The following is a 71,088-nucleotide window of genomic DNA, read 5'->3' on the forward strand; positions in this document are numbered from 1 at the left end:
ATATATATATATATATATATATATATATATATATTCAGTATATTCAGTAGGTTTTTGCTATTTTTTATTTATTGTATTTATAGTGGACTGGTGGATATATTATACATCCACCAGTCGTACAAGATAGAAAAAATGATTTGAATTGGGAAAGGAAAAATGAATTGCTTTGAGGAAGGAACGAACAACGCGTTTACTTGAAGTAAACGAACTGAAATTTATTTCGTGAAGAAACAAGTGAAAGAAAAGGGTACTACACGTGTTCATGTCCACGTTCGTCTCTCGCTGTTTACTGGTGAGAAGGAGAGCCTATTGTCGTAGAGAGAGAAAGAGAGAAAGTCAATCCAGTTTGGTGTGCGTCTCTTGCTTTTATAATTGTTTCCGGTGGTCTTTTCCGCATGTGTGGATTTCCTTTGCAAGGGGAAGTGACGTTGTCCATCTGTGCGTACATGTGCGTACATTAGCGTATGTGTGTATACACGTGAATGTGAGTGTATGTATGCGAACGTGAATATATGTGCGTGTGTGGACGTGCGTGCGTATGTTTGTGTGCGCGTATGTATGTGACAAGTAATATAGCTTGAGATGTGAACGCGTGTTTTTGTGTGAGACTAGAAAAGGCTCGCGCATATTTCTGTTTTTTCGGTTTGTTTATTTTAAAATTCGTCTGCGTCTGTAACTTTGCTCGGCTTAATCAGGTGGCTGCCGGTCGAGTCCGGACTATAATTGACGGAAAATTCCGAGGATTCAGATCATATTCTGCGAGAGTACCAGTTTTGGAAGGTGTTCCGTGTTCGTATGTAATCCCCTAAAAAAGTAGAACCACACATATTGCTGGGGGGGGGTATTTTAAGTAGACCCGCTTTAAATATCATAAAAGATAGTACATTTTTGTTTTAATGCCGAAATTAGTTGAGATGTCGTTGCTATGGTTACCCGTTGCTGATCTCCGGAAAGTGTCGAAGATTACCGATGAGAAAGTCGATATGATTTGTTTGTTTGTTGGTGGCGGCCGCCATTATCATTCCTATCCATGACAATAATACCAACCCAGAAAGCAGACGAGGAAAACTAAATGATGGGTGTTGTTATCGAAGAACCTACCCTAATGGATCGATTTCTTGAAGCTGGACTTTTTGTTGGTGCCATTTTCCAACTTATTTGTATCTTTGCTGTCATCATTTTGCCGACTTCCAGTGACCCAGAAGTACGTAACTTTTTCAAATAATTCCTACAACACTGGCATTTTCGGTGTAAAAACAATAACAACAAAAAAAAATATATATAGTTGATTTTAAAAGACCAACGTGATTATGATTCTCGATTTTGGCCGTTTAAACTTCAATTCTAGCCAGAAGTGCTGTATTTTCTTTCCGACAATTTAAAAGCCTCAAAACCGCTTTCGGATATCGAAAACTACAACATAAACATTGTTCCCAGCCATTTTTTTTTCTCCCCAGAGATTAAAAAAACAAAAAAACAAAACAAAAATCCACGGAAATGTTAAAATAATTTTGAATTCTTTTAATTGTTAATTTGAAAATAATTTCTAGCTAGATTTAAAGTTTTTCGGCCAAAGTTTTATGGTTAATTTATGAACCATCATCAACAAACAACCCTAAGGAAACCAATATTTTCCTATTATTATTTTACATGTTTTCACCTTAGTCTTTTTGCATAGGATTTTCAAGTTAAATTCAATTTTTACGGCATCTTTTGCTTATAAAATTGTTAGATGAAAGTACAAAATCGTTAAAAACATAATAAAAACACCTCTCCTCCCCATATTAAAAAGGGTTTCTAAATAACAATGTTATGTCAGCAGTCAAGCTCCGTATTCTACATAAGTATGCCAAATGTTATAAAGCTCATTTAAGATAATGTTGTTTTTAAACCTCACTATAAAATACAAGGAATTTCTGAAGTAGAAAATTAGGTTTAATCCTATTTCAGTCACCCAAATTAGGCGAAATTGATTTTGAATGTTTTTCGTTCTTGTCATGAATTCGTATATAAAGGTTTTTAGTATTTTGATGAGAATTTCGAACGTCCCGAAAAATGATCGAAGCAGTTTTTTTATGATTTAAAGGCCGCTAAATAGTCAGACGCTACTAAGTATTCGAAGGTCTAGAGTTTAAAAAAACCTTAAGCTGCTAAAAAAAAAATTGGTGGTAGTGCACTTATTGATCCGCGCTACTTTTTAAATTTCCATATAAGTTAACAAATTTACCGAATCTCCATTACTAACGATTGTCCAATTTCTACTGTACACTCTTTAACCCTTATCCTCGAGTGGCCTCTTGGCCTTGATAAGTGGTGATGCCTATGTAAAAAAAAAGTATTTTCAAGTTTAATTAAAGTTATACGATATCTGTTTTTTTATTAAATTATAAAGTTAAGTACAGAATAGGTACCAAACACCCTCCCCTCCTTATGTTAAGAATGGCTTTCTAAATAATGTTATTATTTCAGCATAGATCAATAAGTGCACTAGTACCAAAAATTTTTTAAAAATGGTGGCTTTCAAATCGTAAACAGCTTCGACCATTTCCAGGACTCGCTCTGGATTCTTCATCAACAGTACTAACTTGAACTAGTGAACTCACTCTACCAAAAACATTCAGGTCAATATGCTCCGTTACGCCAACTAAAGACGCCTCAGCATTTTTCAATAACTCAATGACTTTTCTAGATTTTCGAGTATCCTAAAAAGGAATATCGCAGGGAAAATTAGCGAAGAGAAATCGTGATTTCAAAAGTTAAAAAATTATTTGGGTGCCATTAGCTAGAGTCAAAACCAAAACATTTAACACTCCGGCCATGCCTCCTATCGATGTAGCTATCGAGAGATAAACAAGATTTAATATTAAATGACTTAAGAAATTAATTAAATTTGAGTATGTGCAGAAATAAGAAAAAAATGACGTTTCTGAATTTTTGAGATGAAGATTGATTATCCATATTTGAATTCTTTGGACTACTGTTCTCATCTTGAGTGTGATTTTCACAATGTTTCAATCAATATAACCGCCGACCTTCTTCAGGTGTATCTTGTCGAACTTGGGAATTTGGACAGAATTTCGAGCGGAACCCTTTATTTACTTCATGGGGGTAGTGTGCTCTTGTTCCATCAGCCGTGACGCAGTGGTTTCTAACCACTGACAGAACAAGAGCACTAAACTAACCCTAACCCTAACCCTAACCCTTTATTTACTTCACGGGGGTAGTGTGCTCTTGTTCCATCAGCCGTGACGCAGTGGTTAGAGTACTGACAGAACAAGAGCACGCTACACCCGTGAAGTAAATAAAGGGTTCCGCTTGAAATTTCGTCCAAATTCCCGAGTTCGACAGAAACATTCCCGAGTTTGACAAGATACACCTGAAGAAGGTCGGAGGTTATATCGTTTGAAACGTGAAAATCACACTCAAGATGAGAACTGTACTACAGTTCAACTGTAGTCCGATGAATAATAATACGAAGTAAAAAATGTCGGCAAGTTGAAATGAATAGTTTGCATTTCAACTTGCTGATATATTTCTGTATCCATCCAAACAAAGATATTACTTGTTATAAACCATCCTTGGTTTATAATTACTATTTCTTGTTAATGTCAGTATTATGTAACCAATAGTTAAAGAGTTTATCAGTTAAATATTTACGCACACGCACAAATATTTCATTTATATACATAAATGTGTCTATAAAAAAATCCCTTCCAAGCAAATTTTTCTTTGTGACCATGCTAAAAATAAAAGAATCAAAGTATAACAGAAAGACTTTCCAGGTAACTAGAAAAAAGTAATAAGAATAAGTAATGAAGGTAAAGAAAGAAATTTTCTTTGTTTTATGAATATACGATTGTCATGTTGACATACCGGTTCTCGTTAAATCACCAAAGTTAAGCAACGTGGAGCCTAGTACTTATTTACTTGCTTCTGTAAGAAAGCATTTAGACACATGATCAGTTTTTAATGTAGGGAAAATCCAGCTCCTCAAAAAAGGAGCACTCTGTATTGGAACTAAAATTAAAATTGCCTCAGTCTAGGATTTCTCCTTCTTGACCCAGGACAGAATGAATATTACATATAATTTGCTCCTAGCTGAAAGGCTATCGAAATGGGTAATAATTTGGGACTAATCATGTGTATGGAAGAACGATGCAAAAACTAATGTCATCAGTTTTGAGGATTGATAAGCACATTTAAAAAAAATTGACTAATGGATGACGACTTATCAAGACCTGGAGACCATTCAAGAATAAGAGTTAAAAAGATTGTCAGTTGGACGAGAAACAACAGGTGGAATAGGCAGAATCATGCAATCACGTTGAACGGAAATGTATCTATTTAATATTAAAACAAAAAAAAGCCAAAATAAAAACGACTAGTAATTTTTTTTTCTTCTCCGAGAATTTTGGAGATAAAGATTGATAATTATTATTATTTTATGTATTATTGAACAATCACTCATTTTGGTTGCTATTTTCACAATAATCTCACATTTTTTATTCTATTTTTTTTTTTTCATGATTATAATAAAACTTAAGCAATCAAAAAAAACTGTCAACACATTCTTTCATCTTCAGTTTACAGCTGTAGTGTCAAGGACAGCCTGTGCTTGTCAATCTGCAGGCTTTTCCAATGTTTCTACAGGGACACTCTCAGCAGCAGTATCATCTTCTCACATACAGCACTCATTGACTTCCTTAACTTTTTGGCTAGAAGCAAAGTATAGTATCTGTTCTGATACTACACTTCATATTTTCTGTCTTCTGTCAGTGAAAGAGAAATCCTTCTAGATTGAGGAAATTTTAATTTTTGTCCCAATGCAGTGCTCCTTTTTTGGGTTGCTGGATTTTTACCACATGAAAAACTGACCTTGTGTTTAACTCTATCCTCGTGGTGAGGAAAGGGATCGAGGTTGCTTTACTTCTGTGATCTAACAGAAACTACTGTGTCGAACAAAGGAAATTGCTGTATTTACTTTCGTTTTCTTTCTTTTTCAATTCTATCCTATATTAAAACAAAAATTTTGGTAGGCACAACTAGTGAAATCTTTTGGGAATTTGTTTTCGATGAAGATTGTCAATTTAGATTATTTAGACTATTATTCCCATTTTGACCAACAAAGTCATACTCCTAATGCCTCCTTGACAGATCTTTGTTGCTGGTGTTTGTGGAGTCATACTTCATGTCACCGAAACTTGGTCTGTCACTGTTGCTGATACGAACAGGTTTGTGAGAAACTACAATGCCGTGGTCAGTTGGATTTGCTCTTTAAAACTTATGGAAAAGAGGTGCACGGATGATTTGAAAACACATCTTGGCATGCCCTCTTTAGAAGTTATCCTGATTCATGAAAGATTGAGCTGGTTTGGGTATGTGAAGAGGATGGATGATAATCTTTGGTAACACAAAATGTTGTCCTTTGATGTCAGAGGTAAATACTGTGGCAAGCCAAAGAAATGATGACTGGACAACATCAAGGCTGACCTCCATGTTTTAAATATCAGAGAGCATCTGATCAATGATTGTGATGCCTGGAGAGGAGCCATCAACATCAGTGATAACTCCACAAGAAGGTGCTCAACCTCAGCAGCTGGAGACAGGACATCAAACCGTGTACTAGTAGTACCATTTTTATCTCGGTTATTATTTTCATAATGTTTCTGCTCATGTAACCTCTATTCCAGAAACACTATTAAGCTGTTGAATGGCTTAATTTTTTGTTTAGGAGATTGAACACTGTTTCTTTCCAGTTTGGAACTGATTCTACCTTCCTTTTCCTTTTTATTATTATTTGCTTCTTGCATAAAAAAAAAAAGTTTGAATCCGGGGGAGGGGGGGATATCAAAGCTTATTTATTGCATATGACATCTATAGGCCATAACATAACATCTATAGGCCATAACATGATATCAAAAATCCCTACAAATAATGCTAGAGCTTTTTTTTGTGAACCATTTTATGTAATGATCCATTTTAAAAGAATTTTTGCTAAATGAAGCTTTTTTCTGTAACTCGTGGGTTTCATGGTGTGACATTATCTTCAGCAAGTGCTGTTATATTACTACATTTATTGAATATTCATCTGTCTAATTGTAAAACATTTTATTTATTGCAAAGGAAAATGGTGCCAAAGAAGAACTTTTCCTCAAGTTACATATGAAATTTGCAAAGTTGTGTTAATTTTCATCTGCATTACACGTGTAAAACATGCCAATCGTGATATATGAAACTAATGATATTCATGAAAAATCCCAAGTAAATCCTGCAAATATGCAACAGGCTGAATAAGTTATTTGTATCGGCATCTATATTGACATTTATTGAAAAAAAAAATTTTTTAATTATAAAATTAGACTCCTGATTCAGTTTCATTGCTCTGAGAAAATTTCGGTCTGAAAGGGAATTCTAACCTATCAAATTTATTTCAGCTGAGTTTCTGTCTTGTATCATAAAATACAATTGGATTAAAAGTATGTATTGCAAACTAAGCTGTTAAACTTGACCTAATGATATGGGACAAGGAGAGAGTAGCAACTCTAGCTGATGTCAGTGTCCCTCATGATGCTGGCTTAAATAGAGCTGAGAGAGAGAGAGAGAGAGAGGATAACGGAATATTAAGGTCTTACAACATGAAAAGAAATAGGAATGTTAGAAAGATCTCCATCATTTGAGTAACGATAGAAACAACCAGGCTTGTGAAAAAAGGATAAAAAAAAAACTACCTAGTGAATCGAGTGCAAGAGAAATTCAAACAATTACATAGTGTTGGGATGATTCCTAAATTTTTTCCGATTCCAATTTCAGGAAAATGTTGATTAATGATTCTGATACCAAGTACCATTCTGATTCCCATGGAATTGTTGTTTTGAAATATACCATTATATAATCGAAAGTTTTTGTGTAGCGAAAAAAGTTGGTACAGTGAAAAAGTGGAAATACAATTAAGGGAATTTTGAAAACAATTTGATTTTTTTTCGTAAAATTTCTTTTATTGAAGATAAAAGTAAAAAAAAAATATTTTAACCATGAATTAAACATGCACCATGAAATTAATAACAATCAATTTCAGGAGTTATTTATATATTAAAAAATATAAAGAAAAAGTCATGATTAATTCAACAAAAATACAATAACATCAAATTTCAAGGGGAATAACATGTTTTGTTTATCTTTTGATATTCATTTTTTTGTTTTATTTTCTCTTTATCTTCGATAACTCTTTAAACTTTAACATTTTTTTCGCAGCTTCAATCGCTAACTGATTTTTATTTCACTTTCTAGAATATTCTTATTTCTAAATGAAATTTTAAAATAACTAAATCTTTGATTAAATTTTTAGCCTTTATATTCAATCATCTCAAATTATTCCTATTTATTTATGACTTTTTAAAAAATATTTTTAACAATGATAATGTTATTTTTTTAAATCTAAATAAATTGATTTATTTCTCTATTTTTATTATATAATTATATACTTATATTTATTTTTATTATATAATTATATACTTATCATCCTTTAATGTCTTAATTTACCTTTTTATTTCTTTATAAAAAAGTAAATTTTTGGTAATTGTTTATTTCTATTGTTAAATGAATCGTTTATTGAACTTTCGAAATCGCTTCTGCCTTAATGCTGTTTCTGACAACCAGTTTATTTTTATTTGTTGTTAGGATTGGCTCACATCACAACTGTGATAACAGGCATCGGTGAATGTTGACCAAGCCCCTACAGTTCTTTAGTTGAATGGCTATGAGTGACTAGTTAGTTTGCAAAGTTAGGGTTCAAAGGATTTAAAAAAAAAAAAAGTTAAACTTTTTTCTTTTTTAATAAATTTTTCACATTTTCTTTTTTGTTTTTGTTGTGCAAAGAAGTTCCAAAAGAAATGTTTAATTGCTTCATTTATAGAATATTTTAATGAAATATAAATTTCTAAAAGAAAAACAATTAAATTCACTTACCGCATTTATTTAACAGATAGAAAAATGATTGTTTTCGTTTGTAGTTTTCGAACGGAACCGTCAGTCAGCATAATATGTAGTTCTGATGTGTTTGTTTTTGGATACTTCAAAAAAGCCGACCGACTGTCAAAGTTTTCTGAACTGATACCACGTGATCAGTTTCACTTTAGTTTTAGAAATATTTCCTGAAACAACCTTAGTTCAGAAAATAGAAAGTACATATATTGTTCTATTAAACCTTTTATTGTTTAAATAATTTGACTTTGCTTGTTTTATATTTTAAAAATATAAAGGTTGACAAGACATTTTTCATTTACTAATGAGATTTTTCATTCATTTACTAATTGAAGAGTGTCGGTAAAAAAACAAAAAAGCAAATAAACTTGCGAAAAGATAAGCGCCCCCCCCTCTTTTTTTTTTTTTTTTAGTTACCAGTTGGAAAAAAACACTGATTGTTAACATGATTTACTCTCAATAAGAGCACTGTAAAATCTTTTTCATAGACTTGACGTAATTAGCCTGTTTTGCTCACAAATAAAAAAATTTTAACAACAGTGCAAACATAACTAATCATGGGCCTTGAAGTTTCAAAGCAGACAGGCAGCGCCTATGTATGTGATGGAGTAAGAAAATTCATTAAGATAAATAAAGATTACCTTTAAAGTAGTTAATAAAATCCTTGTATATCATATTAAATATGTTATGAAAAGTTCTATGACGTTTTTATCATACATTTTTGACAATATTAATCTCACTTCAAACAAACAGTTTAACTTAAAAATATAAGAGAATCGTAATGAAAGAATTGTAAATCTAAGGTATTTTTTAACAATTCGATTCCCCCCCAAATACACGATTCTTACGATTAATGATTCCGATTCCAATTAATCGTCCCACCACTACAATTACATTTAAAAAAATGGTTAGAATTAAGCTGAGCATTGGAATTTTACTTTTTCCAGAGGATTTCCAAATAAAGATTTTTTTGTCTTGGTGGCATTGCTTTTCAGTTATTTACTTTCCATGGCATTCTGCCAAGTTTTGAACTTGACAAGTAAACATTCCATTGTTTCACATTGTCCTTGTGTGTATAAAAATGCTTCCAAAAAAAGCCACTCATCAATAAACTTAATATACTGTTTTAAGTTGTTTTTTACAAAAAAATTCAAGTTGAAAATTTTTTAATTAAATTTTTACACTCTTATCAATTTGTGCTTCCATTTGTTTTTATGTGATCCAAATCTGATTTTATTGCTTTACTGCTAAAAGAAAAATCTAACTTGTTCTCTCCTGTGCTATGAATCATATTACGAAGATGCAATGTGTTAGCTGTTGAAATTAATATTATATGAAAAAGTTACACCTGTGTGTAATTTTTGTGATTAACTTTTTTTTTTTTGAGATGTGATTTTGCTCAATGATAGTTTATTCTTAGAATAAGATTAAATGAATATGGCAAGATATGTTTTTGTTTCGGCGAGAAAAACAAAATTTAAAACAAACTTTGACGGTCATAAGTCAGTGGCTAATTGATCTCTTAAAATAAATTTGTTTTAGTTGTTTTGTAAAGATCTATGTATCCACATGAAAATTTGTTTTAGATTTAATAAAAATAAAATTTTGCTTTGGGATATATATTTAAAGTCATCAGTGGAAAAGACAATTGAATTTTTATTAAACTTTCTTTTACCATTATTAATTAAAAACAAGATTAAAGCAATCATTGTTTTAATTGCTTAAGCCAAATTTACTAGTTAGTTTTATATATTTTGTACAAGTGTCATGTCAGTCTTTTCTGAGGTTTTCTTTTCATATTGATAGCATTGTGTATTCAGGAAATGTCATCTTTTCTCTTTGTTTTAAGTTAAAATCATGTTAAAAAACTTGATAATTTGAAATCATTGTTTAAAATCTGAATTTTATTACCATTTTATATATTCTTGGAAAGTAAAAGATGTGAATTATTTCGATTACTGTTCTTATTTTGAGTATTATTCACACAACGGTTTCGTCAATGTAATCTTTGATCTTCTTCAAGTATATCTTGTCGAACTTTGTAATCTGCATGGAATTTCAAACAGAACCCTTTCCCTTTATTTAATTCATAGGCATAGTATGCTCTCGTTCCATCAGCCATGACTGGGTAGAAGTCCTAAGTAATTTGCAATTGTATTTTTAGTGTCACTTGCACTGAGGATTGAACCTTCAACCTCTAGGAGAGTGTAACTTACAACTGAATTTTACCAAGTTCCTTATTCGTTACACCACAGGTTCTGGGGTTAACACTAAAAATATAATTGCAAATTACTTAGGACTTTTACCCCATCATGGTTGATGGAACAAGAGCATGCTACCCTTAGGGTTCCATTCAAAATTCGAAATTCGACAGAAAAATTCTCGAGTTTGAGAAGATACCGACCTGAAAAAGATTAGAGGTTACATCAACCGAAATGTTGTACGAATAACATTTAAAATGTGAACTAGTCTGAATAATCCAAATCCTCCAAATTATTGATCCTCATCTCTAAATTTTAGAAACATCAAAGTAAAAGATGGCTTTTTGAAAAGAAAACTTTTAGAAAATTACATGATATGATTTTTAAGAAAATAGAAATGAAATTCAGATTTTAATCAAAACTACTCTTTAATACTCTTTCTAATGATTCTTTCTTAATAAACGTGAAATATTAAAGCAATTAAAGATTTTCAGTGGTGGCATTTTTTGTCAATCAGCCTGTACTTTGAAAAGGAAGGGAGGGGGGTCATTTTAGTTGAAACTTTCAAACTGATGAGATTTCTAAATATGGAACACTTTTTAATATCGCATAGGAAATGTATTGACAAGAAATATTTCAAAAAGTAAATCTAGCACACAATTATATTTATGTATATATATATATATATATATATATATATATATATATATATATATATATTTATTTATTTATTTATTTTAATAGTGTTTTCCTGCTTTTGTAAAGTAAGTTGGGAGCAACTTAATTTTTTGTGGTACTTGTAAGCATTGGGTACATGAGAGGTATAGTGGAATTACTAGTAGATTGGGAGGGGCTAACCAGTTTGTGTGCAAGAAGTGTAAGACAATGGAGATGAATGAGAACTCTGACATGGAGAAAAGGTTATTTAGGTTGTTTAGAAGTGTTTTCTAGGTGATACCATTGGAGCACAGGGAAGCACTAGTGATTTAAATAATTAGGAATGAATTGAGTAAGTTCAGGAGATTTCTGCCATTACTAACAAGCAAAGTGTTACCACTGTTGACCAAAAGAAGAATCTATCAGGTATCTGTACATAGTGTAGTGATGTATGGAAATGAGCCCTGGTCAATGAGATTTGAGGATATGTCTTGCATGGCGAGAATGATACAATGGATGTGAATATTAGTCTTAAATCTGAGCTTAGTGGAAGATTAAATCTGAGTAGGATAAATATGTGCAGAACAGGTGACTTTGATAGTCTGGCAATGTTGAAAAAATGGATGAAAATTCTTGGGTTAGTAAATGTAGAACAGTTAAAGTAGTAAGGTCAGTTAGTAGGGGAAAGCTAACCAAAATATGGGAGAAAGTGATAAGGATACATTTGAGAGAAAAAGGGATAAATAAAAACCTGGCCAGAGATAGGTTAGTTTAGAAAATCAGTTTCTAAAATATGTTCAACACATGTCCGTATGTAAAGTAGACATTATAGCAGATATGATGTGTCAAATTTGGGTTAAATTTCCTGATCAAGTTAGAAATAGTATTAAATACTTGATGAATATAGAATGGTAAAAGAATGAATTTATAAAGACACTTTTAAGTTCTATCTTATGTAATATTCAAGAGAGTTTTATCTGTATATATTCCTTTTATATATTCTACGAGATTGTATTTATATATTTCAATTATTAGTTGTGCTTCAGAAACTAACCTAATTTATCATGGTAACCTTAAATACAGGAATAATTTTCATGGACTAATATTGAGTGTCCATGCCACATCTATTTTTCTGTTGTCTTTGAGAAAGAAGCATTTTTTTCTTTTGATAAATGTTTGGGTTGCTAGTGGAATGGCTCTATGATTTTAAGCTTACTCTAACCCTTTTTCTCTCTCTCCCCCCCCCCCCCAGTGACTGAAAGGTCACTGGATGATCATTTAATTGAATAAATCCTTTGTTCTGTAAAAATAAAAACAATTTGTATGATTTAATTGAATAATTATATTAAGAAAGCCTGCAAAGTGGGCTTTTGTTTCAGCAAAACATTGCAACACGCAAGTGTCAGCACCAATTACTTATCAGTCAGGGAGGATCATAGCGCTGACAGCTTTAGATATGGATTTAATTTTATAAATAAATAATATTAAATGATTATTTAACATGCAAAACTTGAGAGTTTACCGTTCCATTTCATGCATGAATGGAAAGGGTGGGGGTGTACATTTCTCCGGGTTATTAGTGAAAATGATACAGTAATACTGACAGAAATGTAACCTGGCATACTGAGAGCTGACCCCCCCCCCCCCAGTGATCTGGTATCATTGTCACTTCCATTACTATAATTATGCCTGGTTTGATTGGAGTTATCTTTTCCTGAATCTATCCATCATCATTCATCATGTGGTAAACTGCTATTTTTATCAAATGGTTAAAATTAATCCATTTCTTTTTTCTTTTTTCATTCTAGAATTTTGAGAAAAGTCCCATAATTTCCGATGCTAGCAAATCCATTCCTCATGATCATTCGAATAAAGGAGTTCGGAAAAGAAACAAAAAGAATCGTTGAAAACAAAAAAAAAGTCCAAATCGATAAACTAACACCACAAGCCACAACTACTGCAACTGTCACCTTCAATCTTTCCAATTTGGTTTGTATTTCTTTTTGTTTCCTTTGAGATCTCATGTTTTTTGTTTTTTTTGTTTTTTCTTTTTAGATGAAGATTCATAATTTTAATTATTTTAACTACAATTCTCATTTTAACTGTTATATTTACAATGTTTTCATTGATATAACCTCCAACCTTCTTCAGGTGCACCTTTTTGAATTTGGGAATCTTTATGCAATTTTGAAGTAAATCCTTTTTTTTTTTTTTTTTTTTTTTTTAGTCTATGGGTGTAGATTGTTTTTATTCCATCAACCATAGCCAGGTAGAATTATCAATTATTATTACCTGTAGAAAGGATTTAACCATCAACCTCCAGAAAACTGTCACTTAGACCAGATTATTAAAAGTGGTTGGTAACATGTAAGACTAAGCTTCTTTCCTTTAACAACTACAAAAAACCTTCTTAATGATTGGTTGCCATGACAAATAACATCCGATCTTCAATCTCCTCGGCTTACCATTCAAAGGCAACATTAATTGGAATAAGTACATTAAGGACGTTGCCAAGGCTGCTGCTGCTGCTAGAAAATTATTCTATATCTTTACAAGACCACAATTCGCCATGCATAGTTTTGTTGCTACATCTGGATTGTTGGATCTTCTACTTAGTTTCTCACTATCAACCAAGCTCCAATCTCTGTCCCATTGCTGCAATGTTGCATACCTATGTCTCTTTTACAAATACCTTAATGGAATGTGCTCTGATGAACTTATGCCCCTTTTGACGTCCATATTCCCAACTAATTCGACAAGCAGCAAAATCCTACCCCTTTTACTTTTGAGGTCCTTAGATGCCCTAAAGACTTCTATTGTAATAGTTTCTTCTCTCGGACTGCTAGACTTTAGAATTCCTTCCCTATTTCCTACTTTCTTGACTGTACTAATCTGCAGAAGTTTAAATGTAATGTGAACAGACATCTTGCTGCTCAACTCCCTACAATCTCCTGTTAGACCCAAATAGTGGCACTATGTCTTGTTAGGGATGAATGAGTTTTTTTTTTTTTTTTTTTCCTTAGAAAAGAAAACACTTAAGCATTAAGGCAACTATTCTAGTATGAATTTTAGATCCTTACACATAATCATTTTTTAAATGTGTAGCATTATTACTTAGTATAGAATTATTAATAATAGTAATTCTATTCATAATGTGCCACGTCTAGATAAGATTAGGTTTAAGGCTCTCAAAATTCACAGTAGAATTGTCCACATGGCCTAATGGTTAATAGCGTTGATTAACAACTTTCTATATTGAACATGAAAATATCTGTCCAACTCTACTCTTGGCCTTTGTGGATCGAAGTTTATAGACGAAGAAAAATGTGGCAATATCAATTTTTTTTTTTTCTCACACACCCCTGTTCCAAATTTGTGGCCATAGAATGCCATCAATAAAATCCCTTTTCTGCACTAAATAGTTATAAAAAATACAATTATATCAAATTTTTTAGGGAAAATTTTGTAATTAAAACATGTAAATTCACTGTAATTATTTTTTAAATGAAAATTAAATATCAAGTAAAAATAGAATTTTTACTTGATACCATGAAATAATTTGGACGTAAAAAATATACTGAGTTTTAGTATTTCTAGTGTACAATTACTTATATCGGTTTGAAACTGTCTGAATTAAACTTGAAATCTTACCCCCACTCCATACTCCATTGCCACAAATTCAGGATAGGGGTGTCTGAGTTAAGGATAATTAAATGTCACCCAAAATGTTGTAGGGTGAAATTCTTAAATTCAAAAGGATGGATTTGAAGAAAGTTGGAGATTACATCGATTCAACCATGAAAATAACAACATGCTTAATTGGTTTCTTATTTGATAACTTTATTAACATTACTTGTAGAAATACATGATATTACCCATGTCCTCTGATATTTAGAATTGAATCATATCTTATTATATGGTAGATAGCAAAAAGATTTGGTTGAAGATGTTTAGGTTAGATCTTATGACATCTTATAAATTTTCTTTTATGCCAATGCATTTATGATTTGAGTAAATAGTCAATTTTGTAGCAGATCAGGTTTTTATCAAAATTAATCGTCATCGATGTAACATCTACTTTACATGCTGGCATGAATTGGACGGCTTTAAGAAATTGCCTTCCAAAGTAACCCATCTCTAACCAGATTTTTATCCCCCTTTTTCCCCAGAAGTCCATTTTTATCACTTTCTACCATGTTTTCCTTTGCTTTTACCTATGAACCGAACCTGCTATCTCAACTTCTACATCTACTAACGGAAGAACTCTCATCCATTCTTTCAATGTGACTATACCATCAAAGTCTACTCTTTGGCACACATTTCATTCATTATACTGTCCAGATGTAATCTTCATTTGAGCTCATCAAAACTAAGCCTGTCTTTCACATTACACAGCCAATATATCATTCTCATATCATTTCTCTCCATGCAACACTGACCAGGTTTCACTTTCATACATCATAAGATCGTGTACAGATATCTGATAGACTCTTATTTGGTCGACAGTGGAATGCTCTGCTGATTAGTAATGGCTAAAGTTCTCTAAACTTCATCCTCTTGTAATTCTTGCAATTCACACTAGCACCTGCTTCACCCTGTGTTCCAATCACGGTAATAAAACTTCTTGAAACTTCAATAGCTTAGTCATTCAGGTATATTTTCTCCATATCTGAAGTCTCATCCATCTCTGTTTTCTTACACTTGCACAAAAATTGGTTAGTTTCTCTCAACATACTAGCAATTTTTTGTGTACTCAATGCTGACAAAGACTAATTCGTATATAATGTATCAACTTTATTTCACACCTTTTTTTTTCAACAAGGAAATGATGGGTGTTAGTAAAGTATTTATTAAATGTTCATGTGTCTTGATAGAGAAAGTGTATGTTAAAAGAGGAAAATGCTATCATAAGTACATATGAAATTCGTTTGTGAGATTGTCAGTTAATCTAATTGTTATTAAGAAGTTAATCTATATGCTACTGTTTCTAAGTCCATGTTTGATGCCAGTAAGCAGAGGCTGAAGATGGGTTTTGTTTGTGCACCAAGAAAAAAGTGTTGGTAGTGTGCAGAGTGGCAAAGGTTTATTAGGCAACTGGCTCTATTACTGACTACCTGCTTGAAAGATGCAGATGCATTTCCTTAAATAAGATTCAGGAGCAGGTGCTCAGCTGCAGGGGAGGTTGTTTTTGATTGGTTAAATCCCAATATGGGGAACCAATCGAAATTTAGTATTTGATCCAATCAGTATCAACGATTCAAGTCAAGCAAATATCGAATGATTTTAAGCATTGTCATTTTGCAGTTGTTGTAACTGCTACTATTGTTACAATATTAAATTAAAACAATAATGCAATTTGAATTATTCAAACCATTGATATTAGATGTTGTCTTCACGTTTCAGCTGATGTAACATTCGATTTTCGAGTGCATCTTGTAGAACTCTGTAAATTTTTATGTTGAGAAATTTGTACAGAATGTCAAATGAAACCCTTTCTTTAATTTATTTAAATATCTGTAGTGTAACAGATAAAAGTGTTAAGTAATAAAATTCTAAATGACAGTCTTCTGGACGTTGAAGGTTTAATTCTCAATACCAACAGTATTAAGAGTACAATTATGAATTACTTAAAACTTCCACCTGGTCATGGCTGATGGAATAAAAGAAAGCTACTTACATATATTAAATAAAAGGTTCTGTTAGAAATTCCATACAGATTCCTGGTTCAATAAGATACACCTGAAGAAGGTTAGAGATTACATTGGCCAAAACATGAGAATAGCATCCAGAATGAGAACATGCTTGCTAAAAACATAAAAATATAAATTTTCACATCAACATAATTTAGATGTTCATGGGGGAGGGGTGTTTTCACATTTGAGATGACATTAAAATGCAATAGGGTAGACTGTTAAAGATAGGTTAAAATTCTGATAATATCCACAAAATCACAAGAATTTTTGTTACAAATCAGCCAGATTGGAAGTTATAAATTTTTCTGTATCCAAGGGAGACAACTGACATTTAAGCATTTCCTGATTAAATCCTGCTTGAACATTTTCTCTTAATCTTGTTTCATCCGCTTAACTTTTCTTAACATGGTATTCATTGTTTTTGTTAAAAGAAATTCTGTTTTAAATATTCTAATTTAAATATTCTAATTTTTGACATGGCTTCTCCAATAATCATAGATATTCCAATTTTTTGCCATAACAAATTTATATATAAATTATGGTAGCACAAAACAGACACTATTTTGATGTTATGCGTGCTTTGTAAAGTTTATTTATGATTTCTTTAATTCCCTTAAATTACAAATATAATGACCATTTTCATGTTCTGTAGTTTAAAACAGACACAATATAACAACAGCTGCAATCTTATGTAATAAAACTAACATATGCTGCTGCTTCTTCTTCTTCTTCTTCTTCTTCTTCTTTTGTTTTTCTAATAATTAATTGAGGGACATCATCTACTCTGGTGGTCCTCAGTCCAGGTAATCGGATAGCTACACACATGGAAATATTTAATAAGGTCAATTTGATAAAAAAAAAAAAACTTATAGGAGGGTTGACTTTCCTTGCCAAACAATTTTTCATGATCAACACTAATTGCGTCCTCAGCCAAGCCATTCAGTCAGCTTTTATGTAGCAGTACCACATCATTTTTTCTTTACATCGAATAAACTCAAATCAAGTATTATTGAAAAGAGTATAAAAAACTAAGAAATATTATCTTTAGTTTTTTTAATCTGCCAATTAGAACTGGAGTTATGTCCATTCAAAGTATAAAAAAAATGCATGGTTCATTGGACATTTTGTCTTAAGTCAGTCCTATTCAAATGCATATAAGCTTGTGACTGAAAATACTAGAAAATTTGCACAATTTACAGACTAACCTATCTTTAAAAAGTTGTAAATTCAGATCTTGTTAAGATATGAAATTTTACATGTTATCATAACACCATGAAGGTTCAGATGGCTGTATTTACGGCCATCTCTCTTGGTAACTTACAAACTAATTAGCATATTTCAGTTTCATTTTAACAGATTTAAGTAGAAATGTCATAAAAACAGCTATGAAAAATGGTAAGGCATCATATGAAGTTTTAATCTGATGGACATTATCATTTGTCATTGAAAAATCCAAGATGGCGACCAGGACACAATTCAAAGAAATTATTATCAAAATATGGCTTGTAGCATATCAAATGAAAGAAAATTTTACACAGATTACAATTATAATGTTTTCAAGTATATTAAACTAATTAGCATAATTAAGTTTCATTTTAATGCCTTTAAGTTGCCGTGACTATCGGGTGGGTTTATATATTTTATATAAGTTTTTATATAAGTTTTTCGTCGTTGTTTAGACTTCAAAAATTTCGAGACATTGTGGTCATTTTCTTGTTCTCATGTAATGCTCCACACTACTTGTTTTTTTAAATAGAATAAACATTTAAAACACAAAAAAATTTATTGAGGTAGGTAACTTAGCTTGCCTTTAGTAACATTTATTTGTCATATATTTGCTTTGTGACCTCTTTTTCATATCTCTGTGGATTATAAAACAAACCCAATAAATGTTATCATAGGCGTTGCATGTTTTAACTCATTTAAATGTTTTTTTACTTAAATAAATCAAGTGGTATCAAGTGAAGTTATTTTAATTAAAATTAAACAAAAACAATTTTTTCATGAAATAAAACAAAATTACCCTTATTTTTTAATATTATTTTCAAGTTCAAGTTTTAGAATATCCTTTTTATTACATTGTTAGGTGAAAGTACACAGTAATTACAAAACACTCTCTCTTCCCCATGTTAACCATAAGTTTCTAAATAATAACATTAGTACAATATAATTATAATTTTTATTAAATTGTTACATGAAATAGTCAGAATAATTACAAAACACCTTATCTACATTAATAAGAATGGGTTTCTAAATAAAGTGTTTCAGAAGTTTGAGGGACTCTGTTTTAGAGTTGCAGATTCCCCCCCCCCCTCCTTCAATAAAAGTTTATCCAAAATTCAAGAAATCAACCAATTTTAATAACATTTTCAGGATTTCTTAACAGTAATATAATATAAACGTGTATAAAAATGATAACATTTTTTGGATGTCTTATTTGTTGTATTAAATATTCCTTATCCTGTTTAAATTTGTTTTTCATTTATTTTCATACAAATAAACTTCCAGTACTTATACACTTATATCAACGTCTGAAATAATGTTATTATCTAGAAATCCATTTTTAAGATGGGAAGGGGGAGGGTGCTTTGTAGTTATTCTCTATTTATATATATAACAATTTAATAATAAAAAAAAGACATTGTAAAACTTAAATTTGACTTGAAAATACTATTTTTAAAAAATAGCACCGTAACATAAGTGCTTAAGCACCAAACTTTCTTCTATTCAATTTTTTGTTTGAATTGAATATTTAAAAAAAACTTTTTTCTGACATTAAAATAGAACATTACTAAAATATTTTTCTTTTCCTAATCAAAAACTGATGTTTTCTAAATAAAAAAAAAAAAAAAATGTATCTCATTGCTGTAAACCACTGTGTAGACAAACGTTTTGAATTTACATGACGGCATCACACGTTGCTCGTGACGGACGGCACACAAAAAAAAGACAATCAAATATTGGCACTCGCCATCATTTCTATCGATGTGCACGTAAAAAGTTCTTAACCAATTCTTTTCAAATTTTATAACTAAAGAAATAAATATATTAGCTATTACATACCATTTGAACAAAGTTTCTACCTTGATTTATTTTTGTACTAAAAAGCCTCAACTTCAAGATGTTCTGGAAAGTCGCACATGGTTTGTTTAAATTCCGTGACAAAAACAATTCTTTTCTCTTATTGTTTTAAAAATATAAAACGTCATCAACTAGTAGAACTTCCATGTCGAGTATTTATATAAACAGACCCAAAAACACATATGTCTGCTTGCAGACAACATGCCATCGTGTTTCGTTAATTAATAGGCAGAATTAAATTGCAATTTCTTGGAATATACAAATCAAAACAAAAATATTAAATATCATTTTAAAGAAAATTTTATTCTGAATTCAGTCATAAGTTTTATATTGATTGACGTAGAAGAAATTTATTAATTACTGATTTAAAAACTGACTGTCAGATTAAGTAGCAGAATGTGCCTTGTCCAGCGCTAAACTGTACATCCTTTGGTATTACTATTTTATGGTGACTGGCAGCTATTAAGTCTAAACTTTACACTAGACATCTGTATGCATTTCATGAAAATATACCTGACTAGAGCATATCTCATATGTACCTTTGGGACCTGGTGAATGGGAGATAGTCATTCAACACCATTTATGTTTATATTAGTTTTTGATATAAAAAATAACAATATCCTTACATAAATAATTTTATCATTTTTAGAAGAGTGTTCTGTAGAGTTTGGAGAATTATGATTCCCAGCACTGGAACTCTTTGTTTTGTTCCATACACATGTGCATCTTTTGCTGGTGGAGGTTTACTCATCAAGCATGAGCAAAATACTGACTCCTTTCTCTTAGTTTGGCTATTTATGTTGAGCAACTCTCACCACTTCATTGGCAGTAGAGAAAGCATACCTTTTGCTTCTTTGAGGTGAGGATGTTTGCAGCATTATTACTACTAAGTCTTGTTAAACAGTGTGATGATGTATGAAATTGAAACCTGGCCAATAAAGAATGAGGATATGCATTACATGAAGAGAAATATGTCAGCTCTTATGTATTTAGAGGAAGATTAAATTTGGACAATGTAGGTAGATACGTGCAGAACAGAAGGTTTCAATGGTATTGCTATGTATGTGGAAAAAGATGGATGAGAGTTCCTGGTTTAGTAGATGTAGAACAGTTGAGGTAGTAGGTTCAGTTCACAGGAGGCAAAATAAAACATGGGAGGAAATGATGAGGATAGACATGAGAGAAAGAAGGACCAATAAAAACCTTGTTAGTTTAGAAGTCAATTTCTAAAAGCCAGCATTTTAAAATGGACGTTAAACCAAATATGATGATTATAACGACTTATAAATATGAATAAAAACAAATGTATACACATATCGGATTAACATTTACACTAACAGTAAAAAAAAAACGTTTCTAGGGAAATAACTCTGATCACGTTTGCACATTTTCCTGCAATTTTATCAGATATTGTGTATAAATGTTAAGAATCTAGAAGTGTTCAAATTATTTTACATTAAAGAGATTTTTTTCCTCACTAAGAATTGTGTAAGTTTGAATTGGAATTTGTAAGAAGTCAATTCAATGCAGAATTTTTTAAAATTAACATTTATTTAAAAATTTAAAATTAACTTCATTTTGATAATACCCGTCTTTATCAGGCATAGAAACAGTTTGTGGTTTTTCTTTTTATTCCTTATGACAAAGTGTCACTAGAAAAGTAAATAATTTAGATAAGACTGTCTTTTTTATTTTTAATGGAGCAAATGTTACTAAATAAGTATTTTAATAAGTATATGCTATTCAGAACTATAATGTAACCATTATGACACATTTTTTTTCATATCTTTTTTTGATTTAACATTTTTTAAAAATTTTATTAAAGGCTTAAGCGGATAAGATGAGTAACATATCATTTTCTAAATGATCCTTGGTGGTCTGATTATTAGTAGAAAAAGATTAATGCGAAAGTGGTCGACCATAGTCAAGGGTGACCTAAAGGCTTCCTTTTCATTATCATCAAAGTGTAGAAGGGTGTACAACTCCTTGCAAATGCAGAATGGAAGCATTAGAAATAATTCCATTATTTTCTCTAGAATTTGGTTTCCTTTTTACAGCAAATATGTCAAGATGAATTGCATCTTCCTGACTCGCCACCGTGTCTGTGTGGGATGTAGGGAAGAGGTAGAAATGCATTGAAAACACGCGTCCATTCACTTTAATGTCGAACACCTGAAGCAGATTTGATCTTGATTCTGTGAAATACTTTCAGTACACATTAGTCTAATATCTCTTAAGTGTACAGCTATTCTTGTAATAGAAAATGTAGTTGTCCAAGCAAAATGGCAGCATCAGTTCAATTAGAGAAGCTTTTCTGAGTAAAGAACTATCCAGTCAGGATAAGTAGAGTATAGTGGTCTTATGTCAAAATGGAAATCTATGAATGCAGAATTCAAAGAAATTCAATATATTTTATAAAGCGATTGTGGCATCTAATTGGTTTGTTCTTGTTGCCTATGGTTATAATAAATATAATCATGCAAATCTTTATGGTCATACCCTCTCAATATGACAAAAATAACAACTAATGGAATATTGTTATTTCTTTCTTATTTTAAGCTTACATAAATTTTTTTGTTTTTAACACTATTGAAAGAATAACAAATTCCATAATTTGCTTTGGAATTTAATTTACATTTTGATGAACTGCATCTTTCCAAATAACCCGTGCAGAGGTAATGGGAGAATCTCAAAAATCAACATCCATTCACCTTGATGTCAAACACCTACGAAAGAGCAAACAAGTTGATTTTGGAACAATTAATTTTAAAATAGGTAAAGTCTAAATTGATAACCTTAGCGGCATTAGATAGTTATAGTCAGCTAACATACTTCCTAACTTCCGGTATAGCACTGCCGTAAGCGGTGACAAAACAAGTCAGTTCTGGCGCTTCTGTTTTAGAGGAAGATTATCTAAGGGCAGTAACTCCCATTTACTAAAAAAAAAAAAGAAGCATTACCGAAACAGTTTACGAAAATTATTAAAAAATTTTTAAAATTGTATCACATATCGATCCCTTTTGATTTTTGATCTCGTCAAAAGACACATCCGGAAATTATGGGAGACTATGACCAAAATATTTCATGGAGTTTCTTGACGAAAAGGGAGAAGTATTCCTTCACATAATTCTTGCGATACTAGATCAATATGTGATATAATTTTTTTTTTTTTATTAACACAAGTTCATTTATTTTTCTGTAGTTTTGACATTCTTACATGTTATCTATTTTTGGTTTTGTGTACGTTAATAAACAAGTTTAATTATTTTGTTACTTAACATTGTTTCGTTTTTAGTTTGTTTCATTTTTCGATTGATTAACTAATTATAATTGTTCAGGTATAGTATTCGTGTATTAATATTTTTCATTTGGATTTTTTTGTTATTATTCAAAAATTTGTGTATTCGTTTTTGTTAAAATTTAATTTTCGTAAACTGTTTCGGCAATGATTCATATTTTAGTAAGTGGGAGTTCTCTCCCTTAGATAATCATCCTCTAGAACAGAAGCGCCTCCGTTTTTTCACTTTTCTTGTTCTTCAGTATTTCTATTGTGAAGCGATTTATTGAAATAAAATATAAGAAAAGAACATTATTGAAAACGAAATTATACAAATAAAATAAGTCTTTATTTGCACTTTTAATGACAAAATTTTAAAAATAAAGTTTTTTTATTTGAAACTTTATAAGAAATATGTTTATAGAAGTTAAAAAATAAGTTTTTTTTGTTTTTTTTTTAAATTAAAAAAAAACTTCTTTTTATAAGTTTTTAATTTGATTTTATATAATATATATATATATATATATATATATATATATATATATATATATAGGATTGAAATGTAGTTTGCTTGAAGCATTGTGTGGGATCGGTATGTAGTAGAGATTTAGAAGGCTGCAACAATGCGAGGAATGAAATATAGTCATTATTCTCGTCTCCTTTCACCAACAATGACTATATTTAATTCCTCGCATTGTGATAGCCTTCTAAATCTCTACTACATATATATATATATATATGAAAATATAAAATAAAATTATTGAAATCAAAATAACAAATGAAATTATTGAAATCAAAATAAAAAGATTTCAAACATCATAAAAGAAACGCATCCAATACATAATATTCCCAAAATAGTTTTAAAAGATTTTAAAAAAGTATTTTCAATAGTTACTTAAAAAAAACAAACTAATTTCAATAATTCTTATTCAAAATAAGATCGAAAAAAATTTTTAAAGATAATTAAATAAAAAAAAAAGAAAGAAAAGAATGACCAGAAAAACATAATAAAAAGAGTACATGCACAGGGGAGATATAGGCGTGAGAGAAAAAAAAGTGGAGAAACTGATTTGTCTCGTCACCACTTCCGGTAGTGCTACACCGGAAGTTGAAAGTATGTTAGCTGACCATCAAATTAATCTTGAATCACTGTTTTTGCTAATTGAATAATCTTTTCTTTTTTTTTTTTAATGTGCATGAAACCTGAAATGACATTATGTAGTGGAAGTCATTTATCTGTTGTATATTCCTGCTGTGCTTGAAAATATTTCTATTCTATGGACTTCCATCATGAATACAGATTCCACCAACAAAGGTGGGATTGGACCTAGTAATTTACTCCCATTCATCCATTCGCATATTTCTCAATAATCACACCTTGGATTTTTAAAAATTTTGCACAAACATTAGTCATGATGAAAGTAAATTTTTCACTCATGGTGTGGGGACCCCGCATGCTCAGCTTGTTCAGACTAAAACATACTTATCTAAGTACTCTTTGTTTATGTGGTTCCAGAATATATTTGAATATTGAGGGATTTATCTCCAGAACCCTATATAGGAGTTTGTAACATATTTCCATTCTATGAATATTTGGTATGAATGCTGATCCTACAATATTATAACATTTGGATAGAACAGATACTAAGCTTTGATCCTAGAGCAAAGGCTAAGAAAGTGCACATTAGTTTCAGTTTCATATTGGATACTACAGCAAAATGAGATGAAGTTTAAAAAAAAAAATTTTTTTATTTAAAGCAATCGAGTGATTCCATCTTTTAAGAAAGGATTAACGAGTTATAATGTACCTACGGACATAAAATTACACCGGTGCATTATCATATAGACTAGCAAAAATATGTGACTGGAAGAGGTATGTTTTTACTAGTGTTATGTTTCAGTCTAGGGATATGAATGTGCAACAAATTAAAAGAAAGAATTAATAAAACTCAGAATTAAAATAAATATTTATTTTAACAAAACATACAAAATATTTACAAGTAAATACACTTTCTTCTTACTTCTGCTATTAGCTTTGAAAGCAAATTAGAAGGTGATGGTGAAAATATACAGAAATCTTTGTATTTATTGGAATTCCAGTTTCTTCAAATGATGCGATGGTTGGTTTTTAAGGAGTTTCTTTTGGCAGGATTTTCATCCTAGAAAAATTGCAGGAGTTTATAACTTCAAATTAACCACTTCATTAACAAACTGATGCAGCTTTTAGAGCAGTGTCCTTATATAGGTTTTCTGCAAAGAATTTTCTTGGTTGTTTTTAGAAAACTCTAGAACATTCTCAATAGAACATTTTAATGTTCCATTCCAGATTGTTCCGAAAACATTCTAAACAGAATATTTTAATATTCTATTTTTACAAGGATGGGGGAATATCATAAAACCAGGCTGGTGGATCCACCCATAATATAAGAAGCAATTTTATAATTATGTAATATTCATACAAATTATTTATTTAAAAACTATGTTGATGCACTATATATATATATATATATATTTGCAGAGATTTTTTTTTTAAATATGACTTAAATAAAATCTATGACATCATCTCAAAGCTATTATTTTCTACTTCAGCTGGTGTATTAAGATTTATTTATAAGAAAGACTTCTTAGACTGAAGATACGGTTTTAACTTTGATTTTCAATCATGGCATTCATTTTGGTTGATAGGAATTTATTATTTTGTATTAATGCATACAAAATATTGTTACTTTTTTTTTTTTTTTTTTTTTTTTACATAGGCATAACCACTTATCAAGGCCCAGAGACCACTTGAGGATAAGGGTTAAGAGTGTACAGTAGTCAATTGGACAATATAGTAATCATTAGTAATGGAAAATCGGTAAATTTAACTTAAGTAGAACGGCTCATCAAAAACTTGTTGATGTTGAACTTGAAGACAACCATATTGTAGTCAGCCGGAAAGCAGGAAAACTGAAGACAATTCCAAAGGCATGCAGTTCTAAGAAAGAAGCTTTGTTCATGGAATCTACGTTTAGGTTTAGGCACAGATAAAGAGTGGGGGGAATTATTGATAGTGGTTTCAGCTAGTGCTTCTTGTGAAATTTTGGCGAGGGGACCAAAGTGTTTCTTGTGAAAGTTTGGCGAGGGGACCAAAGTGTTTCTTGTGAAAGTTTGGCGAGGGGGGCACTTGCCATGAAAATAACGATAAAGCAGAGATAAACTCGCAACATCTCTTCTGTGAGATAGAGGTTGCAGGGAAGAGAAAAGGACATCTCCTACGAGATTACAAAGTCTATTTTGAACTCTATTAAGGCAGGACAAGTCCTTTCTAGCAGCTCCTGGCCAGATGTGGCAACAGTACTCCATCCTTGGACATACCTGGTTTTTATATAGATAGAGAATTGCATCAGCAGTGAGATATCTACTAGAGCAATAGAAGGATCCCACCATTTTTCCAGCGGCCTTGGCAACAGATTTGATGTACATGTTCCATTTAAGATCAGGAGTAAAGGTCAAGCCCAGAAGCTTGTCAAAACATGAGACCTCCCCAAGACGAGAGCCATTCATTTCAATTGATGCCAGATGGGGATCAGAATGTTGATGATGTAAAGATAGAAGCTTGGTTTTAGATGCATTAAAAGTAACCAACCACTCCTTTCCCCATTGTACCACGTGCTCAAGATCAGAGGAGAGAGAATCTGAGAGAACTTGATCGTTTACTGTCTTAGATGTGCTACCAGAGATGGTAGTGTCATCAGCATAATGTCTACGAATGATGTAAGGATATTAAATAAAAGGTTCTGTTAGAAATTCCATACAGATTCCTGGTTCAATAAGATACACCTGAAGAAGGTTAGAGATTACATTGGCCAAAACATGAGAATAGCATCCAGAATGAGAACATGCTTGCTAAAAACATAAAAATATAAATTTTCACATCAACATAATTTAGATGTTCATGGGGGAGGGGTGTTTTCACATTTGAGATGACATTAAAATGCAATAGGGTAGACTGTTAAAGATAGGTTAAAATTCTGATAATATCCACAAAATCACAAGAATTTTTGTTACAAATCAGCCAGATTGGAAGTTATAAATTTTTCTGTATCCAAGGGAGACAACTGACATTTAAGCATTTCCTGATTAAATCCTGCTTGAACATTTTCTCTTAATCTTGTTTCATCCGCTTAACTTTTCTTAACATGGTATTCATTGTTTTTGTTAAAAGAAATTCTGTTTTAAATATTCTAATTTAAATATTCTAATTTTTGACATGGCTTCTCCAATAATCATAGATATTCCAATTTTTTGCCATAACAAATTTATATATAAATTATGGTAGCACAAAACAGACACTATTTTGATGTTATGCGTGCTTTGTAAAGTTTATTTATGATTTCTTTAATTCCCTTAAATTACAAATATAATGACCATTTTCATGTTCTGTAGTTTAAAACAGACACAATATAACAACAGCTGCAATCTTATGTAATAAAACTAACATATGCTGCTGCTTCTTCTTCTTCTTCTTCTTCTTCTTCTTCTTTTGTTTTTCTAATAATTAATTGAGGGACATCATCTACTCTGGTGGTCCTCAGTCCAGGTAATCGGATAGCTACACACATGGAAATATTTAATAAGGTCAATTTGATAAAAAAAAAAAAACTTATAGGAGGGTTGACTTTCCTTGCCAAACAATTTTTCATGATCAACACTAATTGCGTCCTCAGCCAAGCCATTCAGTCAGCTTTTATGTAGCAGTACCACATCATTTTTTCTTTACATCGAATAAACTCAAATCAAGTATTATTGAAAAGAGTATAAAAAACTAAGAAATATTATCTTTAGTTTTTTTAATCTGCCAATTAGAACTGGAGTTATGTCCATTCAAAGTATAAAAAAAATGCATGGTTCATTGGACATTTTGTCTTAAGTCAGTCCTATTCAAATGCATATAAGCTTGTGACTGAAAATACTAGAAAATTTGCACAATTTACAGACTAACCTATCTTTAAAAAGTTGTAAATTCAGATCTTGTTAAGATATGAAATTTTACATGTTATCATAACACCATGAAGGTTCAGATGGCTGTATTTACGGCCATCTCTCTTGGTAACTTACAAACTAATTAGCATATTTCAGTTTCATTTTAACAGATTTAAGTAGAAATGTCATAAAAACAGCTATGAAAAATGGTAAGGCATCATATGAAGTTTTAATCTGATGGACATTATCATTTGTCATTGAAAAATCCAAGATGGCGACCAGGACACAATTCAAAGAAATTATTATCAAAATATGGCTTGTAGCATATCAAATGAAAGAAAATTTTACACAGATTACAATTATAATGTTTTCAAGTATATTAAACTAATTAGCATAATTAAGTTTCATTTTAATGCCTTTAAGTTGCCGTGACTATCGGGTGGGTTTATATATTTTATATAAGTTTTTATATAAGTTTTTCGTCGTTGTTTAGACTTCAAAAATTTCGAGACATTGTGGTCATTTTCTTGTTCTCATGTAATGCTCCACACTACTTGTTTTTTTAAATAGAATAAACATTTAAAACACAAAAAAATTTATTGAGGTAGGTAACTTAGCTTGCCTTTAGTAACATTTATTTGTCATATATTTGCTTTGTGACCTCTTTTTCATATCTCTGTGGATTATAAAACAAACCCAATAAATGTTATCATAGGCGTTGCATGTTTTAACTCATTTAAATGTTTTTTTACTTAAATAAATCAAGTGGTATCAAGTGAAGTTATTTTAATTAAAATTAAACAAAAACAATTTTTTCATGAAATAAAACAAAATTACCCTTATTTTTTAATATTATTTTCAAGTTCAAGTTTTAGAATATCCTTTTTATTACATTGTTAGGTGAAAGTACACAGTAATTACAAAACACTCTCTCTTCCCCATGTTAACCATAAGTTTCTAAATAATAACATTAGTACAATATAATTATAATTTTTATTAAATTGTTACATGAAATAGTCAGAATAATTACAAAACACCTTATCTACATTAATAAGAATGGGTTTCTAAATAAAGTGTTTCAGAAGTTTGAGGGACTCTGTTTTAGAGTTGCAGATTCCCCCCCCCCTCCTTCAATAAAAGTTTATCCAAAATTCAAGAAATCAACCAATTTTAATAACATTTTCAGGATTTCTTAACAGTAATATAATATAAACGTGTATAAAAATGATAACATTTTTTGGATGTCTTATTTGTTGTATTAAATATTCCTTATCCTGTTTAAATTTGTTTTTCATTTATTTTCATACAAATAAACTTCCAGTACTTATACACTTATATCAACGTCTGAAATAATGTTATTATCTAGAAATCCATTTTTAAGATGGGAAGGGGGAGGGTGCTTTGTAGTTATTCTCTATTTATATATATAACAATTTAATAATAAAAAAAAGACATTGTAAAACTTAAATTTGACTTGAAAATACTATTTTTAAAAAATAGCACCGTAACATAAGTGCTTAAGCACCAAACTTTCTTCTATTCAATTTTTTGTTTGAATTGAATATTTAAAAAAAACTTTTTTCTGACATTAAAATAGAACATTACTAAAATATTTTTCTTTTCCTAATCAAAAACTGATGTTTTCTAAATAAAAAAAAAAAAAAAAATGTATCTCATTGCTGTAAACCACTGTGTAGACAAACGTTTTGAATTTACATGACGGCATCACACGTTGCTCGTGACGGACGGCACACAAAAAAAAGACAATCAAATATTGGCACTCGCCATCATTTCTATCGATGTGCACGTAAAAAGTTCTTAACCAATTCTTTTCAAATTTTATAACTAAAGAAATAAATATATTAGCTATTACATACCATTTGAACAAAGTTTCTACCTTGATTTATTTTTGTACTAAAAAGCCTCAACTTCAAGATGTTCTGGAAAGTCGCACATGGTTTGTTTAAATTCCGTGACAAAAACAATTCTTTTCTCTTATTGTTTTAAAAATATAAAACGTCATCAACTAGTAGAACTTCCATGTCGAGTATTTATATAAACAGACCCAAAAACACATATGTCTGCTTGCAGACAACATGCCATCGTGTTTCGTTAATTAATAGGCAGAATTAAATTGCAATTTCTTGGAATATACAAATCAAAACAAAAATATTAAATATCATTTTAAAGAAAATTTTATTCTGAATTCAGTCATAAGTTTTATATTGATTGACGTAGAAGAAATTTATTAATTACTGATTTAAAAACTGACTGTCAGATTAAGTAGCAGAATGTGCCTTGTCCAGCGCTAAACTGTACATCCTTTGGTATTACTATTTTATGGTGACTGGCAGCTATTAAGTCTAAACTTTACACTAGACATCTGTATGCATTTCATGAAAATATACCTGACTAGAGCATATCTCATATGTACCTTTGGGACCTGGTGAATGGGAGATAGTCATTCAACACCATTTATGTTTATATTAGTTTTTGATATAAAAAATAACAATATCCTTACATAAATAATTTTATCATTTTTAGAAGAGTGTTCTGTAGAGTTTGGAGAATTATGATTCCCAGCACTGGAACTCTTTGTTTTGTTCCATACACATGTGCATCTTTTGCTGGTGGAGGTTTACTCATCAAGCATGAGCAAAATACTGACTCCTTTCTCTTAGTTTGGCTATTTATGTTGAGCAACTCTCACCACTTCATTGGCAGTAGAGAAAGCATACCTTTTGCTTCTTTGAGGTGAGGATGTTTGCAGCATTATTACTACTAAGTCTTGTTAAACAGTGTGATGATGTATGAAATTGAAACCTGGCCAATAAAGAATGAGGATATGCATTACATGAAGAGAAATATGTCAGCTCTTATGTATTTAGAGGAAGATTAAATTTGGACAATGTAGGTAGATACGTGCAGAACAGAAGGTTTCAATGGTATTGCTATGTATGTGGAAAAAGATGGATGAGAGTTCCTGGTTTAGTAGATGTAGAACAGTTGAGGTAGTAGGTTCAGTTCACAGGAGGCAAAATAAAACATGGGAGGAAATGATGAGGATAGACATGAGAGAAAGAAGGACCAATAAAAACCTTGTTAGTTTAGAAGTCAATTTCTAAAAGCCAGCATTTTAAAATGGACGTTAAACCAAATATGATGATTATAACGACTTATAAATATGAATAAAAACAAATGTATACACATATCGGATTAACATTTACACTAACAGTAAAAAAAAAACGTTTCTAGGGAAATAACTCTGATCACGTTTGCACATTTTCCTGCAATTTTATCAGATATTGTGTATAAATGTTAAGAATCTAGAAGTGTTCAAATTATTTTACATTAAAGAGATTTTTTTCCTCACTAAGAATTGTGTAAGTTTGAATTGGAATTTGTAAGAAGTCAATTCAATGCAGAATTTTTTAAAATTAACATTTATTTAAAAATTTAAAATTAACTTCATTTTGATAATACCCGTCTTTATCAGGCATAGAAACAGTTTGTGGTTTTTCTTTTTATTCCTTATGACAAAGTGTCACTAGAAAAGTAAATAATTTAGATAAGACTGTCTTTTTTATTTTTAATGGAGCAAATGTTACTAAATAAGTATTTTAATAAGTATATGCTATTCAGAACTATAATGTAACCATTATGACACATTTTTTTTCATATCTTTTTTTGATTTAACATTTTTTAAAAATTTTATTAAAGGCTTAAGCGGATAAGATGAGTAACATATCATTTTCTAAATGATCCTTGGTGGTCTGATTATTAGTAGAAAAAGATTAATGCGAAAGTGGTCGACCATAGTCAAGGGTGACCTAAAGGCTTCCTTTTCATTATCATCAAAGTGTAGAAGGGTGTACAACTCCTTGCAAATGCAGAATGGAAGCATTAGAAATAATTCCATTATTTTCTCTAGAATTTGGTTTCCTTTTTACAGCAAATATGTCAAGATGAATTGCATCTTCCTGACTCGCCACCGTGTCTGTGTGGGATGTAGGGAAGAGGTAGAAATGCATTGAAAACACGCGTCCATTCACTTTAATGTCGAACACCTGAAGCAGATTTGATCTTGATTCTGTGAAATACTTTCAGTACACATTAGTCTAATATCTCTTAAGTGTACAGCTATTCTTGTAATAGAAAATGTAGTTGTCCAAGCAAAATGGCAGCATCAGTTCAATTAGAGAAGCTTTTCTGAGTAAAGAACTATCCAGTCAGGATAAGTAGAGTATAGTGGTCTTATGTCAAAATGGAAATCTATGAATGCAGAATTCAAAGAAATTCAATATATTTTATAAAGCGATTGTGGCATCTAATTGGTTTGTTCTTGTTGCCTATGGTTATAATAAATATAATCATGCAAATCTTTATGGTCATACCCTCTCAATATGACAAAAATAACAACTAATGGAATATTGTTATTTCTTTCTTATTTTAAGCTTACATAAATTTTTTTGTTTTTAACACTATTGAAAGAATAACAAATTCCATAATTTGCTTTGGAATTTAATTTACATTTTGATGAACTGCATCTTTCCAAATAACCCGTGCAGAGGTAATGGGAGAATCTCAAAAATCAACATCCATTCACCTTGATGTCAAACACCTACGAAAGAGCAAACAAGTTGATTTTGGAACAATTAATTTTAAAATAGGTAAAGTCTAAATTGATAACCTTAGCGGCATTAGATAGTTATAGTCAGCTAACATACTTCCTAACTTCCGGTATAGCACTGCCGTAAGCGGTGACAAAACAAGTCAGTTCTGGCGCTTCTGTTTTAGAGGAAGATTATCTAAGGGCAGTAACTCCCATTTACTAAAAAAAAAAAAGAAGCATTACCGAAACAGTTTACGAAAATTATTAAAAAATTTTTAAAATTGTATCACATATCGATCCCTTTTGATTTTTGATCTCGTCAAAAGACACATCCGGAAATTATGGGAGACTATGACCAAAATATTTCATGGAGTTTCTTGACGAAAAGGGAGAAGTATTCCTTCACATAATTCTTGCGATACTAGATCAATATGTGATATAATTTTTTTTTTTTTATTAACACAAGTTCATTTATTTTTCTGTAGTTTTGACATTCTTACATGTTATCTATTTTTGGTTTTGTGTACGTTAATAAACAAGTTTAATTATTTTGTTACTTAACATTGTTTCGTTTTTAGTTTGTTTCATTTTTCGATTGATTAACTAATTATAATTGTTCAGGTATAGTATTCGTGTATTAATATTTTTCATTTGGATTTTTTTGTTATTATTCAAAAATTTGTGTATTCGTTTTTGTTAAAATTTAATTTTCGTAAACTGTTTCGGCAATGATTCATATTTTAGTAAGTGGGAGTTCTCTCCCTTAGATAATCATCCTCTAGAACAGAAGCGCCTCCGTTTTTTCACTTTTCTTGTTCTTCAGTATTTCTATTGTGAAGCGATTTATTGAAATAAAATATAAGAAAAGAACATTATTGAAAACGAAATTATACAAATAAAATAAGTCTTTATTTGCACTTTTAATGACAAAATTTTAAAAATAAAGTTTTTTTTATTTGAAACTTTATAAGAAATATGTTTATAGAAGTTAAAAAATAAGTTTTTTTTGTTTTTTTTTTAAATTAAAAAAAAACTTCTTTTTATAAGTTTTTAATTTGATTTTATATAATATATATATATATATATATATATATATATATATATATATATATATATAGGATTGAAATGTAGTTTGCTTGAAGCATTGTGTGGGATCGGTATGTAGTAGAGATTTAGAAGGCTGCAACAATGCGAGGAATGAAATATAGTCATTATTCTCGTCTCCTTTCACCAACAATGACTATATTTAATTCCTCGCATTGTGATAGCCTTCTAAATCTCTACTACATATATATATATATATATGAAAATATAAAATAAAATTATTGAAATCAAAATAACAAATGAAATTATTGAAATCAAAATAAAAAGATTTCAAACATCATAAAAGAAACGCATCCAATACATAATATTCCCAAAATAGTTTTAAAAGATTTTAAAAAAGTATTTTCAATAGTTACTTAAAAAAAACAAACTAATTTCAATAATTCTTATTCAAAATAAGATCGAAAAAAATTTTTAAAGATAATTAAATAAAAAAAAAAGAAAGAAAAGAATGACCAGAAAAACATAATAAAAAGAGTACATGCACAGGGGAGATATAGGCGTGAGAGAAAAAAAAGTGGAGAAACTGATTTGTCTCGTCACCACTTCCGGTAGTGCTACACCGGAAGTTGAAAGTATGTTAGCTGACCATCAAATTAATCTTGAATCACTGTTTTTGCTAATTGAATAATCTTTTCTTTTTTTTTTTTAATGTGCATGAAACCTGAAATGACATTATGTAGTGGAAGTCATTTATCTGTTGTATATTCCTGCTGTGCTTGAAAATATTTCTATTCTATGGACTTCCATCATGAATACAGATTCCACCAACAAAGGTGGGATTGGACCTAGTAATTTACTCCCATTCATCCATTCGCATATTTCTCAATAATCACACCTTGGATTTTTAAAAATTTTGCACAAACATTAGTCATGATGAAAGTAAATTTTTCACTCATGGTGTGGGGACCCCGCATGCTCAGCTTGTTCAGACTAAAACATACTTATCTAAGTACTCTTTGTTTATGTGGTTCCAGAATATATTTGAATATTGAGGGATTTATCTCCAGAACCCTATATAGGAGTTTGTAACATATTTCCATTCTATGAATATTTGGTATGAATGCTGATCCTACAATATTATAACATTTGGATAGAACAGATACTAAGCTTTGATCCTAGAGCAAAGGCTAAGAAAGTGCACATTAGTTTCAGTTTCATATTGGATACTACAGCAAAATGAGATGAAGTTTAAAAAAAAAAATTTTTTTATTTAAAGCAATCGAGTGATTCCATCTTTTAAGAAAGGATTAACGAGTTATAATGTACCTACGGACATAAAATTACACCGGTGCATTATCATATAGACTAGCAAAAATATGTGACTGGAAGAGGTATGTTTTTACTAGTGTTATGTTTCAGTCTAGGGATATGAATGTGCAACAAATTAAAAGAAAGAATTAATAAAACTCAGAATTAAAATAAATATTTATTTTAACAAAACATACAAAATATTTACAAGTAAATACACTTTCTTCTTACTTCTGCTATTAGCTTTGAAAGCAAATTAGAAGGTGATGGTGAAAATATACAGAAATCTTTGTATTTATTGGAATTCCAGTTTCTTCAAATGATGCGATGGTTGGTTTTTAAGGAGTTTCTTTTGGCAGGATTTTCATCCTAGAAAAATTGCAGGAGTTTATAACTTCAAATTAACCACTTCATTAACAAACTGATGCAGCTTTTAGAGCAGTGTCCTTATATAGGTTTTCTGCAAAGAATTTTCTTGGTTGTTTTTAGAAAACTCTAGAACATTCTCAATAGAACATTTTAATGTTCCATTCCAGATTGTTCCGAAAACATTCTAAACAGAATATTTTAATATTCTATTTTTACAAGGATGGGGGAATATCATAAAACCAGGCTGGTGGATCCACCCATAATATAAGAAGCAATTTTATAATTATGTAATATTCATACAAATTATTTATTTAAAAACTATGTTGATGCACTATATATATATATATATATATTTGCAGAGATTTTTTTTTTAAATATGACTTAAATAAAATCTATGACATCATCTCAAAGCTATTATTTTCTACTTCAGCTGGTGTATTAAGATTTATTTATAAGAAAGACTTCTTAGACTGAAGATACGGTTTTAACTTTGATTTTCAATCATGGCATTCATTTTGGTTGATAGGAATTTATTATTTTGTATTAATGCATACAAAATATTGTTACTTTTTTTTTTTTTTTTTTTTTTTTACATAGGCATAACCACTTATCAAGGCCCAGAGACCACTTGAGGATAAGGGTTAAGAGTGTACAGTAGTCAATTGGACAATATAGTAATCATTAGTAATGGAAAATCGGTAAATTTAACTTAAGTAGAACGGCTCATCAAAAACTTGTTGATGTTGAACTTGAAGACAACCATATTGTAGTCAGCCGGAAAGCAGGAAAACTGAAGACAATTCCAAAGGCATGCAGTTCTAAGAAAGAAGCTTTGTTCATGGAATCTACGTTTAGGTTTAGGCACAGATAAAGAGTGGGGGGAATTATTGATAGTGGTTTCAGCTAGTGCTTCTTGTGAAATTTTGGCGAGGGGACCAAAGTGTTTCTTGTGAAAGTTTGGCGAGGGGACCAAAGTGTTTCTTGTGAAAGTTTGGCGAGGGGGGCACTTGCCATGAAAATAACGATAAAGCAGAGATAAACTCGCAACATCTCTTCTGTGAGATAGAGGTTGCAGGGAAGAGAAAAGGACATCTCCTACGAGATTACAAAGTCTATTTTGAACTCTATTAAGGCAGGACAAGTCCTTTCTAGCAGCTCCTGGCCAGATGTGGCAACAGTACTCCATCCTTGGACATACCTGGTTTTTATATAGATAGAGAATTGCATCAGCAGTGAGATATCTACTAGAGCAATAGAAGGATCCCACCATTTTTCCAGCGGCCTTGGCAACAGATTTGATGTACATGTTCCATTTAAGATCAGGAGTAAAGGTCAAGCCCAGAAGCTTGTCAAAACATGAGACCTCCCCAAGACGAGAGCCATTCATTTCAATTGATGCCAGATGGGGATCAGAATGTTGATGATGTAAAGATAGAAGCTTGGTTTTAGATGCATTAAAAGTAACCAACCACTCCTTTCCCCATTGTACCACGTGCTCAAGATCAGAGGAGAGAGAATCTGAGAGAACTTGATCGTTTACTGTCTTAGATGTGCTACCAGAGATGGTAGTGTCATCAGCATAATGTCTACGAATGATGTAAGGATGTGATTTGGAAGATCACTAATGTAGATCAGGAAGAGAATTGGGCCCAGGATGGATTGTTAATTATTTTTTATTAATGCATACAAAATATTAAAAAAATTTTTATTAACGCATACAAAATATTGTTAATTTTTTTTATTAATGCATACAAAATATTGTTAAAAAATTTTTTTTATTAACACATACAAAATATTGTTAAAATTTTTTTTATTAATGCATACAAAATATTGTTAAAAAAATTTTTATTAACGCATACAAAATATTGTTAACATTTTTTTTATTAATACATACAAAATATTAAAAGAATTTTTATTAATGCATACAAAATATGTTAAATTTCTAAAACAAGTTAAGATATTCATTTAACAGAAAAACTTCCTCACACAGAAAATGTCCCTTATGAGTGGATTGCTTTTCTTTTTGTCTCTGACAATCACAAATTATTTATTTTTCCAGTTTTTATATATTTTTTTTCTTTTCTTTTCAGACTTCTTGGTCTTCTCTTCATGCAAATCTATTTATCGGGATCTTAATGGAGCTTTTTATCTCTTTACCATTTTTATCAACATTTTGCTGGACTCTGTTGACACCCTTTTTGAAAAAGGTGCCTCCAATTCCAATACAATCAAAATTTCACCATTTCAATTGGCAGAAACAAAAAGCAAAACATTTTTTTCAGTTCTTTTGGAACCAAATCATTTTCTTCTTTGCCTTCACTTGCCTTATCTTATAAAAGAAGAATCGGTTCTTAATTTCTTCAAGCTTTTTTCTTTTTTTTTTTACTTTGATTGGTTTCCATGGCAACATATCTATTGTTAAACTTTTTTTATAAATAAATATTCTGAATACAATATTTTAAATTCCTTCGAGTCAGTGTTTATCAAATTGAATCATTTCGAGTTGATTTACGATAACCATCATGCTTATATTTGTTTTAACTGGATCAGCTTCAGTTGATGCATTCATACCAAGTTGATGATACATCCTCGACAATCAGTCTGACAGACAATGGTTTATGTTTCTGAATTTTTGAGCTGGAAATTGAGTGCTTGCATTATTTGGATTCTTCAGATTACAGAATAGAATGATAAAATTGTCACTCTAGAAAAGACAACATGATTCCATTTCCGTTTGCAGACCATCTACGAGTTGTGTACAAATCTTAAGAGTGATAGGAACCTTCTATCATGTCTGAATATGACAATGTTCAACGAGCAAGATCGGAAGTACGCTACTGTACAACTCATGCTCTCTACCAATCCAAGTTATGACAACAGGACCCTTGCCAGCACCCTCAAAATGCAAATTTAGACAGTTCAACACTTGAGGGCACAGCTTAACAAAGTTTCTGGCCACGGTTATGGTCTTTGGTGTGGTTTCAAGTGAGGGCCACATCATGCCACCTCACATCTCACAAGTTGGCTTGAAAGTCAACACTAAAATGTACCTGGATGTGCTGAAGAGTGTGGTAATCCCCTGGTGCGATCAGGTAGCCACTGGCAGACCCTGGGTGTGGCGACAGGACTCAGCGTCGGCCCACAAGTCCAAAGAGACTTAGGGTTGACTTCAGAAGGAGTACTACGACTTTGTACCCTTCTCTCACTAGCTCCCGTCCTCCTCTGACCTGAACCTGTTGGATTAATTCATTTGGTCATATGTCAAGAACATCACCAACATGACCTCCCATAACATCAAAACCAGCCAGATCACTGCCATCTGCTGAGTGTTCACCTAGGTCCTGCCGGCGCTTGTGGAAAAAGCATGTTCCCAGTTCCAGACCCATATCGAGGCAATGATTAAGACTACATTGAATAGATATCAGCTCTACTACATAATCAACTTGAATTGATTTTTTTTCAATAAAAGGTTTAAAATGAAGCTGTAGTTTTGTTTTCCTTCGAGCGACAATTTTATTGTTCCACCTTCTACTATTGTCATCTTGAGTGTTTTTTTTGTTTTTTTCTCACATTTCAGTCAATGTAACCTCCAACCTTCTTCAGGTATATCTTGTCGAATTCAGGTATCTACATGGACTTTTAAATGGAATCCTTTATTCAATCCACAGGGATAGCATGCTCTTATTCTGTCAGCCATGGCTGCGTAGAACTCTTAAATAATTTTCAATTTTATTTTGGATGTCACCTGCACTAAGGATTGAACCTTCAACCTATAGAAGAGTGCAACTATACAGTTGAATTTTACCTAGTACTTTATCCACTGTACCACACTTGTAAAGTCACACTCACCTGGAGGTTGAAGGTTCAATCCTCAATGAGGCGACACTCTAAAAACAGTTGCAAATTACTTAGAGCTTCTACCCACTCATGACTGAGGGAACAAAAATGGATTAAATGGGTTCTGTTTGAAATGCCGACAAATCTAAATAATATGGATAGGGTGGATTATTGTGATTTCTTCTGGTTCTGTCAGACTAAAGTATGGTTCTGTTTAGTCTTGGAATGTTATCACTTTGAAAAAAGGTTTGTTTTTTGCTAATCACCTGAGGTAGCATCATCTTGCTGATGGTGGTTGCTTGTATCTCTCATTCTTTTTTTCTCTTTTTCAGCCAGTAATTCTTAGATGTTTATTTAGATGTTTATATCCATTGACCATAAAACGCTTTGGATAATTACAGATTTCAAAGTAGTTCTACTAAAATAGTCTAATTTTAAAAACTAAAACACTTTAAGTTTAAAAATACCAATTTTTATTTTATTTTCTTCCTTTGGGCATGAGGCAGCCAAACCAGCTGCCAACATTGCCCTGCTTTTTATTGAAACCAGCCGAGAGCTCTTTTCAGTATCCTCATTATTCCCCTAAGTGCAATTGTCTGAATCTCTTTTGCACTTGGTTCACCAGGAATATTAGTTAGGTAAGACTTCAGTTTCTTCTATATAAGCCCAGTGGCACCAATAATAACTGGTATCCTTAATATCTCTCTAATGTCCCAGTTTCTTTTCATATCATACATGAGACCTTGATATTTGGTCTGTTTCTCCCTTTCAGCTCTGTTCAGGCTTCCATCATTAGGGACACTCACTTCAACCAAAGTTGCCACTTTCTCTGACTTATTCCATATAACTATGTCAGGTTTCACAGCAGCATTTTCAAGGTAGGTGGCTGTAGGGATTACATGGTCATAATGTATGGTGTATGAGTCATTTCCAACTGTTCTTTCAGGTTAATGCTCCCAGGACTTACTGCTACACTGGATGTTTAATTATTTACAGATGGTCCAGTGGAGGTACTTACATACTCCATCATGTCTCGCTGTATAGTAGCCATCCCCCAAAAGAACCTTGCAACTTGATACCAGATGACTCACACTTTCCAATTCTGTATGGCAGAACCTGCATTTGTTGTCATTAATGATACCTGCCATCTTCTTGAATGCATTGCTCATCAATCTCTGGTCTTGAGCAGCCATTATAACCCCTACCTGATTGTGGTGGAGGGCTCCCTTCTTGAGCCAGTCAAAGGAACCTTCTTTGTCTATGTATTTCTGGAAGAGTTCCCCCAGAAAATACTTTGCACTCTGATGTTGGTCACACTCTTCAAGGTTCCTCCTTCGGAAGGTCTCGGTATATTGTTAAAATAACACTAAAGATGAGAACAGTAGTCCGAATAACACAAATTGTTTAAATTAAACCAAGTAGTTAGCTCTGTTCATGATTTGGTCATCATTAGTGGCCTGCAGAGGTTTGGTAATGCCAACTTTATTTGCCCTCCAAAACCAGTATAACTCCCAGTACTGAGAAATGTTTAAGAAAGTGAAATAGTTTGAATGTCGTATTGTGTTCTACAGTTGGGCAGTTCTAGAAAAGAACATAAAATTTTCGTTTAGCTTTAGGTAGAGAGAAAGAAAGGGAAAGGCTTGTTTTTGTTGTGAATGCTTTAAAGAGTGAGGCTGCAATTCAGAAAACTAGGCGACTCAGATCATGTCAGATGGAAACCTTGTATCGGTCTAAGAATGTTCTGCTGACTTCCTGTTTATAATAAATAAGGAAACTGAAACTTTTTGCACATTTTTTTTATATATATATATATATATAGTTACAAGAAATTACTTTGATTATATTGTACATGAAATTTGTGTGTATTATGTTTGTTAAAGTTTTTGTTTTTGTTCAAAAATATATAATTTTTTTAATACTACAAAAAAAATCCAATTTCTTTTATTTTTCTAAAGAATATAAAGAAATCAGTAAAACTAGATATCTATGAAAGTGAGAATGTGTGTGAGGACACTTCTCAATTCAAATACTCAACAAATTTTTAATCTACAGACTTGAAATTTGGTAAATAGATTATTCAGACACGTGGAAAACTTTATCAGTTTTCACCTGGAAAAAAGTTTTGGTTTCAATCTCAGCTCGAGTATATATATATATATTTTTTTTTAACTTACAAGAAATGAACAGTCTGGAAAAAAAAAACAATACTCACATGCACATGTCTCAGTTTCTGTATGGATAATAATATATTCATGCATATTTTATGACAGGGTAACGCCGGGCGGCCTGCTAGTATTTACTAAAGTAATATATTTTTGTAATACTAAAAACAGATCCAAACCATTAAAACAAACATCGTATTCTATTATTTGACTTAAGCAGAAAGTTTGGTAAATGGAACATTTTTAGGTCAACTTGAAGTTTTCACCTTACACCGGTGCCAACGTATTTTGAGTCACCCAATCTTTTGCTTCACCAGTGGGCCCATAGATTAAAACTTGGTAAAGCATCTACTATGAGTAGAGAAAGGTTAACGCTGTTTCTGCTTAGAATACATTTATACAGAAAGGATTGCATAAGGAATGGGATACCTTTTGGAGCAGTGGAATGATTCAACCACCTATGTACCGAATATCTATGTAGCCCCATCGCTAAGTGACCTATGAGGGCAGAACACCAATTAAACGTCAAATACTTATATACAATTTTCATGAAATTTAAATCATATCGTCGTCGACCGGTTTCTCATAGCCGAGAATTTCAGTTTCCTCTTCCGTCAGTATTTGGATCGCAGCTGGCTTCTCAGACCAATCTGAGCATGGAATTTGTGTGGGCAGAGAAGGCAAGCAATGCTTGGGGTTGTTCAGCACAATTTTTTTCTTGCCTGCCTCTTGATCAACACTAGTCTTCTTCTTTCTGCTTTGTATCCTTTGGTAAAAACTTTGAGCTATACTGAACATCAAATGGTATGACTATGTAACCAACAAAAGCGTTCTTGAGAGAAGAAATAGCTGCAGTATTGAGGCCACCACCATGAGGCACATCCTCTGTTGGTTGGGGCACATCCTCAGAATGGATGAAAACAGGCTCCCTCGATAAACCCTATACATGGAACTAGCCATAGGAAAAAGATCTATCAGCCATCCTCTACAGCGATACAAGGACCAACTCAAATCCATTCTAAAACACACCGGATTTGATCGTCACATCTGGGAAACGACAAATCATATGTATAAGACACTAATTTGGGGAGTTTTTAAAATTTTTGACAATGGGAGGGGAGAAGCAGTAAAACGAAAAAGTAATATTGTGTTATAAACGTAGTAAAAAAAGTACATAGTGAGTATGGAAGGATAGTATAGATTTAGGTAATAGTGAAAAAAAACATTTACCTACATATATATATATATATATATATATATATATATATATATACTCCCCTTCCGATTTACCCTAATATTTTGTACCTACTTTTAATTATTATTTATCATTTTATCCTATTCCTTCATTCTCATTTCATTTCTACATGTCATTAAGCTAGGTTTTTCTATATTTGTATTTTGTATAATTCTGGCCTAACTCCTCTTCTGATGAGAAGCATTTAATTTCGAAATGCCATGACCTAAAAGTTTTTTCTTAATTTTTCCCCTTTACTTTTCCTTATTGTTCTGAGGGTACGATAAAATTATATACGGACATTTTTCATTTAAAATCATTTTTTGCTTCTCTTTATAGTGTTGAGCTTTTCTTTTTCCTTTTCATTCATTTTTTTTTTTTTTTTTTCAATCTTTTATAAATTCTGAGATAAATTTCTTCATGCAAGGCAAAAGAAAACAATTCGTGCATTTAAAATACGTTTAAGAGAATGTTTTATTGAACAAACCAACTTAGCAAAAACTTAGTTTTTAACAAATCAACTTAACAAATAGTGTTTTTCATGTTTTTAACAAATCAACTCAACAAATAGTGTCTCTTTAAAACGTCACTGAACAAACAGTCCTTTTCGATATTTTCTTGAACAATCAACAAATAGTGTCTCTTTTTAATGTTTTATTTAACAAACCAACTTTCAAACAGTGTCTTTTTAAAATGACACACATAGTGGCCTTTTATTTTTAATAGATTTATTTCTCAAAATTCCTTTTTTAAGGATAATAATGTCTTTATATGAATAATATATGATATATATATTGAACAAACCAACTTAGCAGTCTTTTTCTTTTGATAAATGTTTTTTTTTTAACAAATCAATTTAACAAATAATGTCTTTCATTTAAATGTCTTATTGAGCAAATTAACAAATAGTATCTCTTTTTAACGTTTAAAATAGTGCCAACTTTAAAAAAGCGCCTTTCTTTTAAAAAATATTTTATTGAATAAAGCCACTGAACAAATAGTGTCCTTTTATTTTTAATAGTTTTATTTTTAAGCATGATAATGTCTTCATATATATTAATAACGCTTTAATAAACAAATGGTGTCTTTTTAAAAGTTTTTTTTTTTTTTTTTTTCTTGCAGAAATAAATTGTACAACTGACGACACCGGGTTTCAAAGCCTGAAGAACATAAAATAGGAATGTTTGTTGTCGATGCGTGCAATATTGATTAAGGGTATAGATATATACAGAGGAGATGGAACTGAAGGATAATCTCACTGGTTTAAATTAATCAAGTTTATTAAATAAAACCAAAAATCGATATGAATAACAATAACAAAATTAGTTTATTCTAATCAGAAATTACTTTCAAATTGAGTTCAAAAGCTTAAAATCACATTCATTTGCAGAATTTACTTATATATTTACAACTGAAGAAGAATTACTTCAGAATAAAGATTTATTAATTGAAATTGCTTTATGACATTCTAAAAATGTCGCCTGGTTTGCAAGGGACATAACTCACTTTGAGGCAAAAGAGATGGCAAAAGACAGAATTACTTCCCTTTAAATATAAAGTATTCCGTATTTATTTCTTAGATAAAATCTATTTTATTCAACATTACTTAATAGGCTTTTTATGAACAAACCAAATTATACATAACCATTTAAAATAATGGAGAGGGGTAATCAGAAACAGTTTTTACTTCATAGCTTTTGACATTCAAAAGTCATTTTGAAGCTTTTAACCTGACAAAAAGAAATTAATTTCTGGCTAAAATTAAAGTTGATAGGGTAGATTTGAGTATTATGTTTAGAATAATGTAGGATTTCTAGTAGTTTTGTAATTTTGGGCCTTTTCTTTCATTGAGATTAATCAAGAGTTTTAATCATTTGTGCAATTTTTTAATGTTGAGTTTTTAAAATTATTTTATACCGGGTTTTATTATTTTTTAATGTATGACATTTAATCAATTTCTGTAGATTGATGTAAATTTTTTGTTTGCAGTTTTTTAATATAAATTAATATATTTTTTAATGTTGGATTTTAGTCATTTCTTTCTGTTATTTAATAGTTATTAATATAGTTGTTTTGTACAGTCTGTGAAACAGCGAAACAGTACTGTATGTGGATGACTATAATGCTCCCTATCTCGGGTTGAGCATCTTGGGAAGTGATATATAAATTACCATTAGTTTATGAAGCGATGCTAAACAAATTGAGCTTAGGTATTTGGACAATGTCAAAACATTGTTAATTCACTGTCTGCATAGCGCAACGGTTAGAAGCTCCGACTATCATATGGGCGGGCGGGTTTTGATCCTGGCTTGAGGTAGTTGCGTGTGTAACTGCACTGATGAGCTGTATGTATGTGTGTGTGTGTGTGTGTATATATATATATATATATATATATATATATATATATATATATATATATGTGTGTGTGGGATTTATAGTCTTTTCATGCAATTTTTATTATGTAAAATTTTTAAAAAATTTGTGGAAAAAGAAATTAAATTTTAGTTGTGAAGGAGACAGCTCTTTTAAAAATTTTCAATTGAAAATAGGAGTTATTCCACTTGCTGATTAGCATTACTTTATGACTAAAAATTCGACATTGAAAAAAAACTGCATAAAATAACAAAAATTAATCTGATAACTTAATATTAGCTATTAATCTTTATTAAAAAAACTACACAAAATGACTGAAAATCGTTCATTAACATGCATTAACACATACACAACCCAGACAAAATAACTAAAATCCTTCATTAAAATTTGCACCAACTGATTAAAATCTATATTAATCTACATTAAAAAAATATATAAAATGACTAAAAAAAATTACATTATCCTTCATGGTAATTTTCACATTATATAAACTCAATCTGTGTGTTTACTATAGAAAAAAATGATAGAAATGTACAGAAAATTTAAAAGTGGATTCTTATGTAAAATTTACTCAGGAAAATAATACCACCAGCTATGGACAAAATAGCAGTTTTTCTTCAATAAATTCAGAGGCAAATAATAATAAAAAACAAAATAATGATGTGCCATAAAATATACAAAGTAAACAAATCTGTAATCACAAAAACAATTGGGAGTTTAAAATGTTTCACGTAATAACATGTTGTATAAAATTTTAAAAACAAGCTGATGTGCATTCTAAATTAGTATTCAAAAGGAGAAATATGAACATAAACGTTGGTCACATGTCGTGAAATAAGTAAATGTTGGCTCTGGCTATAATTCTCCAGTATCATCCGCAAGTGGAATTCCCGAGGTCCTTGTACAGGTTTGACAAGCCGAAGAACACCTGGAAATAAAAAAATAACAGGTTTTTAAAAGAAAAGTAGAATCTTGGTGATAAATTGTGTTTATCTGAACGCTTTACTTTTATTAATAGAAAAACACTGATATATGTCTTATATAGAGATTTGATCCGTCTATCAGTATTTTCTTTTTGCATTGCAGAATTTGTTTCATTTCGAAATATAAAAATGGAAAATATTGTATTAATTGTGGAAAAAAAATCTCAATAAATAAGAGATGCCATGGCTGAATCAGACTAAATCTTTAAAATCTTTAGTCTTAGGTTCTATCAACTGAGCTATTTCGACGTTTTTGCAAATTAAGCTTAAAACATTACTTTAACAGAATACTCGTAGCTATGGCATAATGTTATATTTCAAAACATGAATACAAATATAATATTATACAATAAAAAGTTGATTAAGTAAACATTATCAATATTATTGGATATCATTTTAATGTGCCAAAATAAGTTAGTACATAGTGGCATTAAAAACAATATAATTTAATACTTATTGGTATTAAAAATAATATTAATATAATTTAATACGTATTGGTATTAAAAACAATATAATTCAATACTTATTGGTATTAAAAACAATATAATTCAATACTTATTGGTATTAAAAACAATATAATTCAATACTTATTGGTATTAAAAACAATATTAATATAATTTAATACTTATTGGTATTAAAAATAATATTAATATAATTCAATACTTATTGGTATTAAAAACAATATTAACAAGCCGCATGTGCATGCCCCCCCCCCTCTGGTGCTGCATGATAGTGAAGAAATGATGAATGTGAGAAGTGTGAAGGGTCAACGTTGCCTTTACATTTTCACCAAGTTTCAGAAAAATCTAATGGATGGAGCAAAAGTTATGGGGTAAAAAGTGTCATTTTTTTTTTTTTGCAATTTTGGGGCATTTGTGACCCGTTTTGAACTCCTGGTAATGTCGAATCCCATAAAAATGGACAGACGGTGCAGTTTCATGCCTTAAGACATGTATATTCGAATTCAGCACCACGGAAAACCACTACATAGACATACATGTCAAGTTTTTGAGTAATATGAAAAATGAACTCCAAAAAGATATGTTTTTTTTAGCCTTGAAAGTCCCAGAGGAATGCAAACCAGAATTTTGCCAGGATCACCCATACTGAATTAATATTAAGAACAATGGCCTCCACATTTTGGCCAAGTTTCAGGAAAATATAATGGATGAATCAAATGCTATGGGGCAAAAAGTGTTATTTTGGGGTCATTTTTTACCTGTTTAGTGTTTGAGTCCTGGGGATGCCGAATCCCAGTGTAAATGAATAACGGTGTAGTTTCAGGCCTTGACACATGTATATTTGAGTTGACCACCGTGAAAAACCACTATATAGTCAGACATATCAAGTTTTTGTGGAGAAATATAAAAAAAAGAGCTACAAAAAGGGGCGTTTTTAGCACTAAAAGTCCCCGGGGACGCAAACCAAAATTTTGCCAGGGTCACTCATATATTATATTAAGAAAAATGGGTTCCACGTTTTGGCCAAGTTTCAGTAAAATCTAATCGATGGCTCAAAAGTTATGAGGGCAAAACGTGTAATTTTTGGCCATTTTGGGGCATTTTTGCCCTCTTTTAAGCCCTTGGGAACACAACGGGAATTTTTGCAAAGAAAATTTTTTTTATTGTGAATATCTATTTAATGAAATACAATTTGTGAAAAAATTTCAGGAAAGACTAATGTACAGTTATCTGGCAATTGTCCAGATTAACGGATGTACAGATAGATGCATGGATGCCACTGAAAACATAGGTCCCTCTCCAATAAATTGGGGGACCAATATAACTTAATACTTATTGGCATTAAAAATAATATTAATATAATTTAATAATTATTGGCTTTAAAAATAATATTAATATAATTTAATAATTATTGGCATTTAAAGCAATATTAATTTAATTTAAAAATTATTAGCATTAAAAACAATATTAATATAACTGAATACTAATTGGCATTAAAAGCAATATTAATATAATTTAATAATTATTGGCATTAAAAACAATATTGATATAATTTAATAATTATTGGCATTAAAAACAATATTGATATAATTTAATAATTATTGGCATTAAAAACAATATTGAAATAATTTAATAATTATCGACATTAAAACTAATATTAATATAATTTAATAATTATTGACATTAAAAATAATATTAATATAATTTAATAATTATTGACATTAAAAACAATATAAATATAATTTAATACTTATTGGCATTAAAAACAATATTAATATAATTTAATACTTATTGGCATTAAAAACAATATTAATATAATTTAATACTTATTGGCATTAAAAACAATATTAATATAATTTAATGATTATTGGCATTAAAAACAATATTAATATAATTTAATGATTATTGGCATTAAAAACAATATTAATATAATTTAATTATTATTGGCATTAAAAACAATATTAATATAATTTAATGATTATTGGCATTAAAAACAATATTAATATAATTTAATACTTATCGACATTAAAATAATATTAATATAATTTAATAATTATTTGCATTAAAAACAATATTGATATAATTTAATAATTATTGGCATTAAAAACAATATTGATATAATTTAATACTTATTGGCATTAAAAATAATATTGATATAATTTAATGATTATTGGCATTAAAAACAATATTGATATAATTTAATACTTATTGGTATTAAAAACAATATTAATATAATTTAATAATTATTGGCATTAAAAACAATATTAATATAATGTAATACTTATTGGCATTAAAAACAATATTAATATAATTTAATGATTATTGGCATTAAAAATAATATTAATATAATTTAATAATTATTGGCATTTAAAGCAATATTAATTTAATTTAAAAATTATTAGCATTAAAATAATATTAATATAACTGAATACTAATTGGCATTAAAAGCAATATTAATATAATTTAATAATTATTGGCATTAAAATAATATTAATGTAATTTAACACTAATTGGCATTAAAAGCAATATTAATATAATTTAATAATTATTGGCATTAAAAACAATATTGATATAATTTAATAATTATTGGCATTAAAAACAATATTGATATAATTTAATAATTATTGGCATTAAAAACAATATTGAAATAATTTAATAATCATCGACATTAAAACTAATATTAATATAATTTAATACTTATTGATATTAAAAACAATATTAATATAATTTAATAATTATTGGCATTAAAAACAATATTAATATAATGTAATACTTATTGGCATTAAAAACAATATTAATATAATTTAATGATTATTGGCATTAAAAATAATATTAATATAATTTAATAATTATTGGCATTAAAAACAATATTAATATAATTTAATAATTATTGGCATTAAAAACAATATTAATATAATTTAATACTTATTGGCATTAAAAAACAATATTAATATACTGGTAAAATATGTAATTGGAACGAGTTATTACTGTTAATATAAACAAAAAGTATTTTGCTTTAACTAACTATTGTATGTAGTTCTTTGACCAATATATGATCCTCCTTGCGCAGCATAAAAAATAATACTTAGATACTCTCATAGATGGAGTTACAACAGTGTAAGGGAGTGAACTCTCTCATAACCTTATAGCGAATGTTTTGGTAGATGAATAAATTTTGTCTCTCACTAAAGCAATAATAAAAGTTAATGAATATATGCATACTACTGCCCCCCCATCTCATCTATACATCTGTTTAACTATACCTCTATTTAGCAATCTTTCTATATCTCTTTAATTTTATAAAGTAAAATAATTAAATAGAAAACTTCTTAATGATTATAAAAATATATGTATATATACATACTCCTACCCCCTCACTCATATACCTAACTTCAATTTCTCTAGCTTTCAGTTTTCTTCTTCTGCGTTTCTTTCTCTAACTTCTACCCCTTTCTAACTACTTCTATGTCTACTACATATAAATATAAAATTAAAATAATTATAAATAATTGGATCGTTATGAAATCGTAAAAATAATTGTATAGTAATTATAAAATACCTTATCATAAGTATAATAATTACAAAATGAAATATATAGAGACACATAAAAATCAATTATGAAATAAGGACAAAGTAATTTATAATATCATTTAAAAAATAGTTATAGGATAATTTTCCAAATTGTTATAAGATAACTAAAGAAATATTCATAGGTTACTTACAGGCAAATTAAAAATGAACATAGGACACTTATGATTATAGGTTGGTTAAAAATGATTATTATACTTATTAAATAATTACAATAATAAATAAAATAGACCAAAATCAATCTTCAAATATTTTTTTCAAATAAACTAGAAATATGAATAAAATTAATATAAATAAATGGAATTATTATGAATGAGACATTTAAAAAATAATTAAAGGATAATTAAAAAATTACTGCAAAACTAATTACAAAATTAAATAAAACAAATAATACAAATAATAATAAAGTAAAACGTATATGAAAATAAATAAAAATAAAGATGAAAATAAATTATGAAATAATATATGAAATACTGAATAAAATAAAACTAAATAAAATTATAAATAATGGGATAAATACTATAGGCCAACTGTGGGATAATTATGAAATAATTATGATAATTCTAAAATAATGTTTAAATAATTAAAAAAATTATTATCAAATTAAATATATATATATATATATGTATATATATATATATATATATATATATAGAGAGAGAGAGAGAGAGAGGTGGAGAGGGACAAATATACTTGATAATAACAATTGATAATTTATTAAACAAAGAAAAAAGTATTTACTTATTGTTTTTTTAATTAATAATTAAAAATATTCGATGATCATAAAATGCATAGTTTGGTTAGAAAATAATTATAGGATAAGTATAAATTAGGACAATTGCAAAATGATTAAAGATAAATAAAATAATTGACAATATAAATCAAACAAACAATTACTAAATTAGAAAATAACTAAATTTCTATTTTATTCATAACTATTATAAGTAAATAAAATATAAATAATAGGATACTTATGAAATAATTGTAGGCTTGTATAGGATAATTATAAAATATCTAATCATAAGTCACATAATTATGAAATAAAATATATGTAAAATAAAATCAATTATAAAATTATTATTTATAAAATATAGTAAATATACTGAAAGAAACAAAATAATTATAGGTAATGATCTAATGAATGATATAAAAATAATTATAGGTAATGATCTAATGAATGATATAAAAATAATTACAGGTAATGATCTAATGAATGATATAAAAATAATTATAGGTAATGATCTAATGAATGATATAAAAATAATTATAGGTAATGATCTAATGAATGATATATAAATAATCATAGGTAATGATCTAATGAATGATATCAAAAATAGGTAATGATCTAATAAATGATATAAAAATAATTACAGGTAATGATCTAATGAATGATATAAAAAATAGGTAATGATCTAATGAATGATATAAAAATAATTACAGGTAATGATCTAATGAATGATATAAAAAATAGGTAATGATCTAATGAATGATATATAAATAATTATAGGTAATGATCTAATGAATGATATAAAAATAATTATAGGTAATGATCTAATGAATGATATAAAAATAATTATAGGTAATGATCTAATGAATGATATAAAAATAATTATAGGTAATGATCTAATGAATGATATAAAAATAATTATAGGTAATGATCTAATGAATGATATAAAAAATAGGTAATGATCTAATGAATGATATATAAATAATTATAGGTAATGATCTAATGAATGATATAAAAATAATTATAGGTAATGATCTAATGAATGATATAAAAATAATTATAGGTAATGATCTAATGAATGATATAAAAATAATTACAGGTAATGATCTAATGAATGATATAAAAATATAGGTAATGATCTAAGGAATGATATAAAATGATTACAATTCAGTTATGAAGTAAATATAGAATAATATTAAACATAATTACAAAAAAACTAATAGTTTTAAAATAACAAAAAAAATTGCAGAATAAAATAAAAAATGGATGAAATATATAAACAATTATTACATAATTTATATCATCTAAATCAATAATTATTATAACCAAATCTAAAATTAAAAGAAATTTGTAAAATCTTTGTAAATAATATGTTAACTAATAATTATCATATAATTATTTAATAATTAAGTACAAGCTGGTATAAAATAATTATAAATATTATATTATTATAGTATAAGAAAAATGTATAATAATTAATAAAATATCTTTAGATAAAATAAATAATTACAAATTAAAAAATATGCAGATAAATAAAAATTAGTTATAAATAAAAGTAAGATAATTTAGAATAATAAGTAATTAAAATGAAGAAATAGTATGATTATTATTGATGCTTATATCGTTTATGAAAGAATTATATGATAATTATGTCTGTTATAAATTCAAAAAAATAAATAAAGGAAAATTATTAGATAATTATAATGAAATGCTTATAAAATAATGATTTTAATAATTATCAAAGCAATTAAAATAGGTAGAAGATAATTACAATCGTAAGATAATTTTACAATTTTAATGAAAAGAATATTATTTATAATGAGATAATTATAAAATAATTGTAGGATACATACTAAAGAAATGAATAAATAGAAAATTAAGTAAATGTATTAAATAATTATAAATTAAATAATAAAAAATAACAGAAATAAAAAATTAATTATAATTTATAAAATAAAGTGAAAATAAGTAAATACTTTGAAATAAAATTTAAAAAAAACGATTTATAAAAAATCATAGGTTGGTTATAAAATAATTATGGATTAATTATAGGACAAGTTAAAATAATTATGAAATCAGTATAATTGTTTAATTTTATAAAATAACGTCAGATTGAATTATAAATGAAATAATTATAAAAATCAATTAAAAATACTTTTTTATAAAATAATGTAAAATGAGAAATTATAAAAAATAAAATCTAAAAATAAATATTTAAAAAATACTTTATAAAATGATTATAGAATAATCATAAAATATAAAATAAAATAATTATAATATGCATATAATATAATTAATATTCTTCACACAAGATGCATAGCTATCAGCATCTTTAATTCAACAATTGTATTGAGAAATGTGACATAGTTTCAATTACAGATGCCAAATGACAACGATGACACAATCTGAGCAAAATTACCTGTGGATTCGTGGATGACGGTGTCAAAGAAGCGTTTTTCGTTGCCTTCTTCCAAGGTAAGTATAAGCTTGGGATAAAATGTGTAACCCTTGGTGTGTACCATGACGAGGGTGAGAGGTTCCTGTAAGTCATCCGGGTGGGAAGGGATTGAGATGAATTCCCACCCGATTGTCAGCGTTTTGTCTTCAATGCACATTTTGTCTTCCAACTTACATGGTTTTCGATGACAGACAATCCCACCAGATTTCACCCTGGTAAATAAAGCAACACAAAATGTTGAAAGAATGGATGAGAATTTGAGGGGTAGCAGGTTCAAACCGAATATGATGATGATGATGATGATGATGATGATGATGGCTGTCGTTAAGCATCATTGATTTTGGATTAACTGCTGACATTCGTTTCTCCGATGTCTTTCCAGGTAGAATGTTTTTCTAGAAAAACACCAGGTACTTACGAAAGGAACAATGTGAGATCATGGTGATGTTGGATAGCAGGGTATTAAATTATCGATGAACAATGTTTTGTTTGAGCTGGACTGAAACAATGACATGGACATATCGACATGTTATTTTGAGGGAATAACAAATACACGAAGGTGCTTCAAATGAGAAGAGGAGACTATGTTCAATTGATGGGGAGTTACACAAATATTCTTTGGTGAACAAGAAGAGGAGTGTATATGATTACAACAGTTTATATAATAGATGATGTCTGTAAATAATTATATAATAGATGATGTTTGTAAAAAATTATATAATATATGGTATTTGTAAATAATTATATAATAGATGATGATTATTGTAAATAATTATATAATAGATGATGTCTGTAAATAATTATATAATAGATGATTTTTGTAAATAATTATATAATACATGATTTTGTAAATAATTATATAATAGATGATGTTTGTAAATAATTAAATAATAGATAAGTTCTGTAAATAATTATATAATAGATGATGTTTGTAAATAATTATATAATAGATGATGTCTGTAAATAATTATATAATTGATGATTTTTGTAAATAATTATATAATAGATGATTTTTGTAAATAATTATACAAAGATAAGTTCTGTAAATAAGTATATAATAGATGATGTCTGTAAATAATTATATCATAAATGATGTTTGTAAATAATTATATAATAGATGATGTTTGTAAATAATTATATAATATATGATTTTTGTAAATAAGTATATAATAGATGATATCTGTAAATAATTATATAATAGATGGTGTCTGTAAACATTTAAGAGTTGATAAACATTTAACACAACATCCCTAAGTTAAAGTGTTTCTGTGAAACGAATTGGATTCAAACTTGGCACACTCAAATTGTCAATTCGTGAAAAAACATTTACAATTAACGAAATTTATATATAATTATAAGTATACATAATCATATTTAACATCTAATGACATTAGTGTTTCATCCTTCTGGAATTATCCATGCAGGAAGTTACGATTGCCGCTGGTCATGGTCTTTTGAAGCAGAAACTTGAACTCTATTCAAGCAAAGTACCCTGACGGTTGTTGACGCCCCTATTCCGAATTCGTTTTCATAGGACGTCATCAGTGGATTGTTTCTCATCAATAAAAATGATTACATGTTAAAAAATACTTAAATTTAAAAAAAAAAAAAGTCTGGCTTTCTTTAATCAAAGTCCTCCAACGTTTGCTGTGAACCTTGTCAGATTATTCAGCAAAAATCTCGTTTCATAGATATTTTTTTTTATTATAAAAGTTCAAATAAAGACCATTTTTTTTTTCATTTTTATTAGTTCCCGACAAAAGGAGGGTGGACCTGTAAATTCACCCTTGTCCGTTTGTCTGTTCGTCTGTCCGCACTTTTCTCAATAACTTGGAATTTTTAAAAATTTTGCACAAACATTAAACATGATATGAGTAAAAATATAACAGAACGGATTTTCTGGAAAAACTCTGCTTGCCCCCCTAGGAGTGCCTTTCAGGTTAAAATGGCTAAAATTGACACTTTTGTGCTTATTAAAAAAAATTGATGCTGCGAATTATTATAAAACTTTCTGAAAAATTATAACTAACTGATTGCTATATAATTTTGTTTGTCTATACTTCGTGATAACTCTTGGGTATGCCCCAAGGGCTCTTTTAGGGCTAATAAAAACATTCCAGTTTTGAAACTATTTTATCATATTTGTCCAAAATTTCCTGTGTATGTCTATTTAGCAGTTTTGCATGGTGCTGAGCTCAAATTTAAATATGTTAAGGCTTTGGGGATTTTGGGGGTTAAATGGAGGGAGGAGGCAAATGATGGACTTAGTCATTTCTATTTTTTTGCATGGTGCAGAACTCAAATTTACACACGTTAAGGCCTAAAACTACACCGTTTGTTCATTTTCACCAGGATTTGATGTCCCCTGGGGACTTTTGGGGCTAAAAAATTATGCCTCGTTCACTGTGCACTCACGGGGGACCATGCATGCTTCACTTGTTTTCTTTAATTTCAATAAATCGCCTTTTAGTCTGACAGGCCCACAGCAACCGTTGGGGGACTTTGCTTGAAGAAAGCCGGATTTTTTTTTTAAATGTAACTATTTTTTAGTGTGCAATCATTTATACTGATGAGAAGCAGTTCGCCGATGACATCTTATGAACACAAATTCAGAATAGGGGCGACAGCAACCGTTATGTGTGTGTGTATGGACAGGGGACTTTGCTTGAAGAAAACCTAAACTTGAAAAGAAAAAAAAACAAATAAAAATCTAACCCTAACCCTAACCTCTTCTATCCACTCATTTCCTATATAATATTTTGATTGCAGAAATTCCCCTCTGGACCAAAGTACCATAGATTTTCAACAACAGTAACATTAACTACCCACGCGGGGTTGCAGAAATACCTGGATTAGGACCCAGGCACGGGCAAACCCTCTCGGTGCTGATAGACCTGTAGATCTTCCCAGGTCATCCGTCTAGAAGAAGGAAAACTCTGAAGCTAAACTTAAGGGGAGGGAGGCCTCTCCAGTCTTGGATGGCAACCTTCCTAGAGCTAGTGACTCAAACAAATTACTGGTCTGCAAACCTAAACTGCTTAAGGAGTAGATAGGAACTGTCTATTGCCCGGCTTCCATACTCCTTCTTTGCCTAGACATAGAGGTCGAATCACAGGGATTTGACAGAAACACTCAATGGTCGATCTTGTTTCCTGACTAGGGCAATGAATGTTGTTTTCCCCTCTCCCAACACATCCCATCCCTCTAAACTGGGCACTTGGGAGTGCTTGAATGCCATAATGCCAGTACAAGTAGATTGGGTTGACCATCGTCTGATGGGTTGAGGGTACCGGATTGACAGTTCCTGGCTGCTATTTCCGACTGCTAGTACAGGAGACCTAACTCTTTGGTAGCGCTTAGAGCAGCTGCTCCATCAACAGTTGAATAATATCGAGATGTTTGTAGTGCCATGTTGCGCATGGAAAGGGACCCTGCACTCATCCCCGGTGGGCTATCCCGAGGCTACAATCCTAGTAGATGGAGGGTCAGCTGATGGTCTGCTTGTATTGCATGTCTAGTATTCTGCATAAGCACTTGTTCAGCACCCCTTACCTAAACTGAGACTCTTAAAAAAGAAATGACAGTGCAATCTAAAATTACGCTTAAACCAGGACAAGACTCAAACAAAACCAAATTGCCTCCTCCCTTGAGGCTTGTATTTACGAACATCCGTGGGCTCAGAACTAATTTAAATGATGTTGAAGCATTTCTCCTAACAAACATCCCCTCTAACTACTTTAACATGCCTGGATATCTCCCACTCTGCCATAAGAACTCTGACAGACATATGCACGGGCTTCGAGTCTATATTCAAAACACCCTACCCTTGACTAGAGAAACAAAATTAGAATCAGATGGTCAAGCCTTTATGTGCTTTAGACTTTTTTTTTTTTACATAGGCACCACCACTTATTAAGGCCGATAGGCCACTCAAGGATAAGGGTTAAAGAGTGTACAGTAGTCAAAAGGACAATATAGTAATCAATAGTAATGGAAGTTCGGTAAATTTGTTAACTTAAGTGGAACAGCTCATCAGAAACTTGTTCATGTTGAACTTGAAGACAACCATATTATAGACGGCTGGAAAGCAGGAAAACGGAAGACAATTCCACAGGGGGGACCATAGATTGAAGCTCAGTCGAACACTTTCCATGAAACTAATGATAAAGCAGAGACAAACTCGCAACATCTCTTCTGTGAGATAGAGGTTGCAGCGAAGAGAAAAGGACATCTCCCACCAGGCCACGAAGTCTATTTTGAACCCTATCAAGGCAGGACAAGTCTTTTCTAGCAGCTCCTGCCCATATGTGGCAACAGTATTCCATCCTTGGACGTATCTGGCTCTTATATAGATAGAGATGCAACATTACATTAGTTACTTTTATTTTCTCTACCGCTCTCCCTCGACCCAGTACTGTACCCAAATAAACAAAGTATCTGACAGCATAGATACAGCACTTTCCCTCGACACTAGCGCACTGTTTCTGACCACAGTCCCCGATGATTGTGTTACGAATGCCCGCAGCCCACTTGGGAATGCTGATCATGTAGTGATAATAGTTGAATCGCCCTAAACTCTAAAGCTAAAACGGAAGAGCCATTGCTCAAAACAACAAGATATTATAAAAAGGCTGACTGGGAAGCCATCAGGGATCTCATCAGAGACGCCCCATGGCGAAATATCTTTTCACTTCCTGCTGAACAATTCATAAATGAGACCACTCAATGGTTCAAAACAGCAATTGAAGCACATGTTCTCATGCGGAAGTTTTATAACAAGCCCCACTCTCGTCAATGGTTTACTTCTACTTGTGCAGTTGCTATCACACAAAGGCAGCATGTGTACCACAAATTTAACTGACATAAGTCCAGTTCAAACAAAAAACTAAACTAAAAAACGCATCGAAGCACAGAATTTAGGAACCCGTGACTTCTGGAAAATCTACAACAGTGTAGTAAATAATGGGCAAGCAACAATTCCCCTACTATCCAACAATCATGAGGTTGTTTGCTCAGCAACCGAGAAGGCTAACATGCTTGCCATTTGGTTTACCTCCAACTCCACATTGGACCCTGCTAACCGCCCCCTCCCTGACTTTCCTTTGCGGACAGATGCTACACTAGACGATCTGAAAATCACCCCTTCTAAGGTGCATGCTATCATAAAAACCTTGACACTTCAAAAGCATATGAACCTGATCTCATCCCGGCTGTGCTATTAAAAAAGTGCTCCGCTGAAGTAGCTTCGGTTCTCTCCAAACTTTACAACAAATGCCTTAATAAATCTTGCTTTCCCGCCTGCTGGAAAACTGCTTCTGTGGTACCAGTTTTCAAGAATTCTGGCGAAAGAACTAACCCAGCAAATTATCACCCCATTAGCCTCCTCCCACATTTTGCCAAAATATTTGAGTCCATTATTAACCAAGCTCTAGTCCATCACCTTATAGATGCTAAACTTCTGACCGACAAACAATATGAATTTAGGCAAGCCCGTTCCACAGCAGACATTCTAACTATAATCTTTGAGCGTATATACCATTCACTTGACAAAGCAAGGGAGGGTATAGCGGATGCTCTAGATATATCTAAGGCTTTTGACAGGGTATGGCATGAAGGTCTTCTCAGGAAAATCAGATCATACGGTATCATTTGTAGAATACTTAACATAATTAAATCCTTCTTAGATAAGAGAAAAATCCAGGTTGTCCTCGACAGTCGTACATCTAAACAATATGATATAAATGCGGGAGTGCCTCAGGAGTCTATCCTTGGACCTCTATTATTCCTAATATTCATAAATGACCTCCCCGACAAAATTGTCTGTGAGATGGGTATATATGCTGATGACACCACGCTCTATAACAGACACAACAGGAAAACAAACGAACACATATCTAAAGAAATGGCAGAAACACTAGAGGATGGCCTCCAATCTGTAGTGGAATTGGGATAAAAATGGATGGTCACATTCAACTACAAGGAACCTGTGTTTGCATGTGGGTGTGTGTATGTGTGTGTATTTTTGTGTATGTGTGTGTGTGCATGCGTGTTTGCATATATATGTGTGAATGTGTGCACATCCGTGTGTGTGTGTGTGTGTGTGTATGTGTCTGTGCGATACAAATCAATCTAATGCTTGCATCAATCAGACTCAGCCACGGCAACGCATGGCCGGGCGGGTACAGATAGTTGAAAATAAAGATTAAAATATGGCTACAGAAAAAAGTTCAAAAGGCAGTTTACGTTTTAAAAAAATAATAAAACTTAGGTAAAAAAATAAAATATGCAACACATTTTTGCAATTGGTTTTTGCCCAGATTTCCCCTATATTAAAAACGAATAATGGAGAAAAATCTGTATGCTCTATGTACCCAGGACGGAACAGAAATATCATATTCCAAACATCACATAAATTAATCAAGTAGTTTTATTTTTAACTAAGAAAATCAAATTTTATGACTAAAAAGGAACGACTGTCTCGCATTACCATCTTGAAAATAATCTCTAAAACAAGAGAGATAACTCAACAATAATTTAGAGATTTTTCGTTGTAATGTCTCTACAAATTCCCATTAATCGCTTAAAAATGATTTTTTGGATTAAAAAAAAAACTATTTCATTAATTTTCACGATTTTTGGAATATATTTCCGTTTTGTCATTATATAGATTTTTCTTTCTTTTTTTTTTTTTTAATATTCTATAGACTAGAACCCAAACTTTTGTAATAGTTTGCATTAAGTAACTAAAATAAAAACACAAAATAAATTTCTTTTCTATCACAAATAACTAAAACCAACAAAAAAAAAACAAACGATATTACAGAATACACTCCAATCAACAGTTTCTTTTTTTTTTTTTTAATTACTTCTTCACAGATAAAAAAAAATCAGTAATAATACATTCAATTTTTTTGTTTGTTTGTTAAACCCTCACCAGTCTCCAAACTCTCTGGTGAAACTCGGAATTGATAATGTAAGCACTGTATTTTCCTTAGATACCTATTCCCCAAAAGTACTGACAATTTTTTTTTTTTCAATTAGTCTCTCCATTTTGGATATGATGCAAAAAAAACAAACCTGGCAAATAGCAAAATTCCACCCCTTCATTGTCTCGAGATGCTGAAAAACTATCTTCTCTTATAGTTTGCTTTCCTTGGATCGTTTTTGAACTTCCATTCCTGCTCCCCTATCCCTTGTTTGGGATGAATCAAAAGTAAAAATTTAAAAAAAGCCTATATTATTGGATTCTTGAGTGTCATTTTCACAACGTTTTGGTCAATGTAACTTCCGACCTTCTTCAAGTGTATTTTGTCAAATTTAGGAATGTTTCTGTCAGACTCAGGAATTTGGACGGAATTTCGAACAGAACCCTTTATTTACTTCATGGGGGTAGCATGCTCTCGTTCCATCAACCACGACTTAGAGGTCCTAAGTAATTCACAACTGTATTTTTTAGTCGCTCATACTCAGGACTGAGCCTTCAACCTTCAGGAGAATATCACGCTTTACAATTAATTTTTCCAAGTACTCTAACCACAGTGCCAAGTTCGACAAAAATATTCCCGAGTTCGACAAGATACACCTGAAGAAGTTCGAAGGTTACATTGATCGAAACGTTGTGAAAATGACACTCAAGATGAGAACAGTCGTCCAAGGATTCCAAATAATACGAATAACCAATCCTCATTTCAAAAATTCAGAAACGTAATAAAAAAAAAGCTTCCTTTTGAAGTTCCTGTTTCGTAGTTTTTTGGGGTTTTTTTTAGTTTAAAAAAAAGACTATTCTGTTCAAAGTGATTCCTGTTTGACAACAGGGCCATTGTTTTCTAATCATTGTGTCATTTTTTATAAATTCCAACATTCTCATCTCAATTATTGTTTTCACATTTCAGCCAATGTGTAGAGTGGTTGATGTGATGAGATGCTTGTCGGAGATTGGAGATAGCTATTCTGTATTAACATCTGTATTCATCGGACTCACCTTGCTTGAGATGAAGAAGTAAATAGGATCTGTTGCATATGAAAAATACCAACATCTTCTCTAGAATTACATCAACTTTATTCATTTATTTAGTCATAGCAACAAAGGAATGCAAGAATCTAAGACAAGTTTGTTCGGCAGGCAGGTTTTAGCTATAGAAATAGAATTGCGTTCCAGTTCCATTTTATCCTGCTGCTTCATTGCAAACGACGAGAAAAGTTTTGTAGCATCTGGTCGCCATAGCGACTGTTCAGGAACTGTTTGTATTGTTAGCATCAAGTTTGATGCTGTGCAGAAGTAAGGAAGGATTTAGCTTTAGAAAGAGAACTGAGTTCCATCTTATCCTGCCAGGCAATGGCAAAGAGTAAGAAGAGGTTTTTAATGTCAGATTTCCATGGCGTCTGTCCAGAAATTGTTTGTATGTTAGCGCCAAGCTAAGGTCCCCAATTGTAGCCCTCTACTTCAAACTAGCACTGTGCTTTGTTTGTGGTGAAAATTGCCTCCCTTTGCTGTAGAGGCGCTGTTCGGTACAAGCACAAAGGTGTAATGCTTAGTTTGGAGTCTCATCTATCTTTCAAGGTTAAAGAGAGGTGCAAAGGTTTTTCCAGGAATCTGTGCTGAGAATGTTGAGGTATTCAGAGCTTTGGAGTCCGAGCAAGTCCATATAATAGAACATGCCTTGATTATAATGGGGAGAGAGGGCTGACCACTGGTGACATTGTAAGTAAGGGTTTCTGTTTTAATCTCTTATGATTTTTAAGTGTGAAAGATTTTATTGCGATCAGTTGGGTTGATACACTAGAAAATGTATGGGTGTACAGAGATTTTTGGGGGTCGTTTGTCGATGCTATGGGAGAGAGGAGTCAGATAGCTGATAAGACAATGGTTCGTCAAGAGTTGAAGGGTAGTTTTGGATATTTTGTGGTAGAGGCGAGATAGTGGTCTCTTATATTGAATGGTAAAAGGTTGCTGTATGGAACAGCTGTAGTAGTTTGACTCGCATCCCTGGAGAATGCTATGGAGGGGTCGTAGAGAATTCTAGCCTGAATATGATGGTCAAGGACTGATCGAATTTAGAAAAATATACGTGGATAGGGCTTAACCTTTTCTCATGTCGGCGGAGTGGGATAAATCCTGGGATTGTTTTTTTTCTTTTGAAAAGAAAGGGAGGAATGTTATATAATGGTACCCTACGTTAGCAAACTAGCAGTTTTAGCTAGTACATAGATATATCAAGTTTAGAAACGGGATCCATTTTTAGTTTGAGAATTGTTGAGTTTAAAATCTGTTGAAGACACCCGCAGACGGCTGATGTGACAGGAAAGGGCCATCGGGATATACCAGAAATTTCCTGGAAATATGATTTGACAAGATTTACGAAATCATGTTCTGGAGCGAAATTTGGAAGATAGCTTTTAGTTAGTTTGTTCTTAGATGTGAGAGAACATATATGATTGTTTAAGATGTAGTGGAATTCAAGATCCCCTCCCCTAAGATGAAAGGCTAGCGAGGGATTGGCAATGTGTCTTCAGATTGCTGAATGAGATCGGACAAACTCAACGGCATCAAAAGAAAACACAGTTTCTGCCTTTTTATTGCTATGTGTGTGACCAAAATTCTATTACAGAGAGAGAGACAGTAGACACACGCACACATATTTTATCAGGAACATTTTGTTGATATAAAAATATCTACAGTTGCTTGAACATGGGTTTTAAATGTAGAACCCCTCTGTTATGTAACTGCATTTGTTGTAAAAGCAAAAGGGATATGTCGTAACATGAACTGAAGTAAATAAGTTTAACAAGCTATAAACGTTAAGAGTATATTACACCCAGGAACTTATACATAAGAACATGTTGCGCAAAGGATAAAGGTGTTGATTAACAATCAGTTCTAAGTAACAAATACAAATATTTTCAGAATTCTATTAGATAACAATTAATAATTTGGATTATTTGGACTACTATTCTCATCTTGGCTATTATTTTCACAACGTTTTGGACGATGTAATCTCTAATCTTATTTAGGTAAATTTTTTTCTAACTTGGAAATTTTTATATTAAACTTGGGAATTTTTATATTGAACTTGAAATCTGTATATTGAACTTGAAAATTTTTATATTGAACTTGGAAATCTTTATATTGAACTTAGAAATCATTATATTAAACTTGGAAATCGATACAGAATTCCAAACAGAACACTTCATTTAATCTACAGAAACAGACTGCTCTCATTCCATCAACCATGACCAAGTAGAGATGTTCTTTACTTGTGGGTCAATGGTTAATGGTGCTGAATAACAGTCAGTGACTGTTATCAAGGTTGAAGGTTCAATCCTTATTCCAGAATAACTAAATAATATTCCAGAATAACTAAATAATTAATTAACATTTCTACCCAGTCATGGCTGATCGAACAAGAACAGTCTACTCCTGTAGATTAATTAAAGGGTTCAGTTTGAAATTCAGGATAGGTTTGGTTGTATTATTTTATGGCATATCAATGCTTTTTTTAATTATCTAATGTCGAATCCAATCATTTTGGTAAATTTTTTTGTTTTAAGTTCTTTGTATTTTTAAATAACCAACTGACCATTAGTCAATGCTTTTCACCATATTTGGTGGTGGTGGTAATTATTAGTGGTTATTAGTGGGGGTAGAAATAGGAATATTAATTATTGTGAATGGATTCATGCAGGTTTTTTATGGTGGGGTTTGGTATGATCAGCCAATTGAGTGAGGTCAAATAAGAACCAAATGTAGTGTGTATATCCACTTTCGTGGTTTATGAATTGCTCATCCATTTTATTTATTTTCAATTTTCTTATTTTCTGCAAACTGAAAATGGAGTATCCTACTGGATGCCAGACATTTACCTGCTATCTCATATATTCCAACCGAAAGATCTTTTTAAGATTCTAACTTTCGCTTTAAATGCAATCTTTTTAATCTCTCTTACACTTGGTTCACCAAGTATATTTGCCAGGTAGTTTTTGAAATCCTTTTTTATGAGTTTGATTGTTTTTATAATTACTGGAATGATAGAGATATTCCAAAGATTCTAGTTTATTTTCATGCCGTACATAAGACCTTCATGGTAAACTGTTGGCTCCATTGAGGGAGCAAAAAAAAAAAAAAAAAAAAAAAAGAAAGAAAATGGAAGGAGATAAAGAAAGAAAAAGGAGGGAGAGAGAAAGGAAAGTTGTTGTTTTTGTTTTTGGCTTTGCAAAACATGACTGAGTTTTGCAAAGAGAAATGAAAAAAAAAAGACAATGACATCAATGTTTGATGCATTTTGGGTCAGGAAGCCGGTCTCTCATTAATAAGACTCTTATAATGATTTCTGTTCATCAAAAAAGTTAAGTTAAACAAAAAACGACTTAAAAACTAACTCATACTCAACCATTATCCGTCAATAATAGTGATGCTGCTGCTGCTTGTTTCTTTGTTTCATTCATAATAATAATATTTGTTGGCATTCCTTAGGAATTCTTTCTAGTATAATATCGGGTATTTACATGAGGGACCACATGAAGGTTGCCAACAGCCTTAAGTGAAAATGTTTCTGTGGAATGAACTGGGTTCGAACTTGGCACACCCAGATTGTCAGCGTGCATAGTTAACTACTGAGCTACCATCACCTCCCTGACGCTGCTGACGAACGTGATATCTTTTTGCACTCCTTTCGGGTTTTCAACTCAATGATATTGTCCTCCTATCTTTTTTTTTCTGACGGTCAATCTTTTTTGCTCCGTTCCCCGTGTCTTGGAGGATTATGTTTATCAATCCAATTGATCTTTTCGTGCTGTGATCAAACCAGTCAAGTTTCATTCTACAGATGATTGGCAGAAATATAAGGCGGGATCAATAATGTCAACATTGATCATCACGTGATCCTTGTAACTGATATTCATGATTGTATGATTATGCTGCACATCCGTATGGATTGAGCAAGTATTTGGGTCAGTTGAACTCCTGAGTTTGACATAAAGATCACCAAGTTCAGAAATATGCATTTGAAAAAGTCGGAGGTTACATCAGCCGAAACGTTGTGGATGAGAACAATATTTCAAATGATATATATTATTACAACTCTTCATCTAAAAAATTCTGAAACCAAAATTTTTATTGCAGTTTCCACAGTTAGATTTCCAAAATTGTGACTTTTTTCTGTTCATTTTGACCTTTTTCTTACTTTTCTACGAAATCTATTAGTGATAGGACGATTCCAATATTTTTCCCCAATTCCAATTAAATGCCTGCTTTCGATATAATTACCATTTTTGATTCTTTAAAATAATTACCATTTTTGATTCTTTAAAATAATTACCATTTTTGATTCTTTAAAATAATCTCTAAATGTATACAGTTTTTTTTTTTTAATTTTCAGATTACTGTAAAAACTCGTGTAATATTTTTGCAAACATAAAAATACACTTAAAGGTGAGGGGTGATTTTAGTTTTACTGTTATGTTTTTAAGATCAATAAATATTTATCATTTTATCATCAGTACCAGCAATGGAAAATAAAGTTTTAAACAAAAAAAAAAAAAAAGAAACAATAAAAAGAACCGTTATTGGCATCGATTCTGATACCTCCCAAATGTCCAATTTTTACACTTCTAAATTCAGAGTAACTATACACACTAAAATCACAAAATAAAACTATGATATGCATTTAAAAAAAAACAAAAAAAAAACAATAAAACTTTGAATATATACAAATAATCAATAAAACTTTGGTAGAAAAAACAATAAAGAAAAACACAAAAACAAGAAATTTTTTATGTGATAAAAAATTTTATTTGCATAATATTCATGCGTTTTTATTCATTCGTAACAGTTTGTTCTTAATAATAAAATTGACGTAAAAAAAAATGGTGCAGAAATTCATGCCACAATAAAAAAGCCACTTTCCAATGATTGTCTGAAAAACTCATCAACACAGAAATTCTTGGAAGTCGAATTTGTAATACTGCGATGGCTTCATTAGTGCGACATTCGCAATGCTTAACAAGGAGTCTCTAAATGCTCTTCAGGTGAAAAAGTAGCTCGGCAGCCATAAAGTTGGCTCCAGGTAAGAAGGCTACAAGTTGACTTCTAATGCAGAAGAGTTCTGTACGAACTATATTAACTGGATGGAGTTTGTATTTACCCCCCCTCCCTCCTCTCACTCTGGGAAATTGTGGCACAAGGTCGAAAGTGGGGATTGAGAAACCAGCACACAAGAGGAGTGTGCACTCTGCCCTATTAAAAATGCCTGAGCAGCCTCATCAGAATTCTCTGGTAGGGACATCTTCCGAAACAGTGAAGGAAACCCTGAGAAGATGACTCTTCTAGAACTGCATAGAACCACACTTTATTTCAATAGAAAGAAGGTCATCACCTACTTAAAAATCATCCAAAACTCTGTCGGGCTGATTGTCAAGGATATACCCTTGACTGGTCTGAACAATATCTACTCAGGTTGTGATTGCATAAAAATTTGATAATGGGATGAGGTTAAAATAAAAGAATAAAAAGAAATGACTGATCTAAGTTATCAAACATTAAATCCTTTTTTAGTGACATGCGGGGGGGGGGGGTTTAAGCATTGGTCCTGGGGAGGGGATAATTCATCATATCTCTCATTTTCATATTTTTTTACTAGGGAGAGGAGGAGGTCACCGCTTGTCAAGGCCCAAAGGCCACTTTAGTATAAAGGTTTCATTATATTTCCCTTTTATAGCATATAACATCGATTTGCTCTATAATGTTTTGATATCTTCACTTTAGTGTTGCTGATCGTTTGTTTAAGATTTCTATTTTATAACTAATCCCGATGCTGAGGGATGAAACTTTATTAAAAAAAAAATTGTATCATCTCAGAAACGATTGTACACTGATTAGTTGAGCCTTTTGGACATACAATCAAAGAGTTATCAGCAGGCCATCATAAGACCTCCCCCCACTTTTTTTTTTTAAATCTGAGACTTCAAATTAATCATCCTGTATGACGATCGAAACTTATTATTTATTCATGACAGTGTCATTCTCTGGATTAACATTTCTCAACCGGGATTCCCTACAACCCTAGAGTTCCATAAAAGATCCCTAAGGGTTTCTCAAAAACTAGTGAGGTAAGCTAATGTACCTTTGACATGTATTTAGTTTCATATACATAATATTACTAAAGTAATAGCTGTCAATGCCAACATGGAGTCCTGGAAGAGCCTGGCAGCCAATGGATCCAAATAGAGAAGAGTAATCAAACAATTCAAGTCAGGGGAGGGGAAGCTGACACAAGTCGCCACAGAGAGCCAGGTCTTCAGATTGCAAAGCATCAGTTCCAGTATACCAGGAAGAGAGCACACATGCGATCTCTGCTGCAGAGAGTATCACTCTTGCATTAGCTTCTACAATCACAGATGGTGCTCCAGTCAAACAGACAACTCACCATCAACCCTGACGAATAGAGGTCTTCTACTGGACATGCTATATAACGTAATTAATAATACTTGTAAAATGACAAGCAAACGTTGCCATCACGTGTGATATGGAGATTAGTGACACCAACACAAAGTTTTGGGAGAGCTTGGCAGTCAATGGATCCAAATAGAAAAAACCCTGACCAAACAACTTGGGAGGGAAAAACTGAGACAAATCACACAGAGGTGAGCTGCAGATTGCAAAGCTTTGACTCCAGTGGACTAAGAAGAGAGCACAAATGCAATTTTTGATACAGAGACTCCTGCATGAAGTTCTATACAATCACATACGTTGATTCTAAAGCCAAACAGACAACTGAGATATTACTCATGATCAAACCTGATTGATGAAGGCCTACAGCTAATATTACTAAACACACACAATATATTCTTGGTTATTGAAATATCAACATCATATTTACCTTGTGAACTTTGATGAAAATAAAATGAGAAACGTATGCAATATGATTTTGGTTTTGTGCAAGGGTTTTGTGAGAAATGTAATTTTATTTTAAGGGTTTCACAAGGGTAAAAAGGGTTGAGAAACTCTCATCTATACAATGGTCATCAAATAAACACTAGATCATTTAGTACTAATTTAAACATTTGTGTCATTTTTACAATATATATATATATATATATATATATATTTATATATATATATATATATATATATATATATATGCGTTTTATTTTTTTATTACCGTTTTTTCCGTTCAGTTACATTATTGTTTCAGCTACGCAACCGTTTTTTGGCCATCATGTAGCCTCCTCAGACTTTACAGAAATGTTCATTTATGGTGAAATGAAAGAATGAATGATGTCAGGGGAGGGGTGCGAGAAAAGCAGAAAAAGAAAAAGGGAGAAAGGTGGGAGCGGGGGTGCTTTGTAGGTCTGTAGTGCTTTAGTTTTGGAGTTCAAGAACATTAGGTGGTTGTGGGGAGTCTGGGAAGTTCATCTCTGGCGTGGCTAAGGACATAGGGATACATGGAGGGGGGAGGGATATATGTAGGGGTAAGAAGAGGGGGGTTACTTTAAATTTTGAGTTCTAAGGTTTAGGTTGTTGGCGTCTCATTAGTGAGATGATTTCTTGACCTGTTGGGTGTTCGCTTAGGTTGGGAGGCGGGGGGGGGCTACGATTCGGTTTATCTATTTGATTTTTATTTGTTAAGTGCTTTGAGAAGGTTGGCATATTTGCTCTACAACAGCATTGAGCACTTTCTTCAGGTTTTTATTAATTACCATTTCTATTAAATATATATATATATATATATATATATATATATATATATATATATATATATATATATATAATATTTTCAAAGACTATATCATATTATTGATTTTAATAACTCTAAGCCATTTTGATGGAAATATAAAGGGTCTTTGCTCTTTATGTATACAGGATTAAAAATGGATAATTTAACAAATTCATTTATTTAAATGCAAAACAAATTGTATGTATATAATTTTTTGCATGATATTATTTCGTATAGCATCATCTAAAAGTTTATATTGCCCTTACACACACAATTGAGCCCTCTATGTTTCTATATATTATATACAATACATGCATGCTACTCATCATCGAATGTCTAGTAAGTATTCTTTTATGACTTGCATTACAATAGATTTTTTATTAAAGATATGTAATTTTAAAAACTAAGTTTTCATTTCAATTACCTCCCTTTTAAATTTAATATAAAATCAAACATTTTGGTAGACGTTTTTCTTATTAAATCTTAGTTACTTTTAATATTGACAAAACTATTACATATATACTGAAAATAGGACAACAAAATTACAAATGAATAACACCAAATATTAATGTAATATAAACTGCTTAAAAAATAATTATGCAAATTACGAAACTATACGAATAGCTATGTTTGGGTCTTTTCTACTATACATACAATATTTTGAGAGACTATATTATATTATTCGTTTTAATCATTGTGAACCGTTTTGATGGCAATGTGGGGGGTCTTTGCGTTCTACTATGTGTAAACTATTTAAAAAAAACTATATAATATTTATTTAAATAACAGTAAACCCTTCAGATAGCAATATATGTGTGACAAATGATTAAACAAAAATGCTTTTATTTATTTAAATGAACATAGATAAATGAACATTAATTTTTAAAGTCACGTCACAAATCCAACATTACACTAGGTTCCATGTCCATGTAGGAAACCATAAGATATTCCATGTCTTTGGTAGGAAACCATAAGATATTGCATGTCCATGTAGGAAACCATAAGATATTGCATGTCCATGTAGGAAACCATAAGATATTCCATGTCTTTGGTAGGAAACCATAAGATATTGCATGTCCATGTAGGAAACCATAAGATATTGCATGTCCATGTAGGAAACCATAAGATATTCCATGTCTTTGGTAGGAAACCATAAGATATTGCATGTCCATGTAGGAAACCATAAGATATTGCTTCTGTTGCAGCTCAGTTTTCATTTAACTGTTACATTGAAATAATTAAAATAAAAACTGAAATACAACAAAATTGATATCATGATACATGAAACCCGGTGTAATGTTGGAGTTGTGAGGTAAGTCATTACTAGAGCTATGACAAGAGAATATTTTTATTGTTTTGACTCTCGGGTATATATCCAACACAGTTAATGTGTTCTGATGAACTCGTTGCACTTGTACCCCCTTTGACATACATATCTCCGACAAACCCACTTTACAATAAGATTCCACCCCTTGAAGCTCCTAAATGCCAGGAAGCTTTCAATTCTAATAGTTTCTTCCCTCGAACAGCTACACTTTGGAATTCCCTTCCTGCTACCTGACTCCCTGGCTTTACTGATATGCAGAAAGTTAAATGTAACATAAACCAACATCTTGTTAATCTTTCCTAGAAATGATCCCAAATAGAAGCCCCTTATGTCCAAGTGGCAATATGCCTTGTTAGGGGGTGAACATGAGTAAAAAAAAAAATTCTTCTTATTTTAACTCTCGAGTATATATCCGACACAGTTAATCACATGAGAACTACATTACTCTATCTAAAAACATATAAGATATTAACTGATATATACTCGAGAATCAAAATAATGAGAAGAATATTCTGTTGTCCCAGCCCTAGTCATAACTTAAAAGATTATACCAGCTGTTATGAATATTTTTTAATTTATAACACTGAGCATTGTATGATAACGCTTAAACGAATACAATTCTATTAGTTTTTAAAACAAACATTTCCTATCAATCTTATTGTGAACTTCTTTAAAGAACTATATATATATATATATATATATATATATATATATATATATATATATATATATATATAAAGGAGAAAGAAAATTGAAACTGTAAGTTAAAATTTACAATCAAAATTTATTATTGAGCTTTTTTATTCGGTTGGGATTAAATTATCTATACATAAATACTGGTATTTATATTAAATTGAAGTTTACCATTACGTATATCAGGTAAACATTATATCCTCTTGATTTCATTACTATATATATATATATATATATATATATATATATATATATATATATATATATATATATATATATATATATATATATATGATAATAGGATTGTTGGTTCATAGAGGAAAAAGACCAAAAAACTAACGAAAC

At 30.8% G+C, this 71,088-nt stretch overlaps 2 protein-coding genes across 2 annotated transcripts in view; one reads left to right on the forward strand and one right to left on the reverse strand.

Moving 5' to 3' along the window:
- The first annotated feature begins 965 nt into the window (after window positions 1-965).
- LOC145243672 (protein MANBAL-like) lies at window positions 966-37,646 on the forward strand. The gene is made up of 3 exons (XM_080106720.1): window positions 966-1,204; window positions 12,647-12,827; window positions 37,281-37,646. Exons 1-2 carry the CDS (start codon window positions 1,073-1,075, stop codon window positions 12,743-12,745), a joined length of 231 nt encoding a protein of 76 aa, XP_079962846.1. The 5' UTR covers window positions 966-1,072; the 3' UTR covers window positions 12,746-12,827; window positions 37,281-37,646.
- A 5,233-nt stretch (window positions 37,647-42,879) lies between these two features.
- Window positions 42,880-71,088, reverse strand: part of LOC145243673 (uncharacterized) — a 198,463-nt gene continuing 170,254 nt past the window's right edge. Inside the window, exons 15-16 of the mRNA XM_080106721.1 lie at window positions 52,975-53,225; window positions 42,880-45,724 (exon numbers count right to left, since the gene is read on the reverse strand). Of these exons, the coding sequence (XP_079962847.1) occupies window positions 45,579-45,724; window positions 52,975-53,225 (397 nt within the window). The 3' untranslated portion in view covers window positions 42,880-45,578. The remainder of the gene's footprint in view (window positions 45,725-52,974; window positions 53,226-71,088) is intronic.

The sequence above is a fragment of the Euprymna scolopes genome, chromosome 22 (assembly GCF_053919585.1).
Source record: "Euprymna scolopes isolate OS-2025 chromosome 22, ASM5391958v1, whole genome shotgun sequence".
Classification (NCBI taxonomy): Eukaryota; Metazoa; Mollusca; class Cephalopoda; order Sepiida; family Sepiolidae; genus Euprymna; species Euprymna scolopes.

What these genes read in the sequence shown, in the direction of transcription:
- LOC145243672 (XM_080106720.1), top strand. Translation starts at nt 1,073, where the DNA reads ATGATGGGTGTTGTTATCGAAGAACCTACCCTAATGGATCGATTTCTT. An exon ending in CGACTTCCAGTGACCCAGAA is followed by an intron (nt 1,205 to 12,646) that starts GTACGTAACTTT and finishes TTTTCATTCTAG; the next exon opens with AATTTTGAGAAAAGTCCCAT.